This window comes from Hemitrygon akajei, chromosome 11, assembly GCF_048418815.1.
Source record: "Hemitrygon akajei chromosome 11, sHemAka1.3, whole genome shotgun sequence".
Taxonomy (NCBI): Eukaryota; Metazoa; Chordata; class Chondrichthyes; order Myliobatiformes; family Dasyatidae; genus Hemitrygon; species Hemitrygon akajei.
Window position 1 is genome coordinate 166,763,776 of NC_133134.1, and position 69,883 is coordinate 166,833,658.

Genomic DNA, 69,883 nt, shown 5'->3' on the forward strand with positions numbered 1-69,883 from the left:
ACTCGCTGATGGAGAAGGTGTCTGAGTGTGGTCTCTCACTCTCTCACTCGCTGATGGAGACGGTGTCTGAGTGTGGTCTCACATATGCTGATAGAGAAGGTGTCTGAGTGTGGTCTCTCTCTCTCTCTCTCTCACTCACTGATGGAGATAGTGCCCGAGTGTGGTCTCTCACTTGCTGATGGAGAGGGTGTCTGAGTGTGGTCTCACACATGCTGATAGAGAAGGTGTCTGAGTGTGGTCTCTCTCTCTCTCTCTCTCTCACTCACTGATGGAGATAGTGCCTGAGTGTGTTCTCTCACTTGCTGATGGAGAAGGTGTCTGAGTGTGGTCTCTCACTCTCTCACTCGCTGATGGAGAATGTATCTGAGTGTGGTCACACTCTCTCTCTCACTCGCTGATGGAGAAGGTGTCTGAGTGTGGTCTCTGTGGTGAAATACATATACCTCTCTGGACACGCCCCCTGCTGACTGCTCCTGTATAAAGATGATTGAGGTCTGAGCCCGGCCTCTCTGTCTCCAGGATGTAGTATGGTGGTCAACCACTGCTTGTTCCTTCTTCCAGTCAATAAACGCTGATATCTCGCCTTTACATCTCAGAGAGAGTTATTCATGGTGCATCAGTCACTCACTCTCTCTCTCGCTGATGGAGAAGGTGTCTGAGTGTGGTCCCTCTCTCTCTGACTCGCTGATTGAGAAGGTGTCTGAGTGTGGTCTCTCTGTCTCACTCACTGATGGAGAAGGAGTCTGAGTGTTGTCTCTCTCTCTCTCTCACTCACTGATGGAGAAGTTGTCTGAGTGTGGTCTCTCACTTGCTTATGGAGAAGGTGTCTGAGTGTGGTCTCTCTCTCCCTCTCACTCACTGATGGAGAAGGTGTCTGAGTGTGGTCTCTCTCGCTCTCTCTCGCTGATGGAGAAGGTCTCTGAGTGTGGTCTCTCTATCTCACTCAGTGATGGAGAAATGGAGAAGGTGTCTGCGTGTGGTCTCTCCCTCTCTCACTCGGTGTTGGAGAAGGTGTCTGAGTGTCGACTCTCACTCGCTGATGGAGAAGGTGTCTGAGTGTGGTCTCTCACTCTCTCACTCGCTGATGGAGAATGTATCTGAGTGTGGTCCCTCACTCTCTCACTCGCTGATGGAGAAGGTGTCAGAGTGTGGTCTCTCACTTGCTGTTGGAGTAGCTGTCTGAGTGTCATTTCTCACTCTCACTCACTGATGGAGAAGGTGTCTCAGTGTGGTCTCTCTTTCTCTCTCACTGATGGAGAAGGTGTCTGAGTTTGGTATCACTCTCTCACTCTCTGATGGAGAAGGTGTCTGAGTGTGGTCTCTCTCTCTCTGAGTCGCTGATTGAGAAGGTGTCTGAGTGTGGTCCCTCACTCTCTCACTCGCTGATGGAGAATGTGTCTGAGTGTGGTCACTCACTCGCTGATGGAGAAGGTGTCTGAGTGTGGTCTCTCACTCTCTCACTCGCTGATGGAGAAGGTGTCTGAGTGTGGTCTCTCACTCTCTCACTAGCTGATGGAGAAGGTGTCTGAGGGTGGTCTCTCACATGCTGATAGAGAAGGTGTCTGAGTGTGGTCTCTCTCTCTCTCACTGATGGAGAAGGTGTCTGAGGGTGGTCTCTCACATGCTGATAGAGAAGGTGTCTGAGTGTGGTCTCTCTCTCTCTCTCACTGATGGAGAAGGTGTCTGAGTGTGGTCTCTCTCTCTCTCACTGATGGAGAAGGTGTCTGAGTGTGGTCTCTCTCTCTCTGAGTCGCTGATTGAGAAGGTGTCTGAGTGTGGTCCCTCACTCTCTCACTCGCTGATGGAGAATGTGTCTGAGTGTGGTCACTCTCTCTCTCTCAGTTGCTGATGGAGAAGGTGTCTGAGTTTTGTCTCTCACTCGCTGATGGAGAAGGTGTCTGAGTGTGGTCTCTCACTCCCTGATGGAGAAGGTATCTGAGTGTGGTCTCTCACTCTCTCACTCGCTGATGGGGAAGGTGTCTGAGTGTGGTTTCTCAGTCTCTCACTCGCTTATGGAGAAGGTGTCTGAGTGTGGTCACTCTCTCTCTCTCAGTCGCTGATGGAGAAGGTGTATGAGTGTGGTCTATCACTCGCTGATGCAGAAGGTGTCTGAGGGTGGTCTCTCACATGCTGATGGAGAAGGTGTCTGAGTGTGGTCTCTCTCTCTCTCTCACTCATGGAGAAGGTGTCTGAGTGTGGTCTCTCTCTCTCTCTTGCTCGTTGATGGAGAAGGTGTCTGAGTGTGGTCTCTCTCTCTCTGACTCGCTGATGGAGATAGAGTCTGAGTGCGGTCTCTCACTGCTGATGGAGAAGGTGTCTGAGTGTGGTCTCTCTCTCTCTCTCACTCACTGATGTAGACGGTGTCTGAGTGTGGTCTCTCTCGCTCTCTCTCGCTGATGGAGAATGTCTCTGAGTGTGGTCTCTCTATCTTACTCAGTGATGGAAAAATGGAGAAGGTGTCTGAGTGTGGTCTCTCCCTCTCTCACTCGGTGTTGTAGAAGGTGTCTGAGTGTGGTCTCACACTGGCTGATGGAGAAGGTGTATGAGTGTGTTTTCTCACTCTCTCACTCGCTGATGGAGAATGTGTCTGTGTGTGGTGTCACTCTCTCTGACTCGCTGATTGAGAAGGTGTCTGTGTGTGGTCCCTCACTCTCTCACTCGCTGATGGAGAATGTGTCTCAGTGTGGTCACTCTCTCTCTCTCAGTCACTGATGGAGAAGGTGTCTGAGTGTGGTCTCTCACTCGCTGATGGAGAAGGTGTCTGAGTGTGGTCTATCACTTGCTGATTGAGAAGGTGTCTGAGTGTGGTCTCCCTGTCTCACTCGCTGATGGAGAAGGAGTCTTAGTGTGGTCTCCACTCACTCGCTGATGCAGAAGGTGTCTGAGTGTGGTCTCTCTCTCTCTGACTCGCTTATTGAGAAGGTGTCTGAGTGTGGTCTCTCTCTCCATCACTCACTGATGGAGAAGGTGTCTGAGTGTGGTCTATCACTCGCTGATGGAGAAGGTGTCTGAGTGTGGTTTCTGTGGTGAACTGCATATACCTGTCTGGACACGCCCCCTGCCGACTGCTCCTGTGGCTCCTCCCACAGACCCCTGTATAAAGGCAATTGATGTCTGAGCGCAGCCTCTCTGTCTCCAGGATGTAGTATGGTGGTCAACCTCTGCTTGTTCCTTCTTCCAGTCAATAAAAGCCGATATCTCGCCTTTACGTCTCAGAGAGAGTTAATGATGGTGCATCAGTCTCTCACTCTCTCACTCGCTGATGGAGAAGGTGTCTGAGTGTGGTCTCTCTCTCTCACTCGCAGATGGAGAAGGTGTCTGAGTGTGGTCTCTCTCTCACTGATGGAGAAGGTTTCTCAGTGTGGTCTCTCTCTCTCTCCCACTCACTGATGGAGATGGTGTCTCAGTGTGGTCTCTCACTCGCTGATGGAAAAGATGTCCGAATGTGGTCTCTCTCTCTCTGTGTCACTCGCTGATGGAGAAGGTGTCTGAGTGTGGTCTCTCTCTCTCTCTCTCTCACTCACTGATGGAGAAGGTGTCTGAGTGTGGTCTCTCTCTCTCTCACTCGCTGATGGAGAAGGTGTCTGAGTGTGGACTCTCACTCTCTCACTCGCTGATGGAGAAGGTGTCTGAGGGTGGTCTCTCACATGCTGATAGAGAAGGTGTCTGAGTGTGGTCTCTCTCTCTCTCTCACTGATGGAGAAGGTGTCTGAGTGTGGTCTCTCTCTAACTCTCTCTCACTCACTGATGGAGAAGGTGTCTGAGTGTGGTCTCTCTCTCTGAGTCGCTGATTGAGAAGGTGTCTGAGTGTGGTCCCTCACTCTCTCACTCGCTGATGGAGAATGTGTCTGTGTGTGGTCACTCTCTCTCTCTCAGTTGCTGATGGAGAAGGTGTCTGAGTGTTGTCTCTCACTCGCTGATGGAGAGGGTGTCTGAGTGTGGTCTCTCACTCCCTGATGGAGAAGGTATCTGAGTGTGGTCTCTCACTCTCTCACTCGCTGATGGGGAAGGTGTCTGAGTGTGGTCTCTCACTCTCTCACTCGCTGATGGAGAAGGTGTCTGAGTGTGGTCTCTCACTCTCTCACTCGCTGATGGAGACGGTGTCTGAGTGTGGTCTCACATATGCTGATAGAGAAGGTGTCTGAGTGTGGTCTCTCTCTCTCTCTCTCTCACTCACTGATGGAGATAGTGCCCGAGTGTGGTCTCTCACTTGCTGATGGAGAGGGTGTCTGAGTGTGGTCTCACACATGCTGATAGAGAAGGTGTCTGAGTGTGGTCTCTCTCTCTCTCTCTCTCTCACTCACTGATGGAGATAGTGCCTGAGTGTGTTCTCTCACTTGCTGATGGAGAAGGTGTCTGAGTGTGGTCTCTCACTCTCTCACTCGCTGATGGAGAATGTATCTGAGTGTGGTCACACTCTCTCTCTCACTCGCTGATGGAGAAGGTGTCTGAGTGTGGTCTCTGTGGTGAAATACATATACCTCTCTGGACACGCCCCCTGCTGACTGCTCCTGTATAAAGATGATTGAGGTCTGAGCCCGGCCTCTCTGTCTCCAGGATGTAGTATGGTGGTCAACCACTGCTTGTTCCTTCTTCCAGTCAATAAACGCTGATATCTCGCCTTTACATCTCAGAGAGAGTTATTCATGGTGCATCAGTCACTCACTCTCTCTCTCGCTGATGGAGAACGTGTCTGAGTGTGGTCCCTCTCTCTCTGACTCGCTGATTGAGAAGGTGTCTGAGTGTGGTCTCTCTGTCTCACTCACTGATGGAGAAGGAGTCTGAGTGTTGTCTCTCTCTCTCTCTCACTCACTGATGGAGAAGTTGTCTGAGTGTGGTCTCTCACTTGCTGATGGAGAAGGTGTCTGAGTGTGGTCTCTCTCTATCTCTCACTCACTGATGGAGAAGGTGTCTGAGTGTGGTCTCTCTCGCTCTCTCTCGCTGATGGAGAAGGTCTCTGAGTGTGGTCTCTCTATCTCACTCAGTGATGGAGAAATGGAGAAGGTGTCTGCGTGTGGTCTCTCCCTCTCTCACTCGGTGTTGGAGAAGGTGTCTGAGTGTCGACTCTCACTCGCTGATGGAGAAGGTGTCTGAGTGTGGTCTCTCACTCTCTCACTCGCTGATGGAGAATGTATCTGAGTGTGGTCACTCCCTCTCTCTCACTCGCTGATGGATAAGTTGTCTGAGTGTGGTCTCTCACATGCTGATGGAGATGGTGTCTGAGTGTGGTTTATCTCTCTCTCTTACTCACTGATGTAGAAGGTGTCTGAGTGTGGTCTCTCTCACTCTCACTCGCTGATGGAGAAGGTGTCTGAGCCTGGTCACTCTCACTCTCTCACTCGCTGATGGAGAATGTGTCTGAGTGTGGTCACACACTGGCTGATGGAGAAGGTGTATGAGTGTGTTTTCTCACTCTCTCACTCGCTGATGGAGAATGTGTCTCAGTGTGGTCACTCTCTCTCTCTCAGTCACTGATGGAGAAGGTGTCTGAGTGTGGTCTCCCTGTCTCACTCGCTGATGGAGAAGGAGTCTTAGTGTGGTCTCCACTCACTCGCTGATGCAGAAGGTGTCTGAGTGTGGTCTCTCTCTCTCTGACTCGCTTATTGAGAAGGTGTCTGAGTGTGGTCTCTCTCTCCATCACTCACTGATGGAGAAGGTGTCTGAGTGTGGTCTATCACTCGCTGATGGAGAAGGTGTCTGAGTGTGGTTTCTGTGGTGAACTGCATATACCTGTCTGGACACGCCCCCTGCCGACTGCTCCTGTGGCTCCTCCCACAGACCCCTGTATAAAGGCAATTGATGTCTGAGCGCAGCCTCTCTGTCTCCAGGATGTAGTATGGTGGTCAACCTCTGCTTGCTCCTTCTTCCAGTCAATAAAAGCCGATATCTCGCCTTTACGTCTCAGAGAGAGTTAATGATGGTGCATCAGTCTCTCACTCTCTCACTCGCTGATGGAGAAGGTGTCTGAGTGTGGTCTCTCTCTCTCACTCGCAGATGGAGAAGGTGTCTGAGTGTGGTCTCTCTCTCACTGATGGAGAAGGTTTCTCAGTGTGGTCTCTCTCTCTCTCCCACTCACTGATGGAGATGGTGTCTCAGTGTGGTCTCTCACTCGCTGATGGAAAAGATGTCCGAATGTGGTCTCTCTCTCTCTGTGTCACTCGCTGATGGAGAAGGTGTCTGAGTGTGGTCTCTCTCTCTCTCTCTCTCACTCACTGATGGAGAAGGTGTCTGAGTGTGGTCTCTCTCTCTCTCACTCGCTGATGGAGAAGGTGTCTGAGTGTGGACTCTCACTCTCTCACTCGCTGATGGAGAAGGTGTCTGAGGGTGGTCTCTCACATGCTGATAGAGAAGGTGTCTGAGTGTGGTCTCTCTCTCTCTCTCACTGATGGAGAAGGTGTCTGAGTGTGGTCTCTCTCTAACTCTCTCTCACTCACTGATGGAGAAGGTGTCTGAGTGTGGTCTCTCTCTCTGAGTCGCTGATTGAGAAGGTGTCTGAGTGTGGTCCCTCACTCTCTCACTCGCTGATGGAGAATGTGTCTGTGTGTGGTCACTCTCTCTCTCTCAGTTGCTGATGGAGAAGGTGTCTGAGTGTTGTCTCTCACTCGCTGATGGAGAGGGTGTCTGAGTGTGGTCTCTCACTCCCTGATGGAGAAGGTATCTGAGTGTGGTCTCTCACTCTCTCACTCGCTGATGGGGAAGGTGTCTGAGTGTGGTCTCTCACTCTCTCACTCGCTGATGGAGAAGGTGTCTGAGTGTGGTCTCTCACTCTCTCACTCGCTGATGGAGACGGTGTCTGAGTGTGGTCTCACATATGCTGATAGAGAAGGTGTCTGAGTGTGGTCTCTCTCTCTCTCTCTCTCACTCACTGATGGAGATAGTGCCCGAGTGTGGTCTCTCACTTGCTGATGGAGAAGGTGTCTGAGTGTGGTCTCACACATGCTGATAGAGAAGGTGTCTGAGTGTGGTCTCTCTCTCTCTCTCTCTCTCACTCACTGATGGAGATAGTGCCTGAGTGTGTTCTCTCACTTGCTGATGGAGAAGGTGTCTGAGTGTGGTCTCTCACTCTCTCACTCGCTGATGAAGAATGTATCTGAGTGTGGTCACACTCTCTCTCTCACTCGCTGATGGAGAAGGTGTCTGAGTGTGGTCTCTGTGGTGAAATACATATACCTCTCTGGACACGCCCCCTGCTGACTGCTCCTGTATAAAGATGATTGAGGTCTGAGCCCGGCCTCTCTGTCTCCAGGATGTAGTATGGTGGTCAACCACTGCTTGTTCCTTCTTCCAGTCAATAAACGCTGATATCTCGCCTTTACATCTCAGAGAGAGTTATTCATGGTGCATCAGTCACTCACTCTCTCTCTCGCTGATGGAGAAGGTGTCTGAGTGTGGTCCCTCTCTCTCTGACTCACTGATTGAGAAGGTGTCTGAGTGTGGTCTCTCTGTCTCACTCACTGATGGAGAAGGAGTCTGAGTGTTGTCTCTCTCTCTCTCTCACTCACTGATGGAGAAGTTGTCTGAGTGTGGTCTCTCACTTGCTTATGGAGAAGGTGTCTGAGTGTGGTCTCTCTCTCCCTCTCACTCACTGATGGAGAAGGTGTCTGAGTGTGGTCTCTCTCGCTCTCTCTCGCTGATGGAGAAGGTCTCTGAGTGTGGTCTCTCTATCTCACTCAGTGATGGAGAAATGGAGAAGGTGTCTGCGTGTGGTCTCTCCCTCTCTCACTCGGTGTTGGAGAAGGTGTCTGAGTGTCGACTCTCACTCGCTGATGGAGAAGGTGTCTGAGTGTGGTCTCTCACTCTCTCACTCGCTGATGGAGAATGTATCTGAGTGTGGTCCCTCACTCTCTCACTCGCTGATGGAGAAGGTGTCAGAGTGTGGTCTCTCACTTGCTGTTGGAGTAGCTGTCTGAGTGTCATTTCTCACTCTCACTCACTGATGGAGAAGGTGTCTCAGTGTGGTCTCTCTTTCTCTCTCACTGATGGAGAAGGTGTCTGAGTTTGGTATCACTCTCTCACTCTCTGATGGAGAAGGTGTCTGAGTGTGGTCCCTCACTCTCTCACTCGCTGATGGAGAATGTGTCTGAGTGTGGTCACTCACTCGCTGATGGAGAAGGTGTCTGAGTGTGGTCTCTCACTCTCTCACTCGCTGATGGAGAAGGTGTCTGAGTGTGGTCTCTCACTCTCTCACTAGCTGATGGAGAAGGTGTCTGAGGGTGGTCTCTCACATGCTGATAGAGAAGGTGTCTGAGTGTGGTCTCTCTCTCTCTCACTGATGGAGAAGGTGTCTGAGGGTGGTCTCTCACATGCTGATAGAGAAGGTGTCTGAGTGTGGTCTCTCTCTCTCTCTCACTGATGGAGAAGGTGTCTGAGTGTGGTCTCTCTCTCTCTCACTGATGGAGAAGGTGTCTGAGTGTGGTCTCTCTCTCTCTGAGTCGCTGATTGAGAAGGTGTCTGAGTGTGGTCCCTCACTCTCTCACTCGCTGATGGAGAATGTGTCTGAGTGTGGTCACTCTCTCTCTCTCAGTTGCTGATGGAGAAGGTGTCTGAGTTTTGTCTCTCACTCGCTGATGGAGAAGGTGTCTGAGTGTGGTCTCTCACTCCCTGATGGAGAAGGTATCTGAGTGTGGTCTCTCACTCTCTCACTCGCTGATGGGGAAGGTGTCTGAGTGTGGTTTCTCAGTCTCTCACTCGCTTATGGAGAAGGTGTCTGAGTGTGGTCACTCTCTCTCTCTCAGTCGCTGATGGAGAAGGTGTATGAGTGTGGTCTATCACTCGCTGATGCAGAAGGTGTCTGAGGGTGGTCTCTCACATGCTGATGGAGAAGGTGTCTGAGTGTGGTCTCTCTCTCTCTCTTGCTCGTTGATGGAGAAGGTGTCTGAGTGTGGTCTCTCTCTCTCTGACTCGCTGATGGAGATAGAGTCTGAGTGCGGTCTCTCACTGCTGATGGAGAAGGTGTCTGAGTGTGGTCTCTCTCTCTCTCTCACTCACTGATGTAGACGGTGTCTGAGTGTGGTCTCTCTCGCTCTCTCTCGCTGATGGAGAATGTCTCTGAGTGTGGTCTCTCTATCTTACTCAGTGATGGAAAAATTGAGAAGGTGTCTGAGTGTGGTCTCTCCCTCTCTCACTCGGTGTTGTAGAAGGTGTCTGAGTGTGGTCTCACACTGGCTGATGGAGAAGGTGTATGAGTGTGTTTTCTCACTCTCTCACTCGCTGATGGAGAATGTGTCTTTGTGTGGTGTCACTCTCTCTGACTCGCTGATTGAGAAGGTGTCTGTGTGTGGTCCCTCACTCTCTCACTCGCTGATGGAGAATGTGTCTCAGTGTGGTCACTCTCTCTCTCTCAGTCACTGATGGAGAAGGTGTCTGAGTGTGGTCTCTCACTCGCTGATGGAGAAGGTGTCTGAGTGTGGTCTATCACTTGCTGATTGAGAAGGTGTCTGAGTGTGGTCTCCCTGTCTCACTCGCTGATGGAGAAGGAGTCTTAGTGTGGTCTCCACTCACTCGCTGATGCAGAAGGTGTCTGAGTGTGGTCTCTCTCTCTCTGACTCGCTTATTGAGAAGGTGTCTGAGTGTGGTCTCTCTCTCCATCACTCACTGATGGAGAAGGTGTCTGAGTGTGGTCTATCACTCGCTGATGGAGAAGGTGTCTGAGTGTGGTTTCTGTGGTGAACTGCATATACCTGTCTGGACACGCCCCCTGCCGACTGCTCCTGTGGCTCCTCCCACAGACCCCTGTATAAAGGCAATTGATGTCTGAGCGCAGCCTCTCTGTCTCCAGGATGTAGTATGGTGGTCAACCTCTGCTTGTTCCTTCTTCCAGTCAATAAAAGCCGATATCTCGCCTTTACGTCTCAGAGAGAGTTAATGATGGTGCATCAGTCTCTCACTCTCTCACTCGCTGATGGAGAAGGTGTCTGAGTGTGGTCTCTCTCTCTCACTCGCAGATGGAGAAGGTGTCTGAGTGTGGTCTCTCTCTCACTGATGGAGAAGGTTTCTCAGTGTGGTCTCTCTCTCTCTCCCACTCACTGATGGAGATGGTGTCTCAGTGTGGTCTCTCACTCGCTGATGGAAAAGATGTCCGAATGTGGTCTCTCTCTCTCTGTGTCACTCGCTGATGGAGAAGGTGTCTGAGTGTGGTCTCTCTCTCTCTCTCTCTCACTCACTGATGGAGAAGGTGTCTGAGTGTGGTCTCTCTCTCTCTCACTCGCTGATGGAGAAGGTGTCTGAGTGTGGACTCTCACTCTCTCACTCGCTGATGGAGAAGGTGTCTGAGGGTGGTCTCTCACATGCTGATAGAGAAGGTGTCTGAGTGTGGTCTCTCTCTCTCTCTCACTGATGGAGAAGGTGTCTGAGTGTGGTCTCTCTCTAACTCTCTCTCACTCACTGATGGAGAAGGTGTCTGAGTGTGGTCTCTCTCTCTGAGTCGCTGATTGAGAAGGTGTCTGAGTGTGGTCCCTCACTCTCTCACTCGCTGATGGAGAATGTGTCTGTGTGTGGTCACTCTCTCTCTCTCAGTTGCTGATGGAGAAGGTGTCTGAGTGTTGTCTCTCACTCGCTGATGGAGAGGGTGTCTGAGTGTGGTCTCTCACTCCCTGATGGAGAAGGTATCTGAGTGTGGTCTCTCACTCTCTCACTCGCTGATGGGGAAGGTGTCTGAGTGTGGTCTCTCACTCTCTCACTCGCTGATGGAGAAGGTGTCTGAGTGTGGTCTCTCACTCTCTCACTCGCTGATGGAGACGGTGTCTGAGTGTGGTCTCACATATGCTGATAGAGAAGGTGTCTGAGTGTGGTCTCTCTCTCTCTCTCTCTCACTCACTGATGGAGATAGTGCCCGAGTGTGGTCTCTCACTTGCTGATGGAGAAGGTGTCTGAGTGTGGTCTCACACATGCTGATAGAGAAGGTGTCTGAGTGTGGTCTCTCTCTCTCTCTCTCTCTCACTCACTGATGGAGATAGTGCCTGAGTGTGTTCTCTCACTTGCTGATGGAGAAGGTGTCTGAGTGTGGTCTCTCACTCTCTCACTCGCTGATGGAGAATGTATCTGAGTGTGGTCACACTCTCTCTCTCACTCGCTGATGGAGAAGGTGTCTGAGTGTGGTCTCTGTGGTGAAATACATATACCTCTCTGGACACGCCCCCTGCTGACTGCTCCTGTATAAAGATGATTGAGGTCTGAGCCCGGCCTCTCTGTCTCCAGGATGTAGTATGGTGGTCAACCACTGCTTGTTCCTTCTTCCAGTCAATAAACGCTGATATCTCGCCTTTACATCTCAGAGAGAGTTATTCATGGTGCATCAGTCACTCACTCTCTCTCTCGCTGATGGAGAAGGTGACTGAGTGTGGTCCCTCTCTCTCTGACTCGCTGATTGAGAAGGTGTCTGAGTGTGGTCTCTCTGTCTCACTCACTGATGGAGAAGGAGTCTGAGTGTTGTCTCTCTCTCTCTCTCACTCACTGATGGAGAAGTTGTCTGAGTGTGGTCTCTCACTTGCTGATGGAGAAGGTGTCTGAGTGTGGTCTCTCTCTCTCTCTCACTCACTGATGGAGAAGGTGTCTGAGTGTGGTCTCTCTCGCTCTCTCTCGCTGATGGAGAAGGTCTCTGAGTGTCGTCTCTCTATCTCACTCAGTGATGGAGAAATGGAGAAGGTGTCTGCGTGTGGTCTCTCCCTCTCTCACTCGGTGTTGGAGAAGGTGTCTGAGTGTCGACTCTCACTCGCTGATGGAGAAGGTGTCTGAGTGTGGTCTCTCACTCTCTCACTCGCTGATGGAGAATGTATCTGAGTGTGGTCACTCCCTCTCTCTCACTCGCTGATGGATAAGTTGTCTGAGTGTGGTCTCTCACATGCTGATGGAGATGGTGTCTGAGTGTGGTTTATCTCTCTCTCTCACTCACTGATGTAGAAGGTGTCTGAGTGTGGTCTCTCTCACTCTCTCTCGCTGATGGAGAAGGTGTCTGAGCGTGGTCACTCTCTCTCTCTCAGTTGCTGATGGAGAAGGTGTCTGAGTGTGGTCTCTCACTCGCTGATGGAGAAGGTGTCTGAGTGTGGTCTCTCACACTCTCACTCCCTGATGCAGAAGGTGTCTGAGTGTGGTCTCTCACTCTCTCACTCGCTGATGGAGAATGTATCTGAGTGTGGTCTCTCACTCTCTCACTCGCTGATGGAGAAGGTGTCTGAGTGTGGTCCCTCACTCTCTCACTCGCTGATGGAGAAGGTGTCTGAGGGTGGTCTCTCACATGCTGATAGAGAAGGTGTCTGAGTGTGGTCTCTCTCTCTCTCTCACTGATGGAGAAGGTGTCTGAGTGTGGTCTCTCTCTCTCTCATACTCGCTGATGCAGAAGGTGTCTGAGTGTGGTCTCTCTCTCTCTCTTTCACTCACTAATGGAGGGTGTCTGAGTGTGGTCTCTCACTCTCTCACTTGCTGATGGAGAAGGTGTCTGAGTGTGGACTCTCACTCTCTCACTCGCTGATGGAGAAGGTGTCTGAGGGTGGTCTCTCACATGCTGATAGAGAAGGTGTCTGAGTGTGGTCTCTCTCTCTCTCACTCACTGATGGAGAAGGTGTCTGAGTGTGGTCTCTCTCTCTCTGAGTCGCTGATTGAGAAGGTGTCTGAGTGTGGTCCCTCACTCTCTCACTCGCTGATGGAGAATGTGTCTGTGTGTGGTCACTCTCTCTCTCTCAGTTGCTGATGGAGAAGGTGTCTGAGTGTTGTCTCTCACTCGCTGATGGAGAGGGTGTCTGAGTGTGGTCTCTCACCCTGATGGAGAAGGTATCTGAGTGTGGTCTCTCACTCTCTCACACGCTGATGAGGAAGGTGTCTGAGTGTGGTCTCTCACTCTCTCACTCGCTGATGGAGAAGGTGTCTGAGTGTGGTCTCTCACTCTCTCACTCGCTGATGGAGAAGGTGTCTGAGTGTGGTCTCACACATGCTCATAGAGAAGGTGTCTGAGTGTGGTCTCTCTCTCTCTCTCTCTCTCTCACTCACTGATGGAGATAGTGCCTGAGTGTGTTCTCTCACTTGCTGATGGAGAATGTATCTGAGTGTGGTCTCTCTCTCTCTCTCTCTCTCTCACTGATGGAGGGTGTCTGAGTGTGGTCTCTCACTTGCTGATGGAGAAGGTGTCTGAGTGTGGTCTCACTCTCTCACTCGCTGATGGAGAATGTATCTGAGTGTGGTCACTCTCTCTCTCTCACTCGCTGATGGAGAAGGTGTCTGAGTGTGGTCTCAGTGGTGAAATACATATACCTGTCTGGACACGCCCCCTGCTGACTGCTCCTGTATAAAGATGATTGAGGGCTGAGCCCGACCTCTCTGTCTCCAGGATGTAGTATGGTTGTCAACCACAGCTTGTTCCTTCTTCCAGTCAATAAAAGCTGATATCTCGCCTTTACATCTCAGAGAGAGTTATTCATGGTGCATCAGTCACTCACTCTCTCTCTCGCTGATGGAGAAGGTGTCTGAGTGTGGTCCCTCTCTCTCTGACTCGCTGATTGAGAAGGTGTCTGAGTGTGGTCTCTCTGTCTCACTCACTGATGGAGAAGGAGTCTGAGTGTTGTCTCTCTCTCTCTCTCACTCACTGATGGAGAAGTTGTCTGAGTGTGGTCTCTCCCTCTCTCCCACTCACTGCTGGAGATGGTGTCTGACTGTGGTCTCTCACTTGCTGATGGAGAAGGTGTCTGAGAGTGGTCTCTCTCTCTCTCTCACTCATTGATGGAGAAGGTGTCTGTGGTTTCTCTCGCTCACTCTCGCTGATGGAGAAGGTCTCTGAGTGTGGTCTCTCTATCTCACTCAGTGATGGAGAAATGGAGAAGGTGTCTGCGTGTGGTCTCTCCCTCTCTCACTCGGTGTTGGAGAAGGTGTCTGAGTGTCGACTCTCACTCGCTGATGGAGAAGGTGTCTGAGTGTGGTCTCTCACTCTCTCACTCGCTGATGGAGAATGTATCTGAGTGTGGTCACTCCCTCTCTCTCATTCGCTGATGGATAATGTCTCTGAGTGTGGTCTCTCACATGCTGATGGAGAAGGTGTCTGAGTGTGGTCTCTCTCTCTCTCTCACTCACTGATGTAGAAGGTGTCTGAGTGTGGTCACTCTCGCTCTCTCTCGCTGATGGAGAAGGTGTCTGAGCGTGTTCACTCTCTCTCTCTCAGTTGCTGATGGAGAAGGTGTCTGAGTGTTGTCTCTCACTCGCTGATGGAGAAGGTGTCTGAGTGTGGTCTCTCACTCGCTGATGGAGAAGGTGTCTGAGTGTGGTCTCTCACTCTCTCACTCGCTGATGGAGAATGTATCTGAGTGTGGTCACTCTCACTCTCTCACTCGCTGATGGAGAAGGTGTCTGAGTGTGGTCTCACTCTCTCACTCGCTGATGGAGAAGGTGTCTGAGGGTGGTCTCTCACATGCTGATAGAGAAGGTGTCTGAGTGTGGTCTCTCACTCTCTCACTCGCTGATGGAGACGGTGTCTGAGTGTGGTCTCACATATGCTGATAGAGAAGGTGTCTGAGTGTGGTCTCTCTCTCTCTCTCTCTCACTCACTGATGGAGATAGTGCCCGAGTGTGGTCTCTCACTTGCTGATGGAGAAGGTGTCTGAGTGTGGTCTCTCACTCTCTCACTCGCTGATGGAGACGGTGTCTGAGTGTGGTCTCACATATGCTGATAGAGAAGGTGTCTGAGTGTGGTCTCTCTCTCTCTCTCTCTCACTCACTGATGGAGATAGTGCCCGAGTGTGGTCTCTCACTTGCTGATGGAGAAGGTGTCTGAGTGTGGTCTCACACATGCTGATAGAGAAGGTGTCTGAGTGTGGTCTCTCTCTCTCTCTCTCTCTCACTCACTGATGGAGATAGTGCCTGAGTGTGTTCTCTCACTTGCTGATGGAGAAGGTGTCTGAGTGTGGTCTCTCACTCTCTCACTCGCTGATGGAGAATGTATCTGAGTGTGGTCACACTCTCTCTCTCACTCGCTGATGGAGAAGGTGTCTGAGTGTGGTCTCTGTGGTGAAATACATATACCTCTCTGGACACGCCCCCTGCTGACTGCTCCTGTATAAAGATGATTGAGGTCTGAGCCCGGCCTCTCTGTCTCCAGGATGTAGTATGGTGGTCAACCACTGCTTGTTCCTTCTTCCAGTCAATAAACGCTGATATCTCGCCTTTACATCTCAGAGAGAGTTATTCATGGTGCATCAGTCACTCACTCTCTCTCTCGCTGATGGAGAACGTGTCTGAGTGTGGTCCCTCTCTCTCTGACTCGCTGATTGAGATGGTGTCTCAGTGTGGTCTCTCACTCGCTGATGGAAAAGATGTCCGAATGTGGTCTCTCTCTCTCTGTGTCACTCGCTGATGGAGAAGGTGTCTGAGTGTGGTCTCTCTCTCTCTCTCTCTCACTCACTGATGGAGAAGGTGTCTGAGTGTGGTCTCTCTCTCTCTCACTCGCTGATGGAGAAGGTGTCTGAGTGTGGACTCTCACTCTCTCACTCGCTGATGGAGAAGGTGTCTGAGGGTGGTCTCTCACATGCTGATAGAGAAGGTGTCTGAGTGTGGTCTCTCTCTCTCTCTCACTGATGGAGAAGGTGTCTGAGTGTGGTCTCTCTCTAACTCTCTCTCACTCACTGATGGAGAAGGTGTCTGAGTGTGGTCTCTCTCTCTGAGTCGCTGATTGAGAAGGTGTCTGAGTGTGGTCCCTCACTCTCTCACTCGCTGATGGAGAATGTGTCTGTGTGTGGTCACTCTCTCTCTCTCAGTTGCTGATGGAGAAGGTGTCTGAGTGTTGTCTCTCACTCGCTGATGGAGAGGGTGTCTGAGTGTGGTCTCTCACTCCCTGATGGAGAAGGTATCTGAGTGTGGTCTCTCACTCTCTCACTCGCTGATGGGGAAGGTGTCTGAGTGTGGTCTCTCACTCTCTCACTCGCTGATGGAGAAGGTGTCTGAGTGTGGTCTCTCACTCTCTCACTCGCTGATGGAGACGGTGTCTGAGTGTGGTCTCACATATGCTGATAGAGAAGGTGTCTGAGTGTGGTCTCTCTCTCTCTCTCTCTCACTCACTGATGGAGATAGTGCCCGAGTGTGGTCTCTCACTTGCTGATGGAGAAGGTGTCTGAGTGTGGTCTCACACATGCTGATAGAGAAGGTGTCTGAGTGTGGTCTCTCTCTCTCTCTCTCTCTCACTCACTGATGGAGATAGTGCCTGAGTGTGTTCTCTCACTTGCTGATGGAGAAGGTGTCTGAGTGTGGTCTCTCACTCTCTCACTCGCTGATGGAGAATGTATCTGAGTGTGGTCACACTCTCTCTCTCACTCGCTGATGGAGAAGGTGTCTGAGTGTGGTCTCTGTGGTGAAATACATATACCTCTCTGGACACGCCCCCTGCTGACTGCTCCTGTATAAAGATGATTGAGGTCTGAGCCCGGCCTCTCTGTCTCCAGGATGTAGTATGGTGGTCAACCACTGCTTGTTCCTTCTTCCAGTCAATAAACGCTGATATCTCGCCTTTACATCTCAGAGAGAGTTATTCATGGTGCATCAGTCACTCACTCTCTCTCTCGCTGATGGAGAAGGTGACTGAGTGTGGTCCCTCTCTCTCTGACTCGCTGATTGAGAAGGTGTCTGAGTGTGGTCTCTCTGTCTCACTCACTGATGGAGAAGGAGTCTGAGTGTTGTCTCTCTCTCTCTCTCACTCACTGATGGAGAAGTTGTCTGAGTGTGGTCTCTCACTTGCTGATGGAGAAGGTGTCTGAGTGTGGTCTCTCTCTCTCTCTCACTCACTGATGGAGAAGGTGTCTGAGTGTGGTCTCTCTCGCTCTCTCTCGCTGATGGAGAAGGTCTCTGAGTGTCGTCTCTCTATCTCACTCAGTGATGGAGAAATGGAGAAGGTGTCTGCGTGTGGTCTCTCCCTCTCTCACTCGGTGTTGGAGAAGGTGTCTGAGTGTCGACTCTCACTCGCTGATGGAGAAGGTGTCTGAGTGTGGTCTCTCACTCTCTCACTCGCTGATGGAGAATGTATCTGAGTGTGGTCACTCCCTCTCTCTCACTCGCTGATGGATAAGTTGTCTGAGTGTGGTCTCTCACATGCTGATGGAGATGGTGTCTGAGTGTGGTTTATCTCTCTCTCTCACTCACTGATGTAGAAGGTGTCTGAGTGTGGTCTCTCTCACTCTCTCTCGCTGATGGAGAAGGTGTCTGAGCGTGGTCACTCTCTCTCTCTCAGTTGCTGATGGAGAAGGTGTCTGAGTGTGGTCTCTCACTCGCTGATGGAGAAGGTGTCTGAGTGTGGTCTCTCACACTCTCACTCCCTGATGCAGAAGGTGTCTGAGTGTGGTCTCTCACTCTCTCACTCGCTGATGGAGAATGTATCTGAGTGTGGTCTCTCACTCTCTCACTCGCTGATGGAGAAGGTGTCTGAGTGTGGTCCCTCACTCTCTCACTCGCTGATGGAGAAGGTGTCTGAGGGTGGTCTCTCACATGCTGATAGAGAAGGTGTCTGAGTGTGGTCTCTCTCTCTCTCTCACTGATGGAGAAGGTGTCTGAGTGTGGTCTCTCTCTCTCTCATACTCGCTGATGCAGAAGGTGTCTGAGTGTGGTCTCTCTCTCTCTCTTTCACTCACTAATGGAGGGTGTCTGAGTGTGGTCTCTCACTCTCTCACTCGCTGATGGAGAAGGTGTCTGAGTGTGGACTCTCACTCTCTCACTCGCTGATGGAGAAGGTGTCTGAGGGTGGTCTCTCACATGCTGATAGAGAAGGTGTCTGAGTGTGGTCTCTCTCTCTCTCACTCACTGATGGAGAAGGTGTCTGAGTGTGGTCTCTCTCTCTCTGAGTCGCTGATTGAGAAGGTGTCTGAGTGTGGTCCCTCACTCTCTCACTCGCTGATGGAGAATGTGTCTGTGTGTGGTCACTCTCTCTCTCTCAGTTGCTGATGGAGAAGGTGTCTGAGTGTTGTCTCTCACTCGCTGATGGAGAGGGTGTCTGAGTGTGGTCTCTCACCCTGATGGAGAAGGTATCTGAGTGTGGTCTCTCACTCTCTCACACGCTGATGAGGAAGGTGTCTGAGTGTGGTCTCTCACTCTCTCACTCGCTGATGGAGAAGGTGTCTGAGTGTGGTCTCTCACTCTCTCACTCGCTGATGGAGAAGGTGTCTGAGTGTGGTCTCACACATGCTCATAGAGAAGGTGTCTGAGTGTGGTCTCTCTCTCTCTCTCTCTCTCTCACTCACTGATGGAGATAGTGCCTGAGTGTGTTCTCTCACTTGCTGATGGAGAATGTATCTGAGTGTGGTCTCTCTCTCTCTCTCTCTCTCTCACTGATGGAGGGTGTCTGAGTGTGGTCTCTCACTTGCTGATGGAGAAGGTGTCTGAGTGTGGTCTCACTCTCTCACTCGCTGATGGAGAATGTATCTGAGTGTGGTCACTCTCTCTCTCTCACTCGCTGATGGAGAAGGTGTCTGAGTGTGGTCTCAGTGGTGAAATACATATACCTGTCTGGACACGCCCCCTGCTGACTGCTCCTGTATAAAGATGATTGAGGGCTGAGCCCGACCTCTCTGTCTCCAGGATGTAGTATGGTTGTCAACCACAGCTTGTTCCTTCTTCCAGTCAATAAAAGCTGATATCTCGCCTTTACATCTCAGAGAGAGTTATTCATGGTGCATCAGTCACTCACTCTCTCTCTCGCTGATGGAGAAGGTGTCTGAGTGTGGTCCCTCTCTCTCTGACTCGCTGATTGAGAAGGTGTCTGAGTGTGGTCTCTCTGTCTCACTCACTGATGGAGAAGGAGTCTGAGTGTTGTCTCTCTCTCTCTCTCACTCACTGATGGAGAAGTTGTCTGAGTGTGGTCTCTCCCTCTCTCCCACTCACTGCTGGAGATGGTGTCTGACTGTGGTCTCTCACTTGCTGATGGAGAAGGTGTCTGAGAGTGGTCTCTCTCTCTCTCTCACTCATTGATGGAGAAGGTGTCTGTGGTTTCTCTCGCTCTCTCTCGCTGATGGAGAAGGTCTCTGAGTGTGGTCTCTCTATCTCACTCAGTGATGGAGAAATGGAGAAGGTGTCTGCGTGTGGTCTCTCCCTCTCTCACTCGGTGTTGGAGAAGGTGTCTGAGTGTCGACTCTCACTCGCTGATGGAGAAGGTGTCTGAGTGTGGTCTCTCACTCTCTCACTCGCTGATGGAGAATGTATCTGAGTGTGGTCACTCCCTCTCTCTCATTCGCTGATGGATAATGTCTCTGAGTGTGGTCTCTCACATGCTGATGGAGAAGGTGTCTGAGTGTGGTCTCTCTCTCTCTCTCACTCACTGATGTAGAAGGTGTCTGAGTGTGGTCACTCTCGCTCTCTCTCGCTGATGGAGAAGGTGTCTGAGCGTGTTCACTCTCTCTCTCTCAGTTGCTGATGGAGAAGGTGTCTGAGTGTTGTCTCTCACTCGCTGATGGAGAAGGTGTCTGAGTGTGGTCTCTCACTCGCTGATGGAGAAGGTGTCTGAGTGTGGTCTCTCACTCTCTCACTCGCTGATGGAGAATGTATCTGAGTGTGGTCACTCTCACTCTCTCACTCGCTGATGGAGAAGGTGTCTGAGTGTGGTCTCACTCTCTCACTCGCTGATGGAGAAGGTGTCTGAGGGTGGTCTCTCACATGCTGATAGAGAAGGTGTCTGAGTGTGGTCTCTCTCTCTCTCTCACTCACTGATGTAGAAGGTGTCTGAGTGTGGTCACTCTCGCTCTCTCTCGCTGATGGAGAAGGTGTCTGAGCGTGTTCACTCTCTCTCTCTCAGTTGCTGATGGAGAAGGTGTCTGAGTGTTGTCTCTCACTCGCTGATGGAGAAGGTGTCTGAGTGTGGTCTCTCACTCGCTGATGGAGAAGGTGTCTGAGTGTGGTCTCTCACTCTCTCACTCGCTGATGGAGAATGTATCTGAGTGTGGTCACTCTCACTCTCTCACTCGCTGATGGAGAAGGTGTCTGAGTGTGGTCTCACTCTCTCACTCGCTGATGGAGAAGGTGTCTGAGGGTGGTCTCTCACATGCTGATAGAGAAGGTGTCTGAGTGTGGTCTCTCTCTCTCTCTCACTAATGGAGAAGGTGTCTGAGTGTGGTCTCTCTCTCTCTCATACTCGCTGATGCAGAAGGTGTCTGAGTGTGGTCTCTCTCTCTCTCTCTCTCTCTCACTGATGGAGGGTGTCTGAGTGTGGTCTCTCACTTGCTGATGGAGAAGGTGTCTGAGTGTGGTCTCACTCTCTCACTCGCTGATGGAGAATGTATCTGAGTGTGGTCACTCTCTCTCTCTCACTCGCTGATGGAGAAGGTGTCTGAGTGTGGTCTCAGTGGTGAAATACATATACCTGTCTGGACACGCCCCCTGCTGACTGCTCCTGTATAAAGATGATTGAGGGCTGAGCCCGACCTCTCTGTCTCCAGGATGTAGTATGGTTGTCAACCACAGCTTGTTCCTTCTTCCAGTCAATAAAAGCTGATATCTCGCCTTTACATCTCAGAGAGAGTTATTCATGGTGCATCAGTCACTCACTCTCTCTCTCGCTGATGGAGAAGGTGTCTGAGTGTGGTCCCTCTCTCTCTGACTCGCTGATTGAGAAGGTGTCTGAGTGTGGTCTCTCTGTCTCACTCACTGATGGAGAAGGAGTCTGAGTGTTGTCTCTCTCTCTCTCTCACTCACTGATGGAGAAGTTGTCTGAGTGTGGTCTCTCCCTCTCTCCCACTCACTGCTGGAGATGGTGTCTGACTGTGGTCTCTCACTTGCTGATGGAGAAGGTGTCTGAGAGTGGTCTCTCTCTCTCTCTCACTCATTGATGGAGAAGGTGTCTGTGGTTTCTCTCGCTCTCTCTCGCTGATGGAGAAGGTCTCTGAGTGTGGTCTCTCTATCTCACTCAGTGATGGAGAAATGGAGAAGGTGTCTGCGTGTGGTCTCTCCCTCTCTCACTCGGTGTTGGAGAAGGTGTCTGAGTGTCGACTCTCACTCGCTGATGGAGAAGGTGTCTGAGTGTGGTCTCTCACTCTCTCACTCGCTGATGGAGAATGTATCTGAGTGTGGTCACTCCCTCTCTCTCATTCGCTGATGGATAATGTCTCTGAGTGTGGTCTCTCACATGCTGATGGAGAAGGTGTCTGAGTGTGGTCTCTCTCTCTCTCTCACTCACTGATGTAGAAGGTGTCTGAGTGTGGTCACTCTCGCTCTCTCTCGCTGATGGAGAAGGTGTCTGAGCGTGTTCACTCTCTCTCTCTCAGTTGCTGATGGAGAAGGTGTCTGAGTGTTGTCTCTCACTCGCTGATGGAGAAGGTGTCTGAGTGTGGTCTCTCACTCGCTGATGGAGAAGGTGTCTGAGTGTGGTCTCTCACTCTCTCACTCGCTGATGGAGAATGTATCTGAGTGTGGTCACTCTCACTCTCTCACTCGCTGATGGAGAAGGTGTCTGAGTGTGGTCTCACTCTCTCACTCGCTGATGGAGAAGGTGTCTGAGGGTGGTCTCTCACATGCTGATAGAGAAGGTGTCTGAGTGTGGTCTCTCTCTCTCTCTCACTAATGGAGAAGGTGTCTGAGTGTGGTCTCTCTCTCTCTCATACTCGCTGATGCAGAAGGTGTCTGAGTGTGGTCTCTCTCTCTCTCTCTCTCTCTCACTGATGGAGGGTGTCTGAGTGTGGTCTCTCACTTGCTGATGGAGAAGGTGTCTGAGTGTGGTCTCACACATGCTGATAGAGAAGGTGTCTGAGTGTGGTCTCTCTCTCTCTCTCTCTCTCACTCACTGATGGAGATAGTGCCTGAGTGTGTTCTCTCACTTGCTGATGGAGAAGGTGTCTGAGTGTGGTCTCTCACTCTCTCACTCGCTGATGGAGAATGTATCTGAGTGTGGTCACACTCTCTCTCTCACTCGCTGATGGAGAAGGTGTCTGAGTGTGGTCTCTGTGGTGAAATACATATACCTCTCTGGACACGCCCCCTGCTGACTGCTCCTGTATAAAGATGATTGAGGTCTGAGCCCGGCCTCTCTGTCTCCAGGATGTAGTATGGTGGTCAACCACTGCTTGTTCCTTCTTCCAGTCAATAAACGCTGATATCTCGCCTTTACATCTCAGAGAGAGTTATTCATGGTGCATCAGTCACTCACTCTCTCTCTCGCTGATGGAGAAGGTGACTGAGTGTGGTCCCTCTCTCTCTGACTCGCTGATTGAGAAGGTGTCTGAGTGTGGTCTCTCTGTCTCACTCACTGATGGAGAAGGAGTCTGAGTGTTGTCTCTCTCTCTCTCTCACTCACTGATGGAGAAGTTGTCTGAGTGTGGTCTCTCACTTGCTGATGGAGAAGGTGTCTGAGTGTGGTCTCTCTCTCTCTCTCACTCACTGATGGAGATGGTGTCTGAGTGTGGTCTCTCTCGCTCTCTCTCGCTGATGGAGAAGGTCTCTGAGTGTCGTCTCTCTATCTCACTCAGTGATGGAGAAATGGAGAAGGTGTCTGCGTGTGGTCTCTCCCTCTCTCACTCGGTGTTGGAGAAGGTGTCTGAGTGTCGACTCTCACTCGCTGATGGAGAAGGTGTCTGAGTGTGGTCTCTCACTCTCTCACTCGCTGATGGAGAATGTATCTGAGTGTGGTCACTCCCTCTCTCTCACTCGCTGATGGATAAGTTGTCTGAGTGTGGTCTCTCACATGCTGATGGAGATGGTGTCTGAGTGTGGTTTATCTCTCTCTCTCACTCACTGATGTAGAAGGTGTCTGAGTGTGGTCTCTCTCACTCTCTCTCGCTGATGGAGAAGGTGTCTGAGCGTGGTCACTCTCTCTCTCTCAGTTGCTGATGGAGAAGGTGTCTGAGTGTGGTCTCTCACTCGCTGATGGAGAAGGTGTCTGAGTGTGGTCTCTCACACTCTCACTCCCTGATGCAGAAGGTGTCTGAGTGTGGTCTCTCACTCTCTCACTCGCTGATGGAGAATGTATCTGAGTGTGGTCTCTCACTCTCTCACTCGCTGATGGAGAAGGTGTCTGAGTGTGGTCCCTCACTCTCTCACTCGCTGATGGAGAAGGTGTCTGAGGGTGGTCTCTCACATGCTGATAGAGAAGGTGTCTGAGTGTGGTCTCTCTCTCTCTCTCACTGATGGAGAAGGTGTCTGAGTGTGGTCTCTCTCTCTCTCATACTCGCTGATGCAGAAGGTGTCTGAGTGTGGTCTCTCTCTCTCTCTTTCACTCACTAATGGAGGGTGTCTGAGTGTGGTCTCTCACTCTCTCACTCGCTGATGGAGAAGGTGTCTGAGTGTGGACTCTCACTCTCTCACTCGCTGATGGAGAAGGTGTCTGAGGGTGGTCTCTCACATGCTGATAGAGAAGGTGTCTGAGTGTGGTCTCTCTCTCTCTCACTCACTGATGGAGAAGGTGTCTGAGTGTGGTCTCTCTCTCTCTGAGTCGCTGATTGAGAAGGTGTCTGAGTGTGGTCCCTCACTCTCTCACTCGCTGATGGAGAATGTGTCTGTGTGTGGTCACTCTCTCTCTCTCAGTTGCTGATGGAGAAGGTGTCTGAGTGTTGTCTCTCACTCGCTGATGGAGAGGGTGTCTGAGTGTGGTCTCTCACCCTGATGGAGAAGGTATCTGAGTGTGGTCTCTCACTCTCTCACACGCTGATGAGGAAGGTGTCTGAGTGTGGTCTCTCACTCTCTCACTCGCTGATGGAGAAGGTGTCTGAGTGTGGTCTCTCACTCTCTCACTCGCTGATGGAGAAGGTGTCTGAGTGTGGTCTCACACATGCTCATAGAGAAGGTGTCTGAGTGTGGTCTCTCTCTCTCTCTCTCTCTCTCACTCACTGATGGAGATAGTGCCTGAGTGTGTTCTCTCACTTGCTGATGGAGAATGTATCTGAGTGTGGTCTCTCTCTCTCTCTCTCTCTCTCACTGATGGAGGGTGTCTGAGTGTGGTCTCTCACTTGCTGATGGAGAAGGTGTCTGAGTGTGGTCTCACTCTCTCACTCGCTGATGGAGAATGTATCTGAGTGTGGTCACTCTCTCTCTCTCACTCGCTGATGGAGAAGGTGTCTGAGTGTGGTCTCAGTGGTGAAATACATATACCTGTCTGGACACGCCCCCTGCTGACTGCTCCTGTATAAAGATGATTGAGGGCTGAGCCCGACCTCTCTGTCTCCAGGATGTAGTATGGTTGTCAACCACAGCTTGTTCCTTCTTCCAGTCAATAAAAGCTGATATCTCGCCTTTACATCTCAGAGAGAGTTATTCATGGTGCATCAGTCACTCACTCTCTCTCTCGCTGATGGAGAAGGTGTCTGAGTGTGGTCCCTCTCTCTCTGACTCGCTGATTGAGAAGGTGTCTGAGTGTGGTCTCTCTGTCTCACTCACTGATGGAGAAGGAGTCTGAGTGTTGTCTCTCTCTCTCTCTCACTCACTGATGGAGAAGTTGTCTGAGTGTGGTCTCTCCCTCTCTCCCACTCACTGCTGGAGATGGTGTCTGACTGTGGTCTCTCACTTGCTGATGGAGAAGGTGTCTGAGAGTGGTCTCTCTCTCTCTCTCACTCATTGATGGAGAAGGTGTCTGTGGTTTCTCTCGCTCTCTCTCGCTGATGGAGAAGGTCTCTGAGTGTGGTCTCTCTATCTCACTCAGTGATGGAGAAATGGAGAAGGTGTCTGCGTGTGGTCTCTCCCTCTCTCACTCGGTGTTGGAGAAGGTGTCTGAGTGTCGACTCTCACTCGCTGATGGAGAAGGTGTCTGAGTGTGGTCTCTCACTCTCTCACTCACTGATGGAGAATGTATCTGAGTGTGGTCACTCCCTCTCTCTCATTCGCTGATGGATAATGTCTCTGAGTGTGGTCTCTCACATGCTGATGGAGAAGGTGTCTGAGTGTGGTCTCTCTCTCTCTCTCACTCACTGATGTAGAAGGTGTCTGAGTGTGGTCACTCTCGCTCTCTCTCGCTGATGGAGAAGGTGTCTGAGCGTGTTCACTCTCTCTCTCTCAGTTGCTGATGGAGAAGGTGTCTGAGTGTTGTCTCTCACTCGCTGATGGAGAAGGTGTCTGAGTGTGGTCTCTCACTCGCTGATGGAGAAGGTGTCTGAGTGTGGTCTCTCACTCTCTCACTCGCTGATGGAGAATGTATCTGAGTGTGGTCACTCTCACTCTCTCACTCGCTGATGGAGAAGGTGTCTGAGTGTGGTCTCACTCTCTCACTCGCTGATGGAGAAGGTGTCTGAGGGTGGTCTCTCACATGCTGATAGAGAAGGTGTCTGAGTGTGGTCTCTCTCTCTCTCTCACTCACTGATGTAGAAGGTGTCTGAGTGTGGTCACTCTCGCTCTCTCTCGCTGATGGAGAAGGTGTCTGAGCGTGTTCACTCTCTCTCTCTCAGTTGCTGATGGAGAAGGTGTCTGAGTGTTGTCTCTCACTCGCTGATGGAGAAGGTGTCTGAGTGTGGTCTCTCACTCGCTGATGGAGAAGGTGTCTGAGTGTGGTCTCTCACTCTCTCACTCGCTGATGGAGAATGTATCTGAGTGTGGTCACTCTCACTCTCTCACTCGCTGATGGAGAAGGTGTCTGAGTGTGGTCTCACTCTCTCACTCGCTGATGGAGAAGGTGTCTGAGGGTGGTCTCTCACATGCTGATAGAGAAGGTGTCTGAGTGTGGTCTCTCTCTCTCTCTCACTAATGGAGAAGGTGTCTGAGTGTGGTCTCTCTCTCTCTCATACTCGCTGATGCAGAAGGTGTCTGAGTGTGGTCTCTCTCTCTCTCTCTCTCTCTCACTGATGGAGGGTGTCTGAGTGTGGTCTCTCACTTGCTGATGGAGAAGGTGTCTGAGTGTGGTCTCACTCTCTCACTCGCTGATGGAGAATGTATCTGAGTGTGGTCACTCTCTCTCTCTCACTCGCTGATGGAGAAGGTGTCTGAGTGTGGTCTCAGTGGTGAAATACATATACCTGTCTGGACACGCCCCCTGCTGACTGCTCCTGTATAAAGATGATTGAGGGCTGAGCCCGACCTCTCTGTCTCCAGGATGTAGTATGGTTGTCAACCACAGCTTGTTCCTTCTTCCAGTCAATAAAAGCTGATATCTCGCCTTTACATCTCAGAGAGAGTTATTCATGGTGCATCAGTCACTCACTCTCTCTCTCGCTGATGGAGAAGGTGTCTGAGTGTGGTCCCTCTCTCTCTGACTCGCTGATTGAGAAGGTGTCTGAGTGTGGTCTCTCTGTCTCACTCACTGATGGAGAAGGAGTCTGAGTGTTGTCTCTCTCTCTCTCTCACTCACTGATGGAGAAGTTGTCTGAGTGTGGTCTCTCCCTCTCTCCCACTCACTGCTGGAGATGGTGTCTGACTGTGGTCTCTCACTTGCTGATGGAGAAGGTGTCTGAGAGTGGTCTCTCTCTCTCTCTCACTCATTGATGGAGAAGGTGTCTGTGGTTTCTCTCGCTCTCTCTCGCTGATGGAGAAGGTCTCTGAGTGTGGTCTCTCTAACTCACTCAGTGATGGAGAAATGGAGAAGGTGTCTGCGTGTGGTCTCTCCCTCTCTCACTCGGTGTTGGAGAAGGTGTCTGAGTGTCGACTCTCACTCGCTGATGGAGAAGGTGTCTGAGTGTGGTCTCTCACTCTCTCACTCGCTGATGGAGAATGTATCTGAGTGTGGTCACTCCCTCTCTCTCATTCGCTGATGGATAATGTCTCTGAGTGTGGTCTCTCACATGCTGATGGAGAAGGTGTCTGAGTGTGGTCTCTCTCTCTCTCTCACTCACTGATGTAGAAGGTGTCTGAGTGTGGTCACTCTCGCTCTCTCTCGCTGATGGAGAAGGTGTCTGAGCGTGTTCACTCTCTCTCTCTCAGTTGCTGATGGAGAAGGTGTCTGAGTGTTGTCTCTCACTCGCTGATGGAGAAGGTGTCTGAGTGTGGTCTCTCACTCGCTGATGGAGAAGGTGTCTGAGTGTGGTCTCTCACTCTCTCACTCGCTGATGGAGAATGTATCTGAGTGTGGTCACTCTCACTCTCTCACTCGCTGATGGAGAAGGTGTCTGAGTGTGGTCTCACTCTCTCACTCGCTGATGGAGAAGGTGTCTGAGGGTGGTCTCTCACATGCTGATAGAGAAGGTGTCTGAGTGTGGTCTCTCTCTCTCTCTCACTAATGGAGAAGGTGTCTGAGTGTGGTCTCTCTCTCTCTCATACTCGCTGATGCAGAAGGTGTCTGAGTGTGGTCTCTCTCTCTCTCTCTCTCTCACTGATGGAGGGTGTCTGAGTGTGGTCTCTCACTTGCTGATGGAGAAGGTGTCTGAGTGTGGTCTCACTCTCTCACTCGCTGATGGAGAATGTATCTGAGTGTGGTCACTCTCTCTCTCTCACTCGCTGATGGAGAAGGTGTCTGAGTGTGGTCTCTGTGGTGAAATACATATACCTGTCTGGACACGCCCCCTGCTGACTGCTCCTGTATAAAGATGATTGAGGGCTGAGCCCGACCTCTCTGTCTCCAGGATGTAGTATGGTTGTCAACCACAGCTTGTTCCTTCCTCCAGTCAATAAAAGCTGATATCTCGCCTTTACATCTCAGAGAGAGTTATTCATGGTGCATCAGTCTCTCACTCTCTCACTCGCTGATGGAGAAGGTGTCTGAGTGTCGTCCCTCTCTCTCTGACTCGCTGATTGAGAAGGTGTCTGAGTGTGGTCTCTCTGTCTCACTCGCTGATGGAGAAGGAGTCTGAGTGTTGTCTCTCTCTCTCTCTCACTCACCGATGGAGAATTTGTCTGAGTGTGGTCTCTCACTTGCTGATGGAGAAGGTGTCTGAGTGTGGTCTCTCTCTCTCTCTCACTCTCTGATGGAGAAGGTGTCTGAATGTGTTCTCTCTATCTCACTCAGTGATGGAGAAATGGAGAAAGTGTCTGCGTGTGGTCTCTCCCTCTCTCACTTGAATCTGGAGAAGGTGTCTCAGTGTCGTCTCTCACTCGCTGATGGAGAAGGTGTCTGAGTGTGGTCTCTCACTCTCTCACTCGCTGATGGATAAAGTGTCTGAGTGTGGTCTCTCACATGCTGATGGAGATGGTGTCTGAGTGTGGTTTATCTCTCTCTCTCACTCACTGATGTAGAAGGTGTCTGAGTGTGGTCTCTCTCGCTCTCTCTCGCTGATGGAGAAGGTGTCTGAGTGTGGACTCTCCCTCTCTCACTCGGTGTTGGAGAAGGTGTCTGAGTGTGGTGTCTCACTCTCTCACTCGATGATGGAGAATGTATCTGAGTGTGGTCACTCAATCTCTCTCACTCGCTGATGGAGAAGCTGTCTGAGTGTGGTCTCTGTGGTGAAATACATATATCTCTCTGGACACGCCCGATGCTGACTGCTCCTGTGGCTCCTCCCACAGACACCTGTATAAAGACGATTGAGGTCTGAGCCCGGCCTCTCTGTCTCTAGGATGTAGTATGGTGGTCAACCACAGCTTGTTCCTTCTTCCAGTCAATAAAAGCCGATATCTCGCCTGTACATCTCAGACAGAGTTATTGACGGTGCATCAGTCTCTCACTATCTCACTCGCTGATGGAGAAGGTGTCTGAGTGTGGTCTCTCTCTCTCCGACTCGCTGATTCAGAAGGTGTCTGAGTGTGGTCTCTCTGTCTGACTCGCTGATGGAGAAGGAGTCTGAGTGTGGTCTCTCTCTCTCTCTCACTCACGGATGGAGCAGCAGTCTGAGTGTGGTCTCTCACTCTCTCACTCGCTGATGGAGAAGGTGTCTGAGTGTGGTCTCTGTGGTGAAATACATATACCTGTGTGGACACGCCCCCTGCTGACTGCTCCTGTGGCTCCTCCCACAGACGCCTGTATAAAGGTAATTGATGTCTGAGAGCGGCCTCTCTGTCTCCAGGATGTAGTATGGTGGTCAAACACTGGTTGTTTCTTCTTCCAGTCAATGAAAGCAGATATCTCGCCTTTACGTCTCAGAGATAGTTATTGATGGTGCATCAGTCTCTCACTCTCTCACTCGCTGATGGAGAAGGTGTCTGAGTGTGGTCTCTCTCTCTCTCTCGCAGATGGAGAAGGTGTCTGAGTGTGGTCTCTCTCTCACTGATGGAGAAGGTTTCTCAGTGTGGTCTCTCTCTCTCTCCCACTCACTGCTGGAGATGGTGTCTGACTGTGGTCTCTCACTTGCTGATGGAGAAGGTGTCTGAGAGTGGTCTCTCTCTCTCTCTCACTCATTGATGGAGAAGGTGTCTGAGTGTGGTCTCTCTCGCTCTCTCTCGCTGATGGAGAAGGTCTCTGAGTGTGGTCTCTCTATCTCACTCAGTGATAGAGAAATGGAGAAGGTGTCTGCGTGTGGACTCTCCCTCTCTCACTCGGTGTTGGAGAAGGTGTCTGAGTGTGGTCTCTCACTCGCTGATGGAGAAGGTGTCTGAGTGTGGTCTCTCTCTCTCTCACTCGCTGATGGAGAATGTATCTGAGTGTGGTCACTCTCTCTCTCTCACTCACTGATGGAGAAGGTGTCTGAGTGTGGTCTCTCACTTGCTGATGGAGATGGTGTCTGAGTGTGGTTTATCTCTCTCTGTCACTCACTGATGTAGAAGGTGTCTGAGTGTGGTCTCTCTCGCTCTCTCTCGCTGATGGAGAAGGTGTCTGAGTGTGTACTATCCCTCTCTCACTCGGTGTTGTAGTAGGTGTCTGAGTGTGGTCTCTCACTCGCTGATGGAGAAGGTGTCTGAGTGTGGTCTCTCACTCTCACTCGATGATGGAGAATGTATCTGAGTGTGGTCACTCAATCTCTCTCACTCGCTGATGGAGAAGGTGTCTGAGTGTGGTCTCTCTCTCTCACTCACTGATGGAGCAGCAGTCTGAGTGTGGTCTCTCACTCGCTGATGGAGAAGGTGTCTGAGTGTGGTCTATCCCTTGCTGATGGAGAAGGTGTCTGAGTGTGGTCTCTGTGGTGAACTACATATACATGTCTGGACACGCCCCCTGCTGACTGCTCCTGTGGCTCCTCCCACAGACGCCTGTATAAAGACGATTGAGGTCTGAGAGCGGCCTCTCTGCTTCCAGGATGTAGTATGGTGGTCAACCACTGGTTGTTCCTTCTTCCAGTCAATGAAAGCCGATATCTCGCCTTTACGTCTCAGAGAGAGTTATTGATGGTGCATCATTCTCTCACTCTCTCACTCGCTGATGGAGAAGGTGTCTGAGTGTGGTCTCTCTCTCTCACTCGCAGATGGAGAAGGTGTCTGAGTGTGGTCTCTCTCTCTCTCCCACTCACTGCTGGAGATGGTGTCTGAGTGTGGTCTCTCACTTGCTGATGGAGAAGTTGTCTGAGAGTGGTCTCTCTCTCTCTCTCACTCACTGATGGAGAAGGTGTCTGAGTGTGGTCTCTCTCGCTCTCTCTCGCTGATTGAGAAGGTCTCTGAGTGTGGTCTCTCTATCTCACTCAGTGATAGAGAAATGGAGAAGGTGTCTGCGTGTGGTCTCTCCTTCTCTCACTCGGTGTTGGAGAAGGTGTCTGAGTGTGGTCTCTCACTTGCTGATGGAGATGGTGTCTGAGTGTGGTTTATCTCTCTCTCTCACTCACTGATGTAGAAGGTGTCTGAGTGTGGTCTCTCTCGCTCTCTCTCGCTGATGGAGAAGGTGTCTGAATGTGGTCACACACTCGCTGATGTAGAAGGTGTCTGAGTGTGGTCTCTCTCGCTCTCTCTCGCTGATGGAGAAGGTGTCTGAGCGTGGTCACTCTCTCTCTCTCAGTTGCTGATGGAGAAGGTGTCTGAGTGTGGTCTCTCACTCGCTGATGGAGAAGGTGTCTGAGTGTGGTCTCTCACTCGCTGATGGAGAAGGTGTCTGAGTGTGGTCTATCCCTTGCTGATGGAGAAGGTGTCTGAGTGTGGTCTCTGTGGTGAACTACATATACATGTCTGGACACGCCCCCTGCTGACTGCTCCTGTGGCTCCTCCCACAGACGCCTGTATAAAGACGATTGAGGTCTGAGAGCGGCCTCTCTGCTTCCAGGATGTAGTATGGTGGTCAACCACTGGTTGTTCCTTCTTCCAGTCAATGAAAGCCGATATCTCGCCTTTACGTCTCAGAGAGAGTTATTGATATAACCATATAACCATATAACCATATAACAATCACAGCACGGAAACAGGCCATTCCGGCCCTCCTAGTCCGTGCCGAACTCTTAATCTCACCTAGTCCCACCTACCCGCACTCAGCCCATAACCCTCCACTCCTTTCCTATCCATATACCTATCCAATTTTACCTTAAATGACACAACTGATCTGGCCTCTACTACTTCTACAGGAAGCTCATTCCACACAGCTATCACTCTCTGAGTAAAGAAATACCCCCTCGTGTTTCCCTTAAACTTTTGCCCCCTAACTCTCAAATCATGTCCTCTCGTTTGAATCTCCCCTACTCTCAATGGAAACAGCCTATTCACGTCAACTCTATCTATCCCTCTCAACATTTTAAATACCTCGATCAAATCCCCCCTCAACCTTCTACGCTCCAATGAATAGAGACCTAACTTGTTCAACCTTTCTCTGTAACTTAAGTGCTGAAACCCTGGTAACATCCTAGTAAATCGTCTCTGCACTCTCTCTAATTTATTGATATCTTTCCTATAATTCGGTGACCAGAACTGTACACAATATTCCAAATTTGGCCTTACCAATGCCTTGTACAATTTTAACATTACATCCCAACTTCTGTACTCAATGCTCTGATTTATAAAGGCCAGCGTTCCAAAAGCCTTCTTCACCACCCTATCTACATGAGACTCCACCTTCAGGGAACTATGCACTGTTATTCCTAGATCTCTCTGTTCCACTGCATTCCTCAATGCCCTACCATTTACCCTGTATGTTCTATTTGGATTATTCCTGCCAAAATGTAGAACCTCACACTTCTCAGCATTAAACTCCATCTGCCAACGTTCAGCCCATTCTTCTAACCGGCATAAATCTCCCTGCAAGCTTTGAAAACCCACCTCATTATCCACAACACCTCCTACCTTAGTATCATCAGCATACTTACTAATCCAATTTACCACCCCATCATCCAGATCATTTATGTATATTACAAACAACATTGGGCCCAAAACAGATCCCTGAGGCACCCCGCTAGTCACCGGCCTCCATCCCGATAAACAATTATCCACCACTACTCTCTGGCATCTCCCATCTAGCCACTGTTGAATCCATTTTATTACTCCAGCACTAATACCTAACGACTGAACCTTCTTAACTAACCTTCCATGTGGAACTTTGTCAAAGGCCTTGCTGAAGTCCATATAGACTACATCCACTGCCTTACCCTCGTCAACATTCCTCGTAACTACTTCAAAAAATTCAATAAGGTTTGTCAAACATGACCTTCCACGCACAAATCCATGCTGGCTACTCCTAATCAGATCCTGTCTATCCAGATAATTATAAATACTATCTCTAAGAATACTTTCCATTAATTTACCCACCACTGATGTCAAACTGACAGGTCTATAATTGCCAGGCTTACTTCTAGAACCCTTTTTAAACAATGGAACCACATGAGCAATACGCCAATCCTCCGGCACAATCCCTGTTTCTAATGACATCTGAAAGATCTCCGTCAGAGCTCCTGCTATCTCTACACAAACTTCCCTCAAGGTCCTGGGGAATATCCGGTCAGGACCTGGAGATTTATCCACTTTTAAATTTCTTAAAAGCGCCAGTACTTCCACCTCTTTAATTGTCATAGGTGCAATCATTCTCTCACTCTCTCACTCGCTGATGGAGAAGGTGTCTGAGTGTGGTCTCTCTCTCTCACTCGCAGATGGAGAAGGTGTCTGAGTGTGGTCTCTCTCTCTCTCCCACTCACTGCTGGAGATGGTGTCTGAGTGTGGTCTCTCACTTGCTGATGGAGAAGTTGTCTGAGAGTGGTCTCTCTCTCTCTCTCACTCACTGATGGAGAAGGTGTCTGAGTGTGGTCTCTCTCGCTCTCTCTCGCTGATTGAGAAGGTCTCTGAGTGTGGTCTCTCTATCTCACTCAGTGATAGAGAAATGGAGAAGGTGTCTGCGTGTGGTCTCTCCCTCTCTCACTCGGTGTTGGAGAAGGTGTCTGAGTGTGGTCTCTCACTTGCTGATGGAGATGGTGTCTGAGTGTGGTTTATCTCTCTCTCTCACTCACTGATGTAGAAGGTATCTGAGTGTGGTCTCTCTCGCTCTCTCTCGCTGATGGAGAAGGTGTCTGAATGTGGTCACACACTCGCTGATGTAGAAGGTGTCTGAGTGTGGTCTCTCTCGCTCTCTCTCGCTGATGGAGAAGGTGTCTGAGCGTGGTCACTCTCTCTCTCTCAGTTGCTGATGGAGAAGGTGTCTGAGGGTGGTCTCTCACTCGCTGATGGAGAAGGTGTCTGAGTGTGGTCTCTCACTCTCTCACTCCCTGATGGAGAAGGTGTCTGAGTGTGGTCTCTCACTCTCTCACTCGCTGATGGGTAAGGTGTCTGAGTGTGGTCTCTCTCTCTCTCTCACTGATGGAGAAGGTGTCTGAGTGTGGTCTCTCTCTCTCTCATACTCGCTGATGCAGAAGGTGTCTGAGTGTGGTCTCTCTCTCTCTCTCTCTCACTCACTGATGGAGATGGTGTCTGAGTGTGGTCTCTTACTTGCTGATGGAGAAGGTGTCTGAGTGTGGTCTCACTCTCTCACTCGCTGATGGAGAATGTATCTGAGTGTTGTCACTCTCTCTCTCTCACTCGCTGATGGAGAAGGTGTCTGAGTGTGGTCTCTGTGGTGAAATACATATACCTGTCTGGACACGCCCCCTGCTGACAGCTCCTGTATAAAGACGATTGAGGTCTGAGCCCGGCCTCTGAGTCTCCAGGATGTAGTATGGTGGTCAACCACAGCTTGTTCCTTCTTCCAGTCAATAAAAGCTGATATCTCGCCTTTACATCTCAGAGAGAGTTATTCATGGTGCATCAGTCTCTCACTCTCTCACTCGCTGATGGAGAAGGTGTCTGAGTGTGGTCCCTCTCTCTCTGACTCGCTGATTGAGAAGGTGTCTGAGTGTGGTCTCTCTGTCTCACTCGCTGATGGAGAAGGAGTCTGAGTGTTGTCTCTCTCTCTCTCTCACTCACTGATGGAGAAGGTGTCTGAGTGTGGTCTCTCACTTGCTGATGGAGAAGGTGTCTGAGTGTGGTCTCTCTCTCTCTCTCACTCACTGATGGAGAAGGTGTCTGAGTGTGGTCTCTCTCGCTCTCTCTCGCTGATGGAGAAGGCCTCTGAGTGTGGTCTCTATCTCACTCAGTGATGGAGAAATGGAGAAGGTGTCTGCGTGTGGTCTCTGCCTCCCTCACTCGGAGTTGGAGAAGGTGTCTGAGTGTCGTCTCTCACTCGCTGATGGAGAAGGTGTCTGAGTGTGGTCTCTCACTCTCTCACTCGCTGATGGAGAATGTATCTGAGTGTGGTCACTCCCTCTCTCTCACTCGCTGATGGATAAGGTGTCTGAGTGTGGTCTCTCACATGCTGATGGAGATGGTGTCTGAGTGTGGTTTAACTCTCTCTCTCACTCACTGATGTAGAAGGTGTCTGAGTGTGGTCTCTCTCGCTCTCTCTCGCTGATGGAGAAGGTGTCTGAGTGTGGACTCTGCCTCTCTCACTCGGTGTTGTATAAGGTGTCTGAGTGTGGTCTCTCACTCGCTGATGGAGAAGGTGTCTGAGTGTGGTCTCTCACTCTCTCACTCGATGATGGAGAATGTATCTGAGTGTGGTCACTCAATCTCTCTCACTCGCTGATGGAGAAGCTGTCTGAGTGTGGTCTCTGTGGTGAAATACATATATCTGTCTGGACACGTCCGATGCTGACTGCTACTGTGGCTCCTCCCACAGACCCCTGTATAAAGACGATTGAGGTCTGAGCCCAGCCTCTCTGTTTCCAGGATGTAGTATGGTGGTCAAACACAGCTTGTTCCTTCTTCCAGTCAATAAAAGCCGATATCTCGCCTTTACGTCTCAGACAGAGTTATTGATGGTGCATCAGTCTCTCACTCTCTCACTCGCTGATGGAGAAGGTGTCTGAGTGTGGTCTCTCTCTCTCCGACTCACTGATTCAGAAGCTGTCTGAGTGTGGTCTCTCTGTCTCACTCACTGATGGAGAAGGAGTCTGAGTGTAGTCTCTCTCTCTCTCTCACTCACTGATGGAGCAGCAGTCTGAGTGTGGTCTCTCACTCGCTGATGGAGAAGGTGTCTGAGTGTGGTCTCTCACTCTCTCACTCGATGATGGAGAATGTATCTGAGTGTGGTCACTCAATCTCTCTCACTCGCTGATGGAGAAGGTGTCTGAGTGTGGTCTCTGTATTGAAATACATATACCTGTCTGGACACGCCCGATGCTGACTGCTCCTGTTGCTCCTCCCACAGACACCTGTATAAATACGATCGAGGTCTGAGCCCGGCCTCTCTGTCTCCAGGATGTAGTATGGTGGTCAACCACTGCTTGTTCCTTCTTCCAGTCAATAAAAGCTGGTATCTCGCCTTTACATCTCAGAGAGAGTTATTCATGGTGCATCAGTCTCTCACTCACTCACTCGCTGATGGAGAAGGTGTTTGAGTGTGGTCTCTCTGTCACACTCGCTGATGGAGAAGTCGTCTGAGTGTGGTCTCTCACTCTCTCACTCCCTGATGGAGAAGGTGTCTGAGTGTGGTCTCTCACTCTCTCACTCGCTGATGGGGAAGGTGTCTGAGTGTTTTCTCTCACTCTCTCACTCGCTGATGGAGAAGGTGTCTGAGGCTGGTCTCTCACTCGCTGATGGAGAAGGTGTCTGAGTGTGGTCTCTCACTCTCTCACTCCCTGATGGAGAAGGTGTCTGAGTGTGGTCTCTCACTCTCTCACTCGCTGATGGGTAAGGTGTCTGAGTGTGGTCTCTCTCTCTCTCTCACTGATGGAGAAGGTGTCTGAGTGTGGTCTCTCTCTCTCTCATACTCGCTGATGCAGAAGGTGTCTGAGTGTGGTCTCTCTCTCTCTCTCTCTCTCACTCACTGATGGAGATGGTGTCTGAGTGTGGTCTCTTACTTGCTGATGGAGAAGGTGTCTGAGTGTGGTCTCACTCTCTCACTCGCTGATGGAGAATGTATCTGAGTGTTGTCACTCTCTCTCTCTCACTCGCTGATGGAGAAGGTGTCTGATTGTGGTCTCTGTGGTGAAATACATATACCTGTCTGGACACGCCCCCTGCTGACAGCTCCTGTATAAAGACGATTGAGGTCTGAGCCCGGCCTCTGAGTCTCCAGGATGTAGTATGGTGGTCAACCACAGCTTGTTCCTTCTTCCAGTCAATAAAAGCTGATATCTCGCCTTTACATCTCAGAGAGAGTTATTCATGGTGCATCAGTCTCTCACTCTCTCACTCGCTGATAGAGAAGGTGTCTGAGTGTGGTCCCTCTCTCTCTGACTCGCTGATTGAGAAGGTGTCTGAGTGTGGTCTCTCTGTCTCACTCGCTGATGGAGAAGGAGTCTGAGTGTTGTCTCTCTCTCTCTCTCACTCACTGATGGAGAAGGTGTCTGAGTGTGGTCTCTCACTTGCTGATGGAGAAGGTGTCTGAGTGTGGTCTCTCTCTCTCTCTCACTCACTGATGGAGAAGGTGTCTGAGTGTGGTCTCTCTCGCTCTCTCTCGCTGATGGAGAAGGCCTCTGAGTGTGGTCTCTATCTCACTCAGTGATGGAGAAATGGAGAAGGTGTCTGCGTGTGGTCTCTGCCTCCCTCACTCGGAGTTGGAGAAGGTGTCTGAGTGTCGTCTCTCACTCGCTGATGGAGAAGGTGTCTGAGTGTGGTCTCTCACTCTCTCACTCGCTGATGGAGAATGTATCTGAGTGTGGTCACTCCCTCTCTCTCACTCGCTGATGGATAAGGTGTCTGAGTGTGGTCTCTCACATGCTGATGGAGATGGTGTCTGAGTGTGGTTTATCTCTCTCTCTCACTCACTGATGTAGAAGGTGTCTGAGTGTGGTCTCTCTCGCTCTCTCTCGCTGATGGAGAAGGTGTCTGAGTGTGGACTCTGCCTCTCTCACTCGGTGTTGTAGAAGGTGTCTGAGTGTGGTCTCTCACTCGCTGATGGAGAAGGTGTCTGAGTGTGGTCTCTCACTCTCTCACTCGATGATGGAGAATGTATCTGAGTGTGGTCACTCAATCTCTCTCACTCGCTGATGGAGAAGCTGTCTGAGTGTGGTCTCTGTGGTGAAATACATATATCTGTCTGGACACGTCCGATGCTGACTGCTACTGTGGCTCCTCCCACAGACCCCTGTATAAAGACGATTGAGGTCTGAGCCCAGCCTCTCTGTTTCCAGGATGTAGTATGGTGGTCAAACACTGCTTGTTCCTTCTTCCAGTCAATAAAAGCCGATATCTCGCCTGTACGTCTCAGACAGAGTTATTGATGGTGCATCAGTCTCTCACTCTCTCACTCGCTGATGGAGAAGGTGTTTGAGTGTGGTCTCTCTGTCACACTCGCTGATGGAGAAGTCGTCTGAGTGTGGTCTCTCACTCTCTCACTCCCTGATGGAGAAGGTGTCTGAGTGTGGTCTCTCACTCTCTCACTCGCTGATGGGGAAGGTGTCTGAGTGTTTTCTCTCACTCTCTCACTCGCTGATGGAGAAGGTGTCTGAGGGTGGTCTCTCACTCGCTGATGGAGAAGGTGTCTGAGTGTGGTCTCTCACTCTCTCACTCCCTGATGGAGAAGGTGTCTGAGTGTGGTCTCTCACTCTCTCACTCGCTGATGGGTAAGGTGTCTGAGTGTGGTCTCTCTCTCTCTCTCACTGATGGAGAAGGTGTCTGAGTGTGGTCTCTCTCTCTCTCATACTCGCTGATGCAGAAGGTGTCTGAGTGTGGTCTCTCTCTCTCTCTCTCTCACTCACTGATGGAGATGGTGTCTGAGTGTGGTCTCTTACTTGCTGATGGAGAAGGTGTCTGAGTGTGGTCTCACTCTCTCACTCGCTGATGGAGAATGTATCTGAGTGTTGTCACTCTCTCTCTCTCACTCGCTGATGGAGAAGGTGTCTGAGTGTGGTCTCTGTGGTGAAATACATATACCTGTCTGGACACGCCCCCTGCTGACAGCTCCTGTATAAAGACGATTGAGGTCTGAGCCCGGCCTCTGAGTCTCCAGGATGTAGTATGGTGGTCAACCACAGCTTGTTCCTTCTTCCAGTCAATAAAAGCTGATATCTCGCCTTTACATCTCAGAGAGAGTTATTCATGGTGCATCAGTCTCTCACTCTCTCACTCGCTGATGGAGAAGGTGTCTGAGTGTGGTCCCTCTCTCTCTGACTCGCTGATTGAGAAGGTGTCTGAGTGTGGTCTCTCTGTCTCACTCGCTGATGGAGAAGGAGTCTGAGTGTTGTCTCTCTCTCTCTCTCACTCACTGATGGAGAAGGTGTCTGAGTGTGGTCTCTCACTCACTGATGGAGAAGGTGTCTGAGTGTGGTCTCTCTCGCTCTCTCTCGCTGATGGAGAAGGCCTCTGAGTGTGGTCTCTATCTCACTCAGTGATGGAGAAATGGAGAAGGTGTCTGCGTGTGGTCTCTGCCTCCCTCACTCGGAGTTGGAGAAGGTGTCTGAGTGTCGTCTCTCACTCGCTGATGGAGAAGGTGTCTGAGTGTGGTCTCTCACTCTCTCACTCGCTGATGGAGAATGTATCTGAGTGTGGTCACTCCCTCTCTCTCACTCGCTGATGGATAAGGTGTCTGAGTGTGGTCTCTCACATGCTGATGGAGATGGTGTCTGAGTGTGGTTTATCTCTCTCTCTCACTCACTGATGTAGAAGGTGTCTGAGTGTGGTCTCTCTCGCTCTCTCTCGCTGATGGAGAAGGTGTCTGAGTGTGGACTCTGCCTCTCTCACTCGGTGTTGTAGAAGGTGTCTGAGTGTGGTCTCTCACTCGCTGATGGAGAAGGTGTCTGAGTGTGGTCTCTCACTCTCTCACTCGATGATGGAGAATGTATCTGAGTGTGGTCACTCAATCTCTCTCACTCGCTGATGGAGAAGCTGTCTGAGTGTGGTCTCTGTGGTGAAATACATATATCTGTCTGGACACGTCCGATGCTGACTGCTCCTGTGGCTCCTCCCACAGACCCCTGTATAAAGACGATTGAGGTCTGAGCCCGGCCTCTCTGTCTCCAGGATGTAGTATGGTGGTCAAACACTGCTTGTTCCTTCTTCCAGTCAATAAAAGCCGATATCTCGCCTTTACGTCTCAGACAGAGTTATTGATGGTGCATCAGTCTCTCACTCTCTCACTCGCTGATGGAGAAGGTGTCTGAGTGTGGTCTCTCTCTCTCCGACTCACTGATTCAGAAGCTGTGTGAGTGTGGTCTCTCTGTCTCACTCACTGATGGAGAAGGAGTCTGAGTGTAGTCTCTCTCTCTCTCTCACTCACTGATGGAGCAGCAGTCTGAGTGTGGTCTCTCACTCGCTGATGGAGAAGGTGTCTGAGTGTGGTCTCTCTCTCTCTCTCACTCACTGATGGAGCAGCAGTCTGAGTGTGGTCTCTCACTCGCTGATGGAGAAGGTGTCTGAGTGTGGTCTCTCACTCTCTCACTCGATGATGGAGAATGTATCTGAGTGTGGTCACTCAATCTCTCTCACTCGCTGATGGAGAAGGTGTCTGAGTGTGGTCTCTGTATTGAAATACATATACCTGTCTGGACACGCCCGATGCTGACTGCTCCTGTTGCTCCTCCCACAGACACCTGTATAAATACGATCGAGGTCTGAGCCCGGCCTCTCTGTCTCCAGGATGTAGTATGGTGGTCAACCACTGCTTGTTCCTTCTTCCAGTCAATAAAAGCTGGTATCTCGCCTTTACATCTCAGAGAGAGTTATTCATGGTGCATCAGTCTCTCACTCACTCACTCGCTGATGGAGAAGGTGTTTGAGTGTGGTCTCTCTGTCACACTCGCTGATGGAGAAGTCGTCTGAGTGTGGTCTCTCTCTCTCTCTCACTCGCTGATTGAGAAGGTGTCTGAGTGTGGTATCTCTGTCTCACTTGCTGATGGAGAAGTCTTCTGAGTGTGGTCTCTCTCTCTCTTTCACTCGCTGATTGAGAAGGTGTCTGAGTGTGGTCTCTCTCCCTCTCTCACTCACTGATGCAGAAGGTGTCTGAGTGTCGTCTCTCACTCGCTGATGGAAAAGGTTTCTGAGTGTGGTCTCTCACTCTCTCACTCGCTGATGGAGATCGTGTCTGAGTGTGGTCACTCACTCGCTGATGGAGAAGGTGTCTGAGTGTGGTCTCACTCTCTCTCACTCGCTGATTGAGAAGGTGTCTGAGTGTTGTCACTATATCTCTCACTTGCTGATGGAGAAGGTGTCTGAGTGTGGTCTCTCTCTCTCTGAGTCGCTGATTGAGAAGGTGTCTGAGTGTGGTCCCTCACTCTCTCACTCGCTGATGGAGAATGTGTCTGAGTGTGGTCACTCTCTCTCTCTCACTCGCTGATGGAGAAGGTGTCTGAGTGTGGTCTATCACTCGCTGATGGAGAATGTATCTGAGTGTGGTCTCTCTCTCTCTCTCACTCGCTGATTGAGAAGGTGTCTCAGTGTGGTCTCTCTGTCTCACTTGCTGATGGAGAAGTCGTCTGAGTGTGGTCTCTCTCTCTCTCTCACTCGCTGATTGAGAAGGTGTCTGAGTGTGGTCTCTCTCACGCTCTCACTCGCTGATGGCGAAGGTGTCTGAGTGTGGTCTCTCAGTCGCTGATGGAGAAGGTGTCTGAGTGTGGTCTATCACTCGCTGATGGCGAAGGTGTCTGAGTGTGGTCTCTCAGTCGCTGATGGAGAAGGTGTCTGATTGTGGTCTATCACTCGCTTATTGGGAAGGTGTCTGAGTGTGGTCTCTCACATGCTGATGGAGAACGTGTCTGAGTGTGGTCTCTCTCTCTCTCTCACTGATGGAGAAGGTGTCTGAGTGTGGTCTCTCTCTCTCTCTTTCACTCACTGATGGAGATGGTGTCTGAGTGTGGTCTCTCACTCGATGATGGAGAATGTGTCTGAGTGTGGTCTCTCACTCGATGATGGAGAATGTGTCTGAGTGTGGTCTCTCACTCGCTGACGGAGAAGGTGTCTGAGTGTGGTCTCTCACTCGCTGATGGAAAGGAAGTCTGAGTGTGGTCTCTCTCTCTCTGTCTCACTCGCTGATGAAGAAGGTGTCTGAGTGTGGTCTCTCACTTGCTGATGGAGAAGGTGTCTGAGTGTGGTCTCTCACTCTCTTACTCTCTGATTGAGAAGGTGTCTGAGTGTGGTCCATCTCTCACTCACTGATGGAGAACGTGTCTGAGTGTGGTCTCTCTCTCTCTCTGTCTCACTCGCTGATGGAGAAGATGTCTGAGTGTGGTCACTCTCTCTCTCTCACTAATGGAGAAGGTGTCTGAGTCTGGTCTCACTCTCTCACTGATGGAGAAGGTGTCTGAGTGTGATCTCTCTCTCTCTCTCACTGATGGAGAAGTTGTCTGAGTGTGGTCTCTTTCTCTCTCACTCGCTGATGGAGAAGGTGTCTGAGTGTGGTCTCTCTCTCTCTCTCACTTGCTGATGGAGAAGGTGTCTGAGTGTGGTCTCTCTCTCTCTCACTCACTCACTGATGGAGATGGTGTCTGAGTGTGGTCTCTCACTTGCTGATGGAGAAGGTGACTGAGTGTGGTCTCTCACTCTCTCACTCGCTGATGGAGAATGTATCTGAGTGTGGTCACTCTCTCTCTCTCACTCGCTGATGGAGACGGTCTCTGAGTGTGGTTTCTGTGGTTAACTGTATATACATGTCTGGACACGCCCCCTGCTGACTGCTCCTGTGGCTCCTCCCACAGACGCCTGTATAAAGACGATTGAGGTCTGTGCCCGGACTCTCTTTCTCCAGGATGTAGTATGGTGGTCAACCACTGCTTGTTCCTTCTTCCAGCCAATGAAAGTCGATATCTTGTCTTTACGTCTCAGAGAGAGTTATTCATGATGCATCAGCCTCTCACTCTCTCACTCGCTGATGGAGAACGTATCTGAGTGTGGTCACTCTCTCTCTCTCACTCGCTGTTGGAGAAGGTGTCTGAGTGTGGTCTCTGTGGTGAAATACATATACCTGTCTGGACACGCCCCATGCTGACTTCTCCTGTGGCTCCTCCCACAGACGCCTGTATAAAGGCAATTGATGTCTGAGCGCGGCCTCTCTGTCTCCAGGATGTAGTATGGTGGTCAACCACTGCTTGTTCCTTCTTCCAGTCAATAAAAGCCGATATCTCGCCTGTACGTCTCAGAGAGAGTTATTGATGGTGCAACAGTCTCTCACTCGCTGATGGAGAAGGTGTCTGAGTGTGGTCACTCTGTCTCACTCGCTGATGGAGAAGGAGTCTGAGTGTGGTCTCTCTCTCTCTCTCTCACTCGCTGATGCAGAAGTTGTCTGAGTGTGGTCTCTCTCTCTCACTGACTCGCTGATTCAGAATGTGTCTCAGTGTAGTCTCCCTCTCTCTCTCACTCACTGATGGAGAAGGTGTCTGAGAGTGGTCTCTCACTCACTGATGCAGAAGGCGTCTGCGTGTCGTCTCTCACTCGCTGATGGAAAAGGTTTCTGAGTGTTGTCTCTCACTCTGGCTCACTCACTGATGGAGAAGGTGTCTGAGGCAGGTCTCTCACTTGCTGATGGAGAAGGTGTCAGAGTGTGGTCTCTCTCTGTCTCTCTCGCACTCGCTGATGGAGAAGGTGTCTGAGCATGGTTTCTCACATGCTGATGGAGAAGCTGTCTGAGTGTGGTCTCTCCCTCTCTCTCACTCGCTGATGGAGAATGTATCTGAGTGTCGTCATTCTCTCTCTCTCACTCACTGATGGAGAAGGTGTCTGAGTGTGGTCTCTCAGTCGCTGATGGAGAAGGTGTCTGAGTGTGGTCTCTCACTCTCTCACTCGCTGATGGAGAATGTATCTGAGTGTCGTCACTCTCTCTCTCTCACTCGCTGATGGAGAAGGAGTCTGAGTGTAGTCTATCACTCGCTGATTGAGAAGGTGTCTCAGTGTGGTTTCTGTGGTGAACTGCATATACCTGTCTGGACACGCCCCCTGCCGACTGCTCCTGTGGCTCCTCCCACAGACTCCTGTATAAAGGCAATTGATGTCTGAGCGCGGCCTCTCTGTCTCCAGGTTGTAGTATGGTGGTCAACCACTGCTTGTTCCTTCTTCCAGTCAATAAAAGCCGATATCTCGCCTTTACATCTCAGAGAGAGTTATTGATGGTGCATCAGTCTCTCACTCTCTCACTCGCTGATGGAGAAGGTGTCTGAGTGTGGTCTCTCACTCGCTGATGGAGAAGGTGTCTGAGTGTGGTCTCTCTCTCTCTCACTCACTGATTGAGAAGGTGTCTGAGTGTGGTCTCTCACTCGCTGATGGAGAAGGTGTCGGAGTGTGGTCTCTCTCTCTCTCTCTGATGGAGAAGGTGTCTGAGTGTGGTCTCACTCTCTCACTGATGGAGAAGGTGTCTGAGTGTGGTCTCTCACTCGCTGATGGAGAAGGTGTCTGAGTGTGGTCTCTCACTCCCTCACTCGCTGATGGAGAATGTATCTGAGTTTCGTCACTCTCTCTCTCTCACTCGCTGATGGAGAAGGTGTCTGAGTGTGGTCTCTGTGGTGAAATACATATACCTGTCTAGACACGCCCCATGCTGACTGCTCCTGTGGCTCCTCCCACAGACCCCTGTATAAAGACGATTGAGGTCTGAGCCCGGCCTCTCTGTCTCCAGGATGTAGTATGGTGGTCAACCACAGCTTGTTCCTTCTTCCAGTCAATAAAAGCCGATATCTCGCCTTTACGTCTCAGAGAGAGTTATTGATGGTGCATCAGTCTCTCACTCTCTCACTCGCTGATGGAGAAGGTGTCTGATTGTGGTCTCTCTCTCTCGCTCGCTGATGGAGAAGGTGTCTGAGTGTGGTCTCTCTGTCTCACTCGCTGATGGAGAAGGTGTCTGAGTGTGGTCTCTCACTCGCTGATGGAGAAGGTGTCTGAGTGTGGTCTCTCTCTCTCTCTCATTCACTGATGGAGAAGGTGTCTGAGTGTGGTCTCTCACTCGCTGATGGAGAAGGTGTCTGAGTGTGGTCTCTCACTCGCTGATGGAGAAGGTGTCTGAGTGTGGTCTCTCTTGCTCACTGATGGAGACGGTGTCTGAGTGTGGTCTCTCACTCGCTGATGGAGAAGGTGTCTGAGTGTGGTTCCTCTCTCTCTCACTTGCTGATGGAGAACGTGTCTGAGTGTGGTCTCTCTCTCTCACTCGCTGATGGAGAAGGTGTCTGAGTGTGGTCTCTCTCGCTCGCTGATGGAGAAGGTGTCTGAGTGTGGTCTCTCTGTCTCACTCGCTGATGGAGAAGGAGTCTGAGTGTGGTCTCTCACTCGCTGATGGAGAAGGTGTCTGAGTGTGGTCTCTGTGGTGAAATACATATACCTGTCTGGACACGCCCCATGCTGACTGCTCCTGTGGCTCCTCCCACAGACCCCTGTATAAAGACGATTGAGGTCTGAGCCCGGCCTCTCTGTCCCCAGGATGTAGTATGGTGGTCAACCACAGCTTGTTCCTTCTTCTAGTCAATAAAAGCCGATATCTCGCCTTTACATCTCAGAGAGAGTTATTCATGATGCATCAGTCTCTCTCTCTCTCACACTCGCTGATGGAAAAGATGTCCGAGTGTGGTCTCTCTCTCTCTGTCTCTCTCGCTTATGGAGAAGGTGTCTGAGTGTGGTCTCTCACTTGCTGATGGAGAAGTTGTCTGAGTGTGGTCTCTCTCTCTCTCTCACTCTTTGATGGAGAAGGTGTCTGAGTGTGGTCTCTCTCTCTCTTTCTCGCTGATTGAGAAGGTGTCTGACTGTGGTCTCTCTGTCTCACTCCCTGAAGCAGAAGTAGTCTGACTGTGGTCTCTCTCTCTCTCTCTCTCACTCGCTGATGCAGAAGGTGTCTGAGTGTGGTCTCTCTCTCTCTCTCTCACTACCTGATGGAGAAGGTGTCTGAGTGTGGTCTCTCTCTCTCTCTCTCACTCGCTGATGCAGAAGGTGTCTGAGTGTGGTCTCTCTGTCTCACTCACTGATGGAGAAGGAGTCTGAGTGTGGTCTCTCTCTCTCTCTCTCTCACTCGCTGATGCAGAAGGTGTCTGAGTGTGGTCTCTCTCTCTCTCTCACTCACTGTTGGAGAAGGTGTCCGAGTGTCGTCTCTCACTCACTGATGGAAAAGGTGTCTGAGTGTGGTCTCTCTCTCTCACTCACCCGCTGATGCAGAAGGTGTCTGAGTGTGGTCTCTCTCCCTCTCTCACTCACTGATGCAGAAGGTGTCTGCGTGTCGTCTCTCACTCGCTGATGGAGAAGGTGTCCGAGTGTGGTCTCTCTCTCTCTCTCTCTCTCTCTCTCACACTCGCAGATGGAGAAGGTGTCTGAGGGTGGTCTCTCACATGCTGATGGAGAAGGTGTCTGAGTGTGGTCTCTCTCTCTCTCTTACTCACTGATGGAGAAGGTGTCTGAGTGTGGTCTCTCTCTCTCTCTCACTCACTGTTGGAGAAGGTGTCCGAGTGTCGTCTCTCACTCACTGATGGAAAAGGTGTCTGAGTGTGGTCTCTCTCTCTCACTCACCCGCTGATGCAGAAGGTGTCTGAGTGTGGTCTCTCTCCCTCTCCCACTCACTGATGCAGAAGGTGTCTGCGTGTCGTCTCTCACTCGCTGATGGAGAAGGTGTCCGAGTGTGGTCTCTCTCTCTCTCTCTCTCTCTCTCTCTCTCTCTCTCACACTCGCTGATGGGGAAGGTGTCTGAGGGTGGTCTCTCACATGCTGATGGAGAAGGTGTCTGAGTGTGGTCTCTCTCTCTCTCTTACTCACTGATGGAGAAGGTGTCTGAATGTGTCCTCTCTCTCTCTCTCACTCACTGATGGAGATGGTGTCTCAGTGTGGTCTCTCACTTGCTGATGGAGAATGTGACAGAGTGTCGTCTCTCACTCTCTCACTCGCTGATGGAGAATGTGTCTGAGTGTGGTCCCTCTCTCTGCCTCACTCACTGATGGAGAAGGTGTCTGAGTGTTGTCTCACACTCGCTGTTGGAAAATGTGTCTGAGTGTGGTCTCTCACTCTCACACGCTGATTGAGAAGTTGTCTGAGTGTTGTCTCTCTCTCTCACTCGCTGATGGAGACGGTGTCTAAGTTTGGTCTCTCACTCTGTCTCACTCTCTGATGGAGAAGGTGTCTGAGTGTGGTCTCTCTCTCTGTCTCACTCACTGATGGAGAAGGTGTCTGAGTGTTGTCTCACACTTCCTGATAGAAAAGGTGTCTGAGTGTGGTCTCTCCCTCTCACTCGCTGATTGAGAAGGAGTCTGAGTGTAGTCACTCACTCACTGATGGAGACGGTGTCTGAGTGTGGTCTCTCACTCTGTCTCACTCGCTGATGGAGACAGTGTCTGAGTGTAGTCTCTTACTCGCAGATGGAGAAGGTGTCTGATTGTGCTCTCTCTCTGTCGCTCGCTGATGGAGAAGGTGTCTGAGTGTGGTCTCCCTCTCTCTCACTCGCTGATGGACAAGGTGTCTGAGTGTGTTCTCTCTCTCTCACTCGCTGATGGAGAAGGTGTCTGAGTGTGGTCTCTCTCTCTCTCTCACTCGCTGATGGAGAAGGTGTCTGTGTGTGGTCTCTCTCTCTCTGACTCGCTGATTGAGAAGTTGTCTGTGTGTGGTCCCTCTCTCTGCCTCACTCACTGATGGAGAAGGTGTCTGAGTGTGGTACCTCTCTCTGCCTCACTCACTGATGGAGAAGGTGTCTGAGTGTTGTCTCACACTCGCTGTTGGAAAATGTGTCTGAGTGTAGTCTCTCACTCTCACGCGCTGATTGAGAAGTTGTCTGAGTGTTGTCTCTCTCTCTGACTCGCTGATGGAGACGGTGTCTAAGTTTGGTCTCTCACTCTGTCTCACTCTCTGATGGAGAAGGTGTCTGAGTGTGGTCTCTCACTCTGTCTCACTCTCTGATGTAGAAGGTGTCTGAGGGTTGTCTCTCTCTCTCACACTGATGGAGAAGGTGTCTGAGTGTGGTCTCACACTCGCTGATAGAAAAGGTGTCTGAGTGTGGTCTCTCCCTCTCACTCGCTGATTGAGAAGGAGTCTGAGTGTAGTCACTCACTCGCTGATGGAGAACGTGTCTGAGTGTGGTCTCTCACTCTGTCTCACTCGCTGATGGAGACGGTGTCTGAGTGTAGTCTCTTACTCGCTGATGGAGAAGGTGTCTGAGTGTGGTCTCTCTCTCTCTCACTCTCTGATGGAGAAGGTGTCTGAGTGTGGTCTCTCACGCTGTCTCACTCTCTGATGGAGAAGGTGTCTGAGGGTGGTCTCTCACTTGCTGATGGAGAAGGTGTCTGAGTGTGGTCTCACTCTGTCTCACTCACTGATGGAGAAGGTGTCTGAGGGTGGTCTCTCACTCGCTGATGGAGAAGGTGTCTGAGTGTGGTCTCTCACTCGCTGATGGAGAAGGTGTCTGAGTGTGGTCTCTCTCTCTCTCTGATGGAGAAGGTGTCTGAGTGTGGTCTCACTCTCTCACTGATGGAGAAGGTGTCTGAGTGTGGTCTCTCACTCGCTGATGGAGAAGGTGTCTGAGTGTGGTCTCTCACTCTCTCACTCGCTGATGGAGAATGTGTCTGAGTGTGGTCACTCTCTCTCTCTCACTCGCTGATGGAGAAGGAGTCTGAGTGTGGTCTCTCACTCTGTCTCACTCTCTGATGTAGAAGGTGTCTGTGGGTTGTCTCTCTCTCTCACACTGATGGAGAAGGTGTCTGAGTGTGGTCTCTCTCTCTGTCTCACTCGCTGATGGAGAAGGTGTCTGAGTGTTGTCTCACACTCGCTGATAGAAAAGGTGTCTGAGTGTGGTCTCTCCCTCTCACTCGCTGATTGAGAAGGAGTCTGAGTGTAGTCACTCACTCACTGATGGAGACGGTGTCTGAGTGTGGTCTCTCACTCTGTCTCACTCGCTGATGGAGACAGTGTCTGAGTGTAGTCTCTTACTCGCAGATGGAGAAGGTGTCTGATTGTGCTCTCTCTCTGTCGCTCGCTGATGGAGAAGGTGTCTGAGTGTGGTGTCTCACTCTCTCACTCGATGATGGAGAATGTATCTGAGTGTGGTCACTCAATCTCTCTCACTCGCTGATGGAGAAGCTGTCTGAGTGTGGTCTCTGTGGTGAAATACATATATCTGTCTGGACACGTCCGATGCTGACTGCTCCTGTGGCTCCTCCCACAGACCCCTGTATAAAGACGATTGAGGTCTGAGCCCGGCCTCATTCTCCAGGATGTAGTACGGTGGTCAACCACTGCTTGTTCCTTCTTCCAGTCAATAAAAGCTGGTATCTCGCCTTTACGTCTCAGACAGAGTTATTGATGGTGCATCAGTCTCTCACTCTCTCACTCGCTGATGGAGAAGGTGTCTGAGTGTGGTCTCTCTCTCTCCGACTCACTGATTCAGAAGCTGTGTGAGTGTGGTCTCTCTGTCTCACTCACTGATGGAGAAGGAGTCTGAGTGTAGTCTCTCTCTCTCTCTCACTCACTGATGGAGCAGCAGTCTGAGTGTGGTCTCTCACTCGCTGATGGAGAAGGTGTCTGAGTGTGGTCTCTCACTCTCTCACTCGATGATGGAGAATGTATCTGAGTGTGGTCACTCAATCTCTCTCACTCGCTGATGGAGAAGTTGTCTGAGTGTGGTCTCTGTATTGAAATACATATACCTGTCTGGACACGCCCGATGCTGACTGCTCCTGTTGCTCCTCCCACAGACACCTGTATAAATACGATCGAGGTCTGAGCCCGGCCTCTCTGTCTCCAGGATGTAGTATGGTGGTCAACCACTGCTTGTTCCTTCTTCCAGTCAATAAAAGCTGGTATCTCGCCTTTACATCTCAGAGAGAGTTATTCATGGTGCATCAGTCTCTCACTCACTCACTCGCTGATGGAGAAGGTGTTTGAGTGTGGTCTCTCTGTCACACTCGCTGATGGAGAAGTCGTCTGAGTGTGGTCTCTCTCTCTCTCTCACTCGCTGATTGAGAAGGTGTCTGAGTGTGGTATCTCTGTCTCACTTGCTGATGGAGAAGTCTTCTGAGTGTGGTCTCTCTCCCTCTCTCACTCACTGATGCAGAAGGTGTCTGAGTGTCGTCTCTCACTCGCTGATGGAAAAGGTTTCTGAGTGTGGTCTCTCACTCTCTCACTCGCTGATGGAGATGGTGTCTGAGTGTGGTCACTCACTCGCTGATGGAGAAGGTGTCTGAGTGTGGTCTCACTCTCTCTCACTCGCTGATTGAGAAGGTGTCTGAGTGTTGTCACTATATCTCTCACTTGCTGATGGAGAAGGTGTCTGAGTGTGGTCTCTCTCTCTCTGAGTCGCTGATTGAGAAGGTGTCTGAGTGTGGTCCCTCACTCTCTCACTCGCTGATGGAGAATGTGTCTGAGTGTGGTCACTCTCTCTCTCTCAGTTGCTGATGGAGAAGGTGTCTGAGTGTTGTCTCTCACTCGCTGATGGAGAAGGTGTCTGAGTGTGGTCTATCACTCGCTGATGGAGAATGTATCTGAGTGTGGTCTCTCTCTCTCTCTCACTCGCTGATTGAGAAGGTGTCTCAGTGTGGTCTCTCTGTCTCACTTGCTGATGGAGAAGTCGTCTGAGTGTGGTCTCTCTCTCTCTCTCACTCGCTGATTGAGAAGGTGTCTGAGTGTGGTCTCTCTCACGCTCTCACTCGCTGATGGCGAAGGTGTCTGAGTGTGGTCTCTCAGTCGCTGATGGAGAAGGTGTCTGAGTGTGGTCTATCACTCGCTGATGGCGAAGGTGTCTGAGTGTGGTCTCTCAGTCGCTGATGGAGAAGGTGTCTGATTGTGGTCTATCACTCGCTTATTGGGAAGGTGTCTGAGTGTGGTCTCTCACATGCTGATGGAGAACGTGTCTGAGTGTGGTCTCTCTCTCTCTCTCACTGATGGAGAAGGTGTCTGAGTGTGGTCTCTCTCTCTCTCTTTCACTCACTGATGGAGATGGTGTCTGAGTGTGGTCTCTCACTCGATGATGGAGAATGTGTCTGAGTGTGGTCTCTCACTCGATGATGGAGAATGTGTCTGAGTGTGGTCTCTCACTCGCTGACGGAGAAGGTGTCTGAGTGTGGTCTCTCACTCTCTTACTCTCTGATTGAGAAGGTGTCTGAGTGTGGTCCATCTCTCACTCACTGATGGAGAACGTGTCTGAGTGTGGTCTCTCTCTCTCTCTGTCTCACTCACTGATGGAGAAGGTGTCTGAGTGTGGTCTCTCTCTCTCACTCACTGATGGAGAAGGTGTCTCAGTGTGGTCTCTCACTTGCTGATGGAGAATGTGACAGAGTGTCGTCTCTCACTCTCTCACTCGCTGATGGAGAATGTGTCTGAGTGTGGTCCCTCTCTCTGCCTCACTCACTGATGGAGAAGGTGTCTGAGTGTTGTCTCACACTCGCTGTTGGAAAATGTGTCTGAGTGTGGTCTCTCACTCTCACACGCTGATTGAGAAGTTGTCTGAGTGTTGTCTCTCTCTCTCACTCGCTGATGGAGACGGTGTCTAAGTTTGGTCTCTCACTCTGTCTCACTCTCTGATGGAGAAGGTGTCTGAGTGTGGTCTCTCTCTCTGTCTCACTCACTGATGGAGAAGGTGTCTGAGTGTTGTCTCACACTTCCTGATAGAAAAGGTGTCTGAGTGTGGTCTCTCCCTCTCACTCGCTGATTGAGAAGGAGTCTGAGTGTAGTCACTCACTCACTGATGGAGACGGTGTCTGAGTGTGGTCTCTCACTCTGTCTCACTCGCTGATGGAGACAGTGTCTGAGTGTAGTCTCTTACTCGCAGATGGAGAAGGTGTCTGATTGTGCTCTCTCTCTGTCGCTCGCTGATGGAGAAGGTGTCTGAGTGTGGTCTCCCTCTCTCTCACTCGCTGATGGACAAGGTGTCTGAGTGTGTTCTCTCTCTCTCACTCGCTGATGGAGAAGGTGTCTGAGTGAGGTCTCTGTGGTGAAATACATATACCTGTCTGGACACGCCCGATGCTGACTGCTCCTGTGGCTCCTCCCACAGACGCCTGTATAAAGACGATTGAGGTCTGAGCCCGGCCTCTCCGTCTCCAGGATCTAGTATGGTGGTCAACCACTGCTTGTCCCTTCTTCCAGTCAATAAAAGCCGACATCTTGCCTTTACGTCTCAGAGAGAGTTATTGATGGTGCATCAGTCTCTCATTCTCTCACTCGCTGATGGAGAAGGTGTCTGAGTGTGGTCTCTCTCTCTCGCTCGCTGATGGAGAAGGTGTCTGAGTGTGGTCTCCCTCTGTCTCACTCGCTGATGGAGAAGTTGTCTGTGTGTGGTCCCTCTCTCTGCCTCACTCACTGATGGAGAAGGTGTCTGAGTGTGGTACCTCTCTCTGCCTCACTCACTGATGGAGAAGGTGTCTGAGTGTTGTCTCACACTCGCTGTTGGAAAATGTGTCTGAGTGTAGTCTCTCACTCTCACGCGCTGATTGAGAAGTTGTCTGAGTGTTGTCTCTCTCTCTGACTCGCTGATGGAGACGGTGTCTAAGTTTGGTCTCTCACTCTGTCTCACTCTCTGATGGAGAAGGTGTCTGAGTGTGGTCTCTCACTCTGTCTCACTCTCTGATGTAGAAGGTGTCTGAGGGTTGTCTCTCTCTCTCACACTGATGGAGAAGGTGTCTGAGTGTGGTCTCTCTCTCTGTCTCACTCACTGATGGAGAAGGTGTCTGAGTGTGGTCTCACACTCGCTGATAGAAAAGGTGTCTGAGTGTGGTCTCTCCCTCTCACTCGCTGATTGAGAAGGAGTCTGAGTGTAGTCACTCACTCGCTGATGGAGAACGTGTCTGAGTGTGGTCTCTCACTCTGTCTCACTCGCTGATGGAGACGGTGTCTGAGTGTAGTCTCTTACTCGCTGATGGAGAAGGTGTCTGAGTGTGGTCTCTCTCTCTCTCACTCTCTGATGGAGAAGGTGTCTGAGTGTGGTCTCTCACGCTGTCTCACTCTCTGATGGAGAAGGTGTCTGAGGGTGGTCTCTCACTTGCTGATGGAGAAGGTGTCTGAGTGTGGTCTCACTCTGTCTCACTCACTGATGGAGAAGGTGTCTGAGGGTGGTCTCTCACTCGCTGATGGAGAAGGTGTCTGAGTGTGGTCTCTCACTCGCTGATGGAGAAGGTGTCTGAGTGTGGTCTCTCTCTCTCTCTGATGGAGAAGGTGTCTGAGTGTGGTCTCACTCTCTCACTGATGGAGAAGGTGTCTGAGTGTGGTCTCTCACTCGCTGATGGAGAAGGTGTCTGAGTGTGGTCTCTCACTCTCTCACTCGCTGATGGAGAATGTGTCTGAGTGTGGTCACTCTCTCTCTCTCACTCGCTGATGGAGAAGGAGTCTGAGTGTGGTCTCTCACTCTGTCTCACTCTCTGATGTAGAAGGTGTCTGTGGGTTGTCTCTCTCTCTCACACTGATGGAGAAGGTGTCTGAGTGTGGTCTCTCTCTCTGTCTCACTCGCTGATGGAGAAGGTGTCTGAGTGTTGTCTCACACTCGCTGATAGAAAAGGTGTCTGAGTGTGGTCTCTCCCTCTCACTCGCTGATTGAGAAGGAGTCTGAGTGTAGTCACTCACTCACTGATGGAGACGGTGTCTGAGTGTGGTCTCTCACTCTGTCTCACTCGCTGATGGAGACAGTGTCTGAGTGTAGTCTCTTACTCGCAGATGGAGAAGGTGTCTGATTGTGCTCTCTCTCTGTCGCTCGCTGATGGAGAAGGTGTCTGAGTGTGGTGTCTCACTCTCTCACTCGATGATGGAGAATGTATCTGAGTGTGGTCACTCAATCTCTCTCACTCGCTGATGGAGAAGCTGTCTGAGTGTGGTCTCTGTGGTGAAATACATATATCTGTCTGGACACGTCCGATGCTGACTGCTCCTGTGGCTCCTCCCACAGACCCCTGTATAAAGACGATTGAGGTCTGAGCCCGGCCTCATTCTCCAGGATGTAGTACGGTGGTCAACCACTGCTTGTTCCTTCTTCCAGTCAATAAAAGCTGGTATCTCGCCTTTACGTCTCAGACAGAGTTATTGATGGTGCATCAGTCTCTCACTCTCTCACTCGCTGATGGAGAAGGTGTCTGAGTGTGGTCTCTCTCTCTCCGACTCACTGATTCAGAAGCTGTGTGAGTGTGGTCTCTCTGTCTCACTCACTGATGGAGAAGGAGTCTGAGTGTAGTCTCTCTCTCTCTCTCACTCACTGATGGAGCAGCAGTCTGAGTGTGGTCTCTCACTCGCTGATGGAGAAGGTGTCTGAGTGTGGTCTCTCACTCTCTCACTCGATGATGGAGAATGTATCTGAGTGTGGTCACTCAATCTCTCTCACTCGCTGATGGAGAAGTTGTCTGAGTGTGGTCTCTGTATTGAAATACATATACCTGTCTGGACACGCCCGATGCTGACTGCTCCTGTTGCTCCTCCCACAGACACCTGTATAAATACGATCGAGGTCTGAGCCCGGCCTCTCTGTCTCCAGGATGTAGTATGGTGGTCAACCACTGCTTGTTCCTTCTTCCAGTCAATAAAAGCTGGTATCTCGCCTTTACATCTCAGAGAGAGTTATTCATGGTGCATCAGTCTCTCACTCACTCACTCGCTGATGGAGAAGGTGTTTGAGTGTGGTCTCTCTGTCACACTCGCTGATGGAGAAGTCGTCTGAGTGTGGTCTCTCTCTCTCTCTCACTCGCTGATTGAGAAGGTGTCTGAGTGTGGTATCTCTGTCTCACTTGCTGATGGAGAAGTCTTCTGAGTGTGGTCTCTCTCCCTCTCTCACTCACTGATGCAGAAGGTGTCTGAGTGTCGTCTCTCACTCGCTGATGGAAAAGGTTTCTGAGTGTGGTCTCTCACTCTCTCACTCGCTGATGGAGATGGTGTCTGAGTGTGGTCACTCACTCGCTGATGGAGAAGGTGTCTGAGTGTGGTCTCACTCTCTCTCACTCGCTGATTGAGAAGGTGTCTGAGTGTTGTCACTATATCTCTCACTTGCTGATGGAGAAGGTGTCTGAGTGTGGTCTCTCTCTCTCTGAGTCGCTGATTGAGAAGGTGTCTGAGTGTGGTCCCTCACTCTCTCACTCGCTGATGGAGAATGTGTCTGAGTGTGGTCACTCTCTCTCTCTCAGTTGCTGATGGAGAAGGTGTCTGAGTGTTGTCTCTCACTCGCTGATGGAGAAGGTGTCTGAGTGTGGTCTATCACTCGCTGATGGAGAATGTATCTGAGTGTGGTCTCTCTCTCTCTCTCACTCGCTGATTGAGAAGGTGTCTCAGTGTGGTCTCTCTGTCTCACTTGCTGATGGAGAAGTCGTCTGAGTGTGGTCTCTCTCTCTCTCTCACTCGCTGATTGAGAAGGTGTCTGAGTGTGGTCTCTCTCACGCTCTCACTCGCTGATGGCGAAGGTGTCTGAGTGTGGTCTCTCAGTCGCTGATGGAGAAGGTGTCTGAGTGTGGTCTATCACTCGCTGATGGCGAAGGTGTCTGAGTGTGGTCTCTCAGTCGCTGATGGAGAAGGTGTCTGATTGTGGTCTATCACTCGCTTATTGGGAAGGTGTCTGAGTGTGGTCTCTCACATGCTGATGGAGAACGTGTCTGAGTGTGGTCTCTCTCTCTCTCTCACTGATGGAGAAGGTGTCTGAGTGTGGTCTCTCTCTCTCTCTTTCACTCACTGATGGAGATGGTGTCTGAGTGTGGTCTCTCACTCGATGATGGAGAATGTGTCTGAGTGTGGTCTCTCACTCGATGATGGAGAATGTGTCTGAGTGTGGTCTCTCACTCGCTGACGGAGAAGGTGTCTGAGTGTGGTCTCTCACTCTCTTACTCTCTGATTGAGAAGGTGTCTGAGTGTGGTCCATCTCTCACTCACTGATGGAGAACGTGTCTGAGTGTGGTCTCTCTCTCTCTCTGTCTCACTCACTGATGGAGAAGGTGTCTGAGTGTGGTCTCTCTCTCTCACTCACTGATGGAGAAGGTGTCTCAGTGTGGTCTCTCACTTGCTGATGGAGAATGTGACAGAGTGTCGTCTCTCACTCTCTCACTCGCTGATGGAGAATGTGTCTGAGTGTGGTCCCTCTCTCTGCCTCACTCACTGATGGAGAAGGTGTCTGAGTGTTGTCTCACACTCGCTGTTGGAAAATGTGTCTGAGTGTGGTCTCTCACTCTCACACGCTGATTGAGAAGTTGTCTGAGTGTTGTCTCTCTCTCTCACTCGCTGATGGAGACGGTGTCTAAGTTTGGTCTCTCACTCTGTCTCACTCTCTGATGGAGAAGGTGTCTGAGTGTGGTCTCTCTCTCTGTCTCACTCACTGATGGAGAAGGTGTCTGAGTGTTGTCTCACACTTCCTGATAGAAAAGGTGTCTGAGTGTGGTCTCTCCCTCTCACTCGCTGATTGAGAAGGAGTCTGAGTGTAGTCACTCACTCACTGATGGAGACGGTGTCTGAGTGTGGTCTCTCACTCTGTCTCACTCGCTGATGGAGACAGTGTCTGAGTGTAGTCTCTTACTCGCAGATGGAGAAGGTGTCTGATTGTGCTCTCTCTCTGTCGCTCGCTGATGGAGAAGGTGTCTGAGTGTGGTCTCCCTCTCTCTCACTCGCTGATGGACAAGGTGTCTGAGTGTGTTCTCTCTCTCTCACTCGCTGATGGAGAAGGTGTCTGAGTGAGGTCTCTGTGGTGAAATACATATACCTGTCTGGACACGCCCGATGCTGACTGCTCCTGTGGCTCCTCCCACAGACGCCTGTATAAAGACGATTGAGGTCTGAGCCCGGCCTCTCCGTCTCCAGGATCTAGTATGGTGGTCAACCACTGCTTGTCCCTTCTTCCAGTCAATAAAAGCCGACATCTTGCCTTTACGTCTCAGAGAGAGTTATTGATGGTGCATCAGTCTCTCATTCTCTCACTCGCTGATGGAGAAGGTGTCTGAGTGTGGTCTCTCTCTCTCGCTCGCTGATGGAGAAGGTGTCTGAGTGTGGTCTCCCTCTGTCTCACTCGCTGATGGAGAAGTTGTCTGTGTGTGGTCCCTCTCTCTGCCTCACTCACTGATGGAGAAGGTGTCTGAGTGTGGTACCTCTCTCTGCCTCACTCACTGATGGAGAAGGTGTCTGAGTGTTGTCTCACACTCGCTGTTGGAAAATGTGTCTGAGTGTAGTCTCTCACTCTCACGCGCTGATTGAGAAGTTGTCTGAGTGTTGTCTCTCTCTCTGACTCGCTGATGGAGACGGTGTCTAAGTTTGGTCTCTCACTCTGTCTCACTCTCTGATGGAGAAGGTGTCTGAGTGTGGTCTCTCACTCTGTCTCACTCTCTGATGTAGAAGGTGTCTGAGGGTTGTCTCTCTCTCTCACACTGATGGAGAAGGTGTCTGAGTGTGGTCTCTCTCTCTGTCTCACTCACTGATGGAGAAGGTGTCTGAGTGTGGTCTCACACTCGCTGATAGAAAAGGTGTCTGAGTGTGGTCTCTCCCTCTCACTCGCTGATTGAGAAGGAGTCTGAGTGTAGTCACTCACTCGCTGATGGAGAACGTGTCTGAGTGTGGTCTCTCACTCTGTCTCACTCGCTGATGGAGACGGTGTCTGAGTGTAGTCTCTTACTCGCTGATGGAGAAGGTGTCTGAGTGTGGTCTCTCTCTCTCTCACTCTCTGATGGAGAAGGTGTCTGAGTGTGGTCTCTCACGCTGTCTCACTCTCTGATGGAGAAGGTGTCTGAGGGTGGTCTCTCACTTGCTGATGGAGAAGGTGTCTGAGTGTGGTCTCACTCTGTCTCACTCACTGATGGAGAAGGTGTCTGAGGGTGGTCTCTCACTCGCTGATGGAGAAGGTGTCTGAGTGTGGTCTCTCACTCGCTGATGGAGAAGGTGTCTGAGTGTGGTCTCTCTCTCTCTCTGATGGAGAAGGTGTCTGAGTGTGGTCTCACTCTCTCACTGATGGAGAAGGTGTCTGAGTGTGGTCTCTCACTCGCTGATGGAGAAGGTGTCTGAGTGTGGTCTCTCACTCTCTCACTCGCTGATGGAGAATGTGTCTGAGTGTGGTCACTCTCTCTCTCTCACTCGCTGATGGAGAAGGAGTCTGAGTGTGGTCTCTCACTCTGTCTCACTCTCTGATGTAGAAGGTGTCTGTGGGTTGTCTCTCTCTCTCACACTGATGGAGAAGGTGTCTGAGTGTGGTCTCTCTCTCTGTCTCACTCGCTGATGGAGAAGGTGTCTGAGTGTTGTCTCACACTCGCTGATAGAAAAGGTGTCTGAGTGTGGTCTCTCCCTCTCACTCGCTGATTGAGAAGGAGTCTGAGTGTAGTCACTCACTCACTGATGGAGACGGTGTCTGAGTGTGGTCTCTCACTCTGTCTCACTCGCTGATGGAGACAGTGTCTGAGTGTAGTCTCTTACTCGCAGATGGAGAAGGTGTCTGATTGTGCTCTCTCTCTGTCGCTCGCTGATGGAGAAGGTGTCTGAGTGTGGTGTCTCACTCTCTCACTCGATGATGGAGAATGTATCTGAGTGTGGTCACTCAATCTCTCTCACTCGCTGATGGAGAAGCTGTCTGAGTGTGGTCTCTGTGGTGAAATACATATATCTGTCTGGACACGTCCGATGCTGACTGCTCCTGTGGCTCCTCCCACAGACCCCTGTATAAAGACGATTGAGGTCTGAGCCCGGCCTCATTCTCCAGGATGTAGTACGGTGGTCAACCACTGCTTGTTCCTTCTTCCAGTCAATAAAAGCTGGTATCTCGCCTTTACGTCTCAGACAGAGTTATTGATGGTGCATCAGTCTCTCACTCTCTCACTCGCTGATGGAGAAGGTGTCTGAGTGTGGTCTCTCTCTCTCCGACTCACTGATTCAGAAGCTGTGTGAGTGTGGTCTCTCTGTCTCACTCACTGATGGAGAAGGAGTCTGAGTGTAGTCTCTCTCTCTCTCTCACTCACTGATGGAGCAGCAGTCTGAGTGTGGTCTCTCACTCGCTGATGGAGAAGGTGTCTGAGTGTGGTCTCTCACTCTCTCACTCGATGATGGAGAATGTATCTGAGTGTGGTCACTCAATCTCTCTCACTCGCTGATGGAGAAGTTGTCTGAGTGTGGTCTCTGTATTGAAATACATATACCTGTCTGGACACGCCCGATGCTGACTGCTCCTGTTGCTCCTCCCACAGACACCTGTATAAATACGATCGAGGTCTGAGCCCGGCCTCTCTGTCTCCAGGATGTAGTATGGTGGTCAACCACTGCTTGTTCCTTCTTCCAGTCAATAAAAGCTGGTATCTCGCCTTTACATCTCAGAGAGAGTTATTCATGGTGCATCAGTCTCTCACTCACTCACTCGCTGATGGAGAAGGTGTTTGAGTGTGGTCTCTCTGTCACACTCGCTGATGGAGAAGTCGTCTGAGTGTGGTCTCTCTCTCTCTCTCACTCGCTGATTGAGAAGGTGTCTGAGTGTGGTATCTCTGTCTCACTTGCTGATGGAGAAGTCTTCTGAGTGTGGTCTCTCTCCCTCTCTCACTCACTGATGCAGAAGGTGTCTGAGTGTCGTCTCTCACTCGCTGATGGAAAAGGTTTCTGAGTGTGGTCTCTCACTCTCTCACTCGCTGATGGAGATGGTGTCTGAGTGTGGTCACTCACTCGCTGATGGAGAAGGTGTCTGAGTGTGGTCTCACTCTCTCTCACTCGCTGATTGAGAAGGTGTCTGAGTGTTGTCACTATATCTCTCACTTGCTGATGGAGAAGGTGTCTGAGTGTGGTCTCTCTCTCTCTGAGTCGCTGATTGAGAAGGTGTCTGAGTGTGGTCCCTCACTCTCTCACTCGCTGATGGAGAATGTGTCTGAGTGTGGTCACTCTCTCTCTCTCAGTTGCTGATGGAGAAGGTGTCTGAGTGTTGTCTCTCACTCGCTGATGGAGAAGGTGTCTGAGTGTGGTCTATCACTCGCTGATGGAGAATGTATCTGAGTGTGGTCTCTCTCTCTCTCTCACTCGCTGATTGAGAAGGTGTCTCAGTGTGGTCTCTCTGTCTCACTTGCTGATGGAGAAGTCGTCTGAGTGTGGTCTCTCTCTCTCTCTCACTCGCTGATTGAGAAGGTGTCTGAGTGTGGTCTCTCTCACGCTCTCACTCGCTGATGGCGAAGGTGTCTGAGTGTGGTCTCTCAGTCGCTGATGGAGAAGGTGTCTGAGTGTGGTCTATCACTCGCTGATGGCGAAGGTGTCTGAGTGTGGTCTCTCAGTCGCTGATGGAGAAGGTGTCTGATTGTGGTCTATCACTCGCTTATTGGGAAGGTGTCTGAGTGTGGTCTCTCACATGCTGATGGAGAACGTGTCTGAGTGTGGTCTCTCTCTCTCTCTCACTGATGGAGAAGGTGTCTGAGTGTGGTCTCTCTCTCTCTCTTTCACTCACTGATGGAGATGGTGTCTGAGTGTGGTCTCTCACTCGATGATGGAGAATGTGTCTGAGTGTGGTCTCTCACTCGATGATGGAGAATGTGTCTGAGTGTGGTCTCTCACTCGCTGACGGAGAAGGTGTCTGAGTGTGGTCTCTCACTCTCTTACTCTCTGATTGAGAAGGTGTCTGAGTGTGGTCCATCTCTCACTCACTGATGGAGAACGTGTCTGAGTGTGGTCTCTCTCTCTCTCTGTCTCACTCACTGATGGAGAAGGTGTCTGAGTGTGGTCTCTCTCTCTCACTCACTGATGGAGAAGGTGTCTGAGTGTGGTCTCTCTCTCTCTCTCACTCGCTGATGGAGAAGGTGTCTGTGTGTGGTCTCTCTCTCTCTGACTCGCTGATTGAGAAGGTGTCTGAGTGTGGTCTCTCTGTCTCACACGCTGATGGAGAAGGAGCCTGAGTGTGGTCTCTCTCTCTCTCTCTCACTCACTGATGGAGAAGGTGTCTGAGTGTGGTGTCTGTGGTGAAATACATATACCTGTCTGGACACGCCCCCTGCCGACTGCTCCTGTGGCTCCTCCCACAGACGTCTGTATAAAGGCAATTGATGTCTGAGCGCGGCCTCTCTGTCTCCAGGATGTAGTATGGTGGTCAACCACTGCTTGTTCCTTCTTCCAGTCAATAAAAGCCGATATCTCGCCTTTACATCTCAGAGAGAGTTATTCATGGTGCATCAGTCTCTCACTCTCTCAGTCACTGATGGAGAAGGTATCTGAGTGTGGTCTCTCTCTCTCTGACTCGCTGATTGAGAAGGTGTCTGAGTGTGGTCTCTCGGTTTCTCACTCACTGATGGAGAACGTGTCTGAGTGTGGTCTCTCTCTCTCTCTCACTGATGCAGAAGGTGTCTGAGTGTGGTCTCTCACTCTCTCACTCGCTGATGCAGAAGGTGTCTGTGTGAGGTCTCTCACTCGCTGATGGAGAAGGTGTCTGAGTGTGGTCACTCACTCTCTCACTGATGGAGAAGGTGTCTGAGTGTGGTCTATCACTCGCTGATGGAGAAGGTGTCTGAGTGTGGTCTCTCACATGCTGATGGAGAAGGTGTCTGAGTGTGGTCTCTCTCTCTCTCACTGATGGAGAATGTGTCTGAGTGTGGTCTCTCTCTCTCTCTTACTCGCTGATGGAGAAGGTGTCTGAGTGTGGTCTCTCTCTCTCTCTCACTCGCTGATGGAGAAGGAGTCTGAGTGTGGTCTCTCACTCTCTCACTCGCTGATGCAGAAGGTCTCTGTGTGAGGTCTCTCACTCGCTGATGGAGAAGATGTCTGAGTGTGGTCACTCTCTCTCTCTCACTAATGGAGAAGGTGTCTGAGTCTGGTCTCACTCTCTCACTGATGGAGAAGGTGTCTGAGTGTGATCTCTCTCTCTCTCTCACTGATGGAGAAGTTGTCTGAGTGTGGTCTCTTTCTCTCTCACTCGCTGATGGAGAAGGTGTCTGAGTGTGGTCTCTCTCTCTCTCTCACTTGCTGATGGAGAAGGTGTCTGAGTGTGGTCTCTCTCTCTCTCACTCACTCACTGATGGAGATGGTGTCTGAGTGTGGTCTCTCACTTGCTGATGGAGAAGGTGACTGAGTGTGGTCTCTCACTCTCTCACTCGCTGATGGAGAATGTATCTGAGTGTGGTCACTCTCTCTCTCTCACTCGCTGATGGAGACGGTCTCTGAGTGTGGTTTCTGTGGTTAACTGTATATACATGTCTGGACACGCCCCCTGCTGACTGCTCCTGTGGCTCCTCCCACAGACGCCTGTATAAAGACGATTGAGGTCTGTGCCCGGACTCTCTTTCTCCAGGATGTAGTATGGTGGTCAACCACTGCTTGTTCCTTCTTCCAGCCAATGAAAGTCGATATCTTGTCTTTACGTCTCAGAGAGAGTTATTCATGATGCATCAGCCTCTCACTCTCTCACTCGCTGATGGAGAACGTATCTGAGTGTGGTCACTCTCTCTCTCTCACTCGCTGTTGGAGAAGGTGTCTGAGTGTGGTCTCTGTGGTGAAATACATATACCTGTCTGGACACGCCCCATGCTGACTTCTCCTGTGGCTCCTCCCACAGACGCCTGTATAAAGGCAATTGATGTCTGAGCGCGGCCTCTCTGTCTCCAGGATGTAGTATGGTGGTCAACCACTGCTTGTTCCTTCTTCCAGTCAATAAAAGCCGATATCTCGCCTGTACGTCTCAGAGAGAGTTATTGATGGTGCAACAGTCTCTCACTCGCTGATGGAGAAGGTGTCTGAGTGTGGTCACTCTGTCTCACTCGCTGATGGAGAAGGAGTCTGAGTGTGGTCTCTCTCTCTCTCTCTCACTCGCTGATGCAGAAGTTGTCTGAGTGTGGTCTCTCTCTCTCACTGACTCGCTGATTCTGAATGTGTCTCAGTGTAGTCTCCCTCTCTCTCTCACTCACTGATGGAGAAGGTGTCTGAGAGTGGTCTCTCACTCACTGATGCAGAAGGCGTCTGCGTGTCGTCTCTCACTCGCTGATGGAAAAGGTTTCTGAGTGTTGTCTCTCACTCTGGCTCACTCACTGATGGAGAAGGTGTCTGAGGCAGGTCTCTCACTTGCTGATGGAGAAGGTGTCAGAGTGTGGTCTCTCTCTGTCTCTCTCGCACTCGCTGATGGAGAAGGTGTCTGAGCATGGTTTCTCACATGCTGATGGAGAAGGTGTCTGAGTGTGGTCTCTCCCTCTCTCTCACTCGCTGATGGAGAATGTATCTGAGTGTCGTCATTCTCTCTCTCTCACTCACTGATGGAGAAGGTGTCTGAGTGTGGTCTCTCAGTCGCTGATGGAGAAGGTGTCTGAGTGTGGTCTCTCACTCTCTCACTCGCTGATGGAGAATGTATCTGAGTGTCGTCACTCTCTCTCTCTCACTCGCTGATGGAGAAGGAGTCTGAGTGTAGTCTATCACTCGCTGATTGAGAAGGTGTCTGAGTGTGGTCTCTCTCTCTCTCTCACTCACTGATGGAGAAGGAGTCTGAGTGTGGTCTATCACTCGCTGTTGGAGAAGGTGTCTCAGTGTGGTTTCTGTGGTGAACTGCATATACCTGTCTGGACACGCCCCCTGCCGACTGCTCCTGTGGCTCCTCCCACAGACTCCTGTATAAAGGCAATTGATGTCTGAGCGCGGCCTCTCTGTCTCCAGGTTGTAGTATGGTGGTCAACCACTGCTTGTTCCTTCTTCCAGTCAATAAAAGCCGATATCTCGCCTTTACATCTCAGAGAGAGTTATTGATGGTGCATCAGTCTCTCACTCTCTCACTCGCTGATGGAGAAGGTGTCTGAGTGTGGTCTCTCACTCGCTGATGGAGAAGGTGTCTGAGTGTGGTCTCTCTCTCTCTCACTCACTGATTGAGAAGGTGTCTGAGTGTGGTCTCTCACTCGCTGATGGAGAAGGTGTCGGAGTGTGGTCTCTCTCTCTCTCTCTGATGGAGAAGGTGTCTGAGTGTGGTCTCACTCTCTCACTGATGGAGAAGGTGTCTGAGTGTGGTCTCTCACTCGCTGATGGAGAAGGTGTCTGAGTGTGGTCTCTCACTCCCTCACTCGCTGATGGAGAATGTATCTGAGTTTCGTCACTCTCTCTCTCTCACTCGCTGATGGAGGAGGTGTCTGAGTGTGGTCTCTGTGGTGAAATACATATACCTGTCTAGACACGCCCCATGCTGACTGCTCCTGTGGCTCCTCCCACAGACCCCTGTATAAAGACGATTGAGGTCTGAGCCCGGCCTCTCTGTCTCCAGGATGTAGTATGGTGGTCAACCACAGCTTGTTCCTTCTTCCAGTCAATAAAAGCCGATATCTCGCCTTTACGTCTCAGAGAGAGTTATTGATGGTGCATCAGTCTCTCACTCTCTCACTCGCTGATGGAGAAGGTGTCTGATTGTGGTCTCTCTCTCTCGCTCGCTGATGGAGAAGGTGTCTGAGTGTGGTCTCTCTGTCTCACTCGCTGATGGAGAAGGTGTCTCAGTGTGGTCTCTCACTCGCTGATGGAGAAGGTGTCTGAGTGTGGTCTCTCACTCGCTGATGGAGAAGGTGTCTGAGTGTGGTCTCTCTTGCTCACTGATGGAGACGGTGTCTGAGTGTGGTCTCTCACTCGCTGATGGAGAAGGTGTCTGAGTGTGGTTCCTCTCTCTCTCACTTGCTGATGGAGAACGTGTCTGAGTGTGGTCTCTCTCTCTCACTCGCTGATGGAGAAGGTGTCTGATTGTGGTCTCTCTCGCTCGCTGATGGAGAAGGTGTCTGAGTGTGGTCTCTCTGTCTCACTCGCTGATGGAGAAGGAGTCTGAGTGTGGTCTCTCACTCGCTGATGGAGAAGGTGTCTGAGTGTGGTCTCTGTGGTGAAATACATATACCTGTCTGGACACGCCCCATGCTGACTGCTCCTGTGGCTCCTCCCACAGACCCCTGTATAAAGACGATTGAGGTCTGAGCCCGGCCTCTCTGTCCCCAGGATGTAGTATGGTGGTCAACCACAGCTTGTTCCTTCTTCTAGTCAATAAAAGCCGATATCTCGCCTTTACATCTCAGAGAGAGTTATTCATGATGCATCAGTCTCTCTCTCTCTCACACTCGCTGATGGAAAAGATGTCCGAGTGTGGTCTCTCTCTCTCTGTCTCTCTCGCTTATGGAGAAGGTGTCTGAGTGTGGTCTCTCACTTGCTGATGGAGAAGTTGTCTGAGTGTGGTCTCTCTCTCTCTCTCACTCTTTGATGGAGAAGGTGTCTGAGTGTGGTCTCTCTCTCTCTTTCTCGCTGATTGAGAAGGTGTCTGACTGTGGTCTCTCTGTCTCACTCCCTGAAGCAGAAGTAGTCTGACTGTGGTCTCTCTCTCTCTCTCTCTCACTCGCTGATGCAGAAGGTGTCTGAGTGTGGTCTCTCTCTCTCTCTCTCACTATCTGATGGAGAAGGTGTCTGAGTGTGGTCTCTCTCTCTCTCTCTCACTCGCTGATGGAGAAGGTGTCTGAGTGTGGTCACGCTCTCTCTCTCACTCGCTGATGGAGAAGGTGTCTGAGTGTGGTCTCTCTGTCTCACTCACTGATGGAGAAGGAGTCTGAGTGTGGTCTCTCTCTCTCTCTCTCACTCGCTGATGCAGAAGGTGTCTGAGTGTGGTCTCTCTGTCTCACTCACTGATGGAGAAGGAGTCTGAGTGTGGTCTCTCTCTCTCTCTCTCTCACTCGCTGATGCAGAAGGTGTCTGAGTGTGGTCTCTCTCTCTCTCTCACTCACTGTTGGAGAAGGTGTCCGAGTGTCGTCTCTCACTCACTGATGGAAAAGGTGTCTGAGTGTGGTCTCTCTCTCTCACTCACCCGCTGATGCAGAAGGTGTCTGAGTGTGGTCTCTCTCCCTCTCTCACTCACTGATGCAGAAGGAGTCTGCGTGTCGTCTCTCACTCGCTGATGGAGAAGGTGTCCGAGTGTGGTCTCTCTCTCTCTCTCTCTCTCTCTCTCTCTCACACTCGCAGATGGAGAAGGTGTCTGAGGGTGGTCTCTCACATGCTGATGGAGAAGGTGTCTGAGTGTGGTCTCTCTCTCTCTCTTACTCACTGATGGAGAAGGTGTCTGAGTGTGGTCTCTCTCTCTCTCTCACTCACTGTTGGAGAAGGTGTCCGAGTGTCGTCTCTCACTCACTGATGGAAAAGGTGTCTGAGTGTGGTCTCTCTCTCTCACTCACCCGCTGATGCAGAAGGTGTCTGAGTGTGGTCTCTCTCCCTCTCTCACTCACTGATGCAGAAGGTGTCTGCGTGTCGTCTCTCACTCGCTGATGGAGAAGGTGTCCGAGTGTGGTCTCTCTCTCTCTCTCTCTCTCTCTCTCTCTCTCACACTCGCTGATGGGGAAGGTGTCTGAGGGTGGTCTCTCACATGCTGATGGAGAAGGTGTCTGAGTGTGGTCTCTCTCTCTCTCTTACTCACTGATGGAGAAGGTGTCTGAATGTGGTCTCTCTCTCTCTCTCACTCACTGATGGAGATGGTGTCTCAGTGTGGTCTCTCACTTGCTGATGGAGAATGTGACAGAGTGTCGTCTCTCACTCTCTCACTCGCTGATGGAGAATGTGTCTGAGTGTGGTCCCTCTCTCTGCCTCACTCACTGATGGAGAAGGTGTCTGAGTGTTGTCTCACACTCGCTGTTGGAAAATGTGTCTGAGTGTGGTCTCTCACTCTCACACGCTGATTGAGAAGTTGTCTGAGTGTTGTCTCTCTCTCTCACTCGCTGATGGAGACGGTGTCTAAGTTTGGTCTCTCACTCTGTCTCACTCTCTGATGGAGAAGGTGTCTGAGTGTGGTCTCTCACTCTGTCTCACTCTCTGATGTAGAAGGTGTCTGAGGGTTGTCTCTCTCTCTCACACTGATGGAGAAGGTGTCTGAGTGTGGTCTCTCTCTCTGTCTCACTCACTGATGGAGAAGGTGTCTGAGTGTTGTCTCACACTCGCTGATAGAAAAGGTGTCTGAGTGTGGTCTCTCCCTCTCACTCGCTGATTGAGAAGGAGTCTGAGTGTAGTCACTCACTCACTGATGGAGACGGTGTCTGAGTGTGGTCTCTCACTCTGTCTCACTCGCTGATGGAGACAGTGTCTGAGTGTAGTCTCTTACTCGCAGATGGAGAAGGTGTCTGATTGTGCTCTCTCTCTGTCGCTCGCTGATGGAGAAGGTGTCTGAGTGTGGTCTCCCTCTCTCTCACTCGCTGATGGACAAGGTGTCTGAGTGTGTTCTCTCTCTCTCACTCGCTGATGGAGAAGGTGTCTGAGTGAGGTCTCTCACTCTGTCTCACTCTCTGATGTAGAAGGTGTCTGAGGGTTGTCTCTCTCTCTCACACTGATGGAGAAGGTGTCTGAGTGTGGTCTCTGTGGTGAAATACATATATCTGCCTGGACACGCCCCCTGCTGACTGCTCCTGTGGCTCCTCCCACAGACCCCTGTATAAAGACGATTGAGGTCTGAGCCCGGCCTCTCTGTCTCCAGGATGTAGTATGGTGGTCAACCTCTGCTTGTCCCTTCTTCCAGTCAATAAAAGCCGACATCTTGCCTTTACGTCTCAGAGAGAGTTATTGATGGTGCATCAGTCTCTCATTCTCTCACTCGCTGATGGAGAAGGTGTCTGAGTGTGGTCTCTCTCTCTCGCTCGCTGATGGAGAAGGTGTCTGAGTGTGGTCTCCCTCTGTCTCACTCGCTGATGGAGAAGTTGTCTGTGTGTGGTCCCTCTCTCTGCCTCACTCACTGATGGAGAAGGTGTCTGAGTGTGGTACCTCTCTCTGCCTCACTCACTGATGGAGAAGGTGTCTGAGTGTTGTCTCACACTCGCTGTTGGAAAATGTGTCTGAGTGTAGTCTCTCACTCTCACGCGCTGATTGAGAAGTTGTCTGAGTGTTGTCTCTCTCTCTGACTCGCTGATGGAGACGGTGTCTAAGTTTGGTCTCTCACTCTGTCTCACTCTCTGATGGAGAAGGTGTCTGAGTGTGGTCTCTCACTCTGTCTCACTCTCTGATGTAGAAGGTGTCTGAGGGTTGTCTCTCTCTCTCACACTGATGGAGAAGGTGTCTGAGTGTGGTCTCTCTCTCTGTCTCACTCACTGATGGAGAAGGTGTCTGAGTGTTGTCTCACACTCGCTGATAGAAAAGGTGTCTGAGTGTGGTCTCTCCCTCTCACTCGCTGATTGAGAAGGAGTCTGAGTGTAGTCACTCACTCGCTGATGGAGAACGTGTCTGAGTGTGGTCTCTCACTCTGTCTCACTCGCTGATGGAGACGGTGTCTGAGTGTAGTCTCTTACTCGCTGATGGAGAAGGTGTCTGAGTGTGGTCTCTCTCTCTCTCACTCTCTGATGGAGAAGGTGTCTGAGTGTGGTCTCTCACGCTGTCTCACTCTCTGATGGAGAAGGTGTCTGAGGGTGGTCTCTCACTTGCTGATGGAGAAGGTGTCTGAGTGTGGTCTCACTCTGTCTCACTCACTGATGGAGAAGGTGTCTGAGGGTGGTCTCTCACTCGTTGATGGAGAAGGTGTCTGAGTGTGGTCTCTCACTCGCTGATGGAGAAGGTGTCTGAGTGTGGTCTCTCTCTCTCTCTGATGGAGAAGGTGTCTGAGTGTGGTCTCACTCTCTCACTGATGGAGAAGGTGTCTGAGTGTGGTCTCTCACTCGCTGATGGAGAAGGTGTCTGAGTGTGGTCTCTCACTCTCTCACTCGCTGATGGAGAATGTGTCTGAGTGTGGTCACTCTCTCTCTCTCACTCGCTGATGGAGAAGGTGTCTGAGTGTGGTCTCTCACTCTGTCTCACTCTCTGATGTAGAAGGTGTCTGTGGGTTGTCTCTCTCTCTCACACTGATGGAGAAGGTGTCTGAGTGTGGTCTCTCTCTCTGTCTCACTCGCTGATGGAGAAGGTGTCTGAGTGTTGTCTCACACTCGCTGATAGAAAAGGTGTCTGAGTGTGGTCTCTCCCTCTCACTCGCTGATTGAGAAGGAGTCTGAGTGTAGTCACTCACTCACTGATGGAGACGGTGTCTGAGTGTGGTCTCTCACTCTGTCTCACTCGCTGATGGAGACAGTGTCTGAGTGTAGTCTCTTACTCGCAGATGGAGAAGGTGTCTGATTGTGCTCTCTCTCTGTCGCTCGCTGATGGAGAAGGTGTCTGAGTGTGGTCTCCCTCTCTCTCACTCGCTGATGGACAAGGTGTCTGAGTGTGTTCTCTCTCTCTCACTCGCTGATGGAGAAGGTGTCTGAGTGAGGTCTCTGTGGTGAAATACATATACCTGTCTGGACACGCCCCCTGCTGACTGCTCCTGTGGCTCCTCCCACAGACGCCTGTATAAAGGCGATTGAGGTCTGAGCCCGGCCTCTCCGTCTCCAGGATGTAGTATGGTGGTCAACCACAGCTTGTTCCTTCTTCCAGTCAATAAAAGCCGACATCTTGCCTTTACGTCTCAGAGAGAGTTATTGATGGTGCATCAGTCTCTCATTCTCTCACTCGCTGATGGAGAAGGTGTCTGAGTGTGGTCTCTCTCTCTCGCTCGCTGATGGAGAAGGTGTCTGAGTGTGGTCTCCCTCTCTCTCACTCGCTGATGGAGAAGTTGTCTGTGTGTGGTCCCTCTCTCTGCCTCACTCACTGATGGAGAAGGTGTCTGAGTGTCGTCCCTCTCTCTGCCTCACTCACTGATGGAGAAGGTGTCTGAGTGTTGTCTCACACTTGCTGTTGGAAAATGTGTCTGAGTGTGGTCTCTCACTCTCACGCGCTGATTGAGAAGTTGTCTGAGTGTTGTCTCTCTCTCTGACTCGCTGATGGAGATGGTGTCTACGTTTGGTCTCTCACTCTGTCTCACTCTCTGATGGAGAAGGTGTCTGAGTGTGGTCTCTCTCTCTGTCTCACTCACTGATGTAGAAGGTGTCTGAGTGTTGTCTCACACTCGCTGATAGAAAAGGTGTCTGAGTGTGGTCTCTCTCTCTCACTCGCTGATTGAGAAGGAGTCTGAGTGTAGTCACTCACTCGCTGATGGAGAACGTGTCTGAGTGTGGTCTCTCACTCTGTCTCACTCGCTGATGGAGACGGTGTCTGAGTGTAGTCTCTTACTCGCTGATGGAGAAGGTGTCTGAGTGTGGTCTCTCTCTCTCTCACTCTCTGATGGAGAAGGTGTCTGAGTGTGGTCTCTCACTCTGTCACTCTCTGATGGAGAAGGTGTCTGAGGGTGGTCTCTCACTTGCTGATGTAGAAGGTGTCTGAGGGTTGTCTCTCTCTCTCACACTGATGGAGAAGGTGTCTGAGTGTGGTCTCTCTCTCTGTCTCACTCACTGATGGAGAAGGTGTCTGAGTGTTGTCTCACACTCGCTGATAGAAAAGGTGTCTGAGTGTGGTCTCTCCCTCTCACTCGCTGATTGAGAAGGAGTCTGAGTGTAGTCACTCACTCACTGATGGAGACGGTGTCTGAGTGTGGTCTCTCACTCTGTCTCACTCGCTGATGGAGACAGTGTCTGAGTGTAGTCTCTTACTCGCAGATGGAGAAGGTGTCTGATTGTGCTCTCTCTCTGTCGCTCGCTGATGGAGAAGGTGTCTGAGTGTGGTCTCTCTCTCTCACTCGCTGATGGAGAAGGTGTCTGAGTGAGGTCTCTGTGGTGAAATACATATACCTGTCTGGACACGCCCGATGCTGACTGCTCCTGTGGCTCCTCCCACAGACGCCTGTATAAAGGCGATTGAGGTCTGAGCCCGGCCTCTCCGTCTCCAGGATCTAGTATGGTGGTCAACCTCTGCTTGTTCCTTCTTCCAGTCAATAAAAGCCGACATCTTGCCTTTACGTCTCAGAGAGAGTTATTGATGGTGCATCAGTCTCTCATTCTCTCACTCGCTGATGGAGAAGGTGTCTGAGTGTGGTCTCTCTCTCTCGCTCGCTGATGGAGAAGGTGTCTGAGTGTGGTCTCCCTCTGTCTCACTCGCTGATGGAGAAGTTGTCTGTGTGTGGTCCCTCTCTCTGCCTCACTCACTGATGGAGAAGGTGTCTGAGTGTTGTCTCACACTCGCTGTTGGAAAATGTGTCTGAGTGTAGTCTCTCACTCTCACGCGCTGA